The sequence below is a fragment of the Ixodes scapularis genome, unplaced genomic scaffold (genome assembly GCF_016920785.2).
Source record: "Ixodes scapularis isolate PalLabHiFi unplaced genomic scaffold, ASM1692078v2 PGA_scaffold11__112_contigs__length_91849675, whole genome shotgun sequence".
In the NCBI taxonomy this organism is placed as follows: Eukaryota; Metazoa; Arthropoda; class Arachnida; order Ixodida; family Ixodidae; genus Ixodes; species Ixodes scapularis.
In genome coordinates this window covers 62,361,564-62,433,652 of record NW_024609837.1, presented here as the reverse complement: position 1 = coordinate 62,433,652, position 72,089 = coordinate 62,361,564, and the positions used below count along the sequence as shown (strand labels likewise).

The window sequence follows — 72,089 nt, the reverse complement described above, 5'->3', positions numbered from 1 at the left end:
TGTTGTTGGTATGTTTATACAGCCGAAAGTTAGTCTGCCTCAGTGGGCGTTGCTGTTTCAGCTCTAGATGAGAAATTTAGCCAGTGCAGTACAACCGCTAGCCTGGGGTCTTTAACGTGCACCATGCAGTAGTGATTAACAACCGCACGCCGGTGTGATGCTCATCCAGATCGAAACGGGCAGGGGGGGGGGGGGGGTTGAACCCAGGATTCCTGGGCTCCAGGGTCCAAGCTTTCGCTCCACGTGCTCCGAGCTGGTGCGCGCTAGCCCACTCGGCCATCAATTCCCTCTAGAAAGCTCTGAGATACTCCATCTGTAATAAGCTTGGGCACAAGGCAGAAATTTGCCGCAGCCGCCTGCACGCGTCCCGACCAGTCCCGTGCTAGAACTATTGCAAAGCATTCATAGACCGGAGGGTTGCCGATTGAAATCAGACGACACAACCCAAGCGTTGTGTAAGTTGAAGGAACCCGGCGACGAGAGCGCTTTCGAAACTGGCAGGCCTATATCACTCTTCAAAATGGTGCGAAACTCGCTGTGGTTAATGCGGCCGTGAGTCGAGCGCCGAAAATTCTAGTCGAATATATGCCTGTAGTGGATGGACGTCTAGGAGATCGCGAAATAACAGTCCTGAGGGATACAGGGTGAAACACGGTCGTCGCTCGGAAGGAGCTGGTACCTCCGGGGGCTTTCACAAGAACGTCAAAACCCTTATTTCTTTTGGACATAACTATCCGATATTTTCCAGAGGCAGAGAGGCTTCACAGGGAAGATAGGAGCAAAATATGTGAGCAACACTTTTTACGACCTTATACTGTGCAAAGTGCCAATGGCGCGTGGGGTCAATGACCCGAATTCGAGATGGAACGAGCACGAAGAGATGAACAAAACGGGAGAGAAAGAAACTCACACACCGATCAAAGGAAACGAGGAGGCAAAGTGCCAAATCATCGCTGAACGGGTCAAGCTGAGATTCTCAGAAGGAGGGCCAGAGGTCGCCCTAAACTTGGAACCAGGCAAAGAGGAGCCCATCTCAACGGCGAATGCGTTAGTGACGAAAAGGAACAAAGACCGTCTGGTGTAATCGCGTTCAAAACTGACAGTGCAACATGTGTCAATACCTGAGGCAACTGCCGAAGAGGTGTGGAAGGAACAATAGAATGATGAAAGCCTGAAGAAATGCTTTCGTAACATCAGCAAGGGCATCTATAAGCATAAAGGAAAAACGAAGCACAAGTCTGTTTTAAGGAACAAGTTGCTGTACAGGAGTTGTGTCGACAGCTTCGGGAGGACGACCGAGCAGCTGGTCCAGCTTCAAAAAGTTTAGACGAACAGTAGCCGCTATGGCACATGATGGCATAATATCTGGGCAACAGGGGATCAACAACACAATACACCTGGTCGGCGGATAATTCATCTGGCCAGTAATGCAAGTAAAAATCGAAGATATGTACAATCACGCGATACCTGCCAACGCACTGTGCCTAACGGAAGTGAAGGGTCAGTAAAACACCCTTGCACACCAGGCCTACCCCTTTCCAAAGGGTAGCCAATGATATTAATGGCTGTCTTGACAAACCTGACAACAAAGGGCGCCCGGAAAAAAGTCGTGTCGGGAGAGGAACACTAAACGGCTTCTCGTGCTTGAAGTCAAACCGCCTATCCTGATGGCGGCAGCGTTGAGCAAATAATTTGCACTGCGCAATGACGCTTCTGATGCAAGCGTAGGAACGGATCTTCTGCAGGAGGTAGACCAGACACTCCATCCTCTAGCGTTTGCCAGCCGCAAGCATAGCAAAGCAGGGAATGACTTCCCGAAAACTCAAAGGGAGTGTTTAGCACTAGTGTGGGCCTTAGAAAAGTTTGTTACTTACATATACCGCAGACATTTTTGCGTTCAGACTGACCACGAACCTCCTGGAGTTTACAAACAAGGCTAACCACACAAACAGCAGAGTCATGAGGGGGAGCATGAAGTACAATGCCACAACTTCCATGTAGAATACATAAAAGTAAAAGAAAATGTAGGCGCAGATTGTTTTAGTCGGATTTACGTAAAGAATCAATATCTCGCTTTCTTTTTTTATTATGGTGCAATTTATTCGTATTTGATTTTTAGCGTGAGAATATACTAAGCTTGCAGCATATGTGGTGTGAATTATGACGTGAACATATGCTAGTATTTTTTAGGGTGTAGGGCAAGGTTCTGATTTTTGTGTTTTTGCGCATGCAAGTGTTACGGTGGAAAACAGTGCGTGTGGTGTTAGGATTCTATGAAGCGTGGAGGTTTTCGCTGCGCACGTAAGCGGTATCTGGAACAAGAGTTTTGCTTCTACGGTACACGCGACGACAGTCGATGAACTATACACACTGTTGAAGTTCAGGCAAGTGAAAAAGAAGAGAAAGAAAATTCATGCTTTGAACTTCTCGAACATCGGAGGCAATGCGGGGGGATCGATGGTCGAGTAGTCTAGCGCACACTCGCTTGCCCAAGTACGTGGAGGGAGAGCTCGTTCTACAGAACCCAGGGATCCCGGATTTAATCCCTTCCCCTGCCCGTTTCGATCTGGATGAGCATCGTACCGACGTGCGGTCATGTATCACTACTGCGTGGTGCACGTTAAAGACAACAGGCTAGTGGTTGTACGGTACCGCACTGGCTAAATTGCTCAAATACAGCTGAGACACAAGACGCCCGCAGAGGCCTACTAACTTCCGGCTGTATAAACAAACACACAACAATTTTCTTTTGTTTGTTGGCAATGTCACGATTATGGACAGGAGAAGAAAAATGAAAGACGTTTAGAACTCCCGGGAATGCCGAATGACAGCGCTGCTCTTCGGAAGGAGGGAAGGGTACGGAGGGGGCGTTATGCCCCTCCTGCTCATCCATATTTTCTCTTCCTCCCTCCTCCGCTTTCCTTCCGTGCTCCTTGCCTCCTCTCCCTCTCGTCCTCCTCCTCCCTCCTCTTCCCTTCTAACCCTTCCCTTCGTCTCTCCTCCCTCCCGCGCGCTGCAGTATGGGACCTTTCCCATAATGCATTGCGCAGTTACGCCGACGGCGACACCGACGAGTCACGCCGCGTTACGGCTACGCCGACAGCGACGGAGACACCGCTCAAGCAGGGAACGGACACCTAAGAGCTGCGCTCTAGAAGAAGAAGAATGGCAAGGTGAACAAGGTTTGACTTACGGCGAGGAAGAAGAGAAGCAGCCGATGTCGCGAGTGTGCACTAGGTATTTTTGAGAGAACGAGACGGATTGACTTCTGCTCCGTACCGAAGCGAGCACACTGCGGCGACTGGCCCCGTCCCAACGCCCGGCAAGCTTCTATCTTGTCCCCTAAAGCTACTCTGGGGAAATTCATCGGGGACAAGAGTGGCTTACAGCCAAGGTTCCAAGGGAAGTCTGTCGGCCATCACTCTACGGTGAAGTGAGTCCGGTATGTCTACGAACCGTCTACGTGAAACTGTATTTCAGATTTTTTTATAATTCATTTATTAATAATATATTTATCTTGATCTTCTATTTAGCCTTTTCTTCCTCTTTTTGTGGATATATTTTTCTCTTTTGATTTGACCTTTGAGTCTCACCTGTCCCGATTTCGTGCACGATCCCGCTCGAACGTGACAATTTGTTTTTTTTCTTTTTCGAAAATTGTTTATGTAAAACAAGAGGAACGTAACTCCCAAGAAGAACAATACACAGATATTTAGAAATTCCTTCCGGGAGCAGCCGTCATATCCATGCTTTTAACAGTGTCCAGCTGGTAGCGACGGCGCTCTTGACCTGCCAGGGTGTCGACCCCACAGGCCTTTACCCCTGTTCGGAATGCGCTTCAGCAGGCTGATCCTCCGGTGTCGATCCATCATTCCCCGCCTCGTGACTTCACTCCCGCATCTTCTTTTTCGTTCATCTTAAGTCCAGTAACTTCTGCAACACTTCGCGGTCGCTTCCAAAAATCAGCATCATCACAATTACCCCCTCACTCAGAACAATTATAATGATTTCAAAACCGGACACACAAAAACCACGCTATAATCTTAAAAACAAAATCGTACCAATTGTCCACATAATATGCTACGAATGATTAATCTGACGTTTCCTGATAGATCAAATCCTGCTTTCTACGTGCCACGATTTCTTCCAGTATTTATAAATCAAGTTATATTAACCCAACGTTTCATCTTAAATTCTTTTAGGTATCTTAGCTTCATAGGTACAAAAATCTAGAATACCTGATAAAAACAAAACAAACATTAAACGTTGCCAACACTGTCGAAATCTTATCCCCATCCACAGCACTTCTAAACATCCCTTCGCCATACTGATATTTCAACCCCAAAACATACCGAGGAAACAAATTCGGTATCCGACATTTAGAAAAATTGCGGCACACAAACTTCTAACTCAAATATCTAAATTAACTGCGTGCTGCAAAATATTTCAAGACTCCTCCGATCAAATTCTACTATACACACTTTCCAACTCGGCTCAAAACGTATGCAGTTAAAACCTTACTCATTCCACTGATAAGCATAACCAGCGTAAAAGCAAATTCTTTCAAAAGCAAACACTGGACGACTTCAGTTACTTCCTTTCAATCGAATCTATAGAGTATATTGTTGCATATCGTAAGACAACGCCAAAATATAAAGAACCCCACAGCGGGGCTTGGACGTGACTTTATAACCGGGGAAGGGGTCATTCTAGATCTAACAGTGGGAGAATACCGGTATGGCTGGAAGTCCACCCGTTTAGCTTTCCGGTTAGACCTTCGACAAAATTGAACCTCCCCTACGGGGCGCAGAACATAGCCGAGGAGAACGTACAGATGTTTCACTCGTTACCAATATGGGACAAGGTTCACGCACACGTGTAACCATGCTCATTTACCGGTACCGATGTTCAGCGAGAACAACTTGCAAAAGTTTCGGAGCAGTTTTCCCATGCGTTTACTCAGATTTCTGAGAAGACTACCGTTCTCGAACATGGTATCGACGCTTTAGATACTCAGCCTATACGATTTAATGCACGCCACTTGAGTGTTCATAAGCGAGCGCTCCTCGACCTTGCGTTAGAACGAATGATCGAGATCAATATGGCGCGGCCCTCAAACAGTCCATGGGCATCCCGTACTGTTCTAGCACCTAAGAACGATGAAACAGAGCGTCTGCTTGTAGATTATCGTCCTCTCAATGCTATAACAAAAAGAGATGCGTACCCATTCCCGTCAGTTTCGTCTATAATGTGTGCACTGGGATCAGCAAGTATCTCCAACACTCTCGATTGTAGCAGACTAGTTTTGCAGATCCCTGTTGCCAAGGAGGGTGCCCCTAAGACAGCTTTCATTTGTCAAAGAAGCTTATGTGAATTCGATCGACATCCATTTGGCCCATCTAATTCTCCCGCAAGTTTTCAGAGGCTAATGGACTTTGTCTTCGGGGACTCCAAATCTAATTCGTCAATGGCGTACATGAACGACGTGGTGGTGTCCTCAGAGGCCTTCGACGAACACCTCTTTTATCTGCAGATTTTTCTATAGGGCATGAGTGACGCAAGCCTGACAATCACCTCGCGCAAAGGGCAGCTATCGTGTAGTAAAATAGAGCTTCTCGGCGTTCGTTGTTGAGTAAGGATCCCTCCAAACACAGGAGAAAAAGTTGAAAGTAATCATGGAGTTTCCTACACCAGATGACATAAAACGTTTGTAACGATGTATGTTCACGGTAAGGTTATACCACCATTTTATCTCAAACTGTGTTGATCTGGCCCGACCTCTTCATGAGCTGCTGCGTCAAGATGTTCCATGGGAGTGGACCATGGTTCATGAAGAGACATTTAAAACCTTGGCACCTGTCATTGTGGACACTGCGTCTCTGAATCTTCCTAATCTGAATGCCCCATTTATACTCCAAACAAATGCCAGCGAGTATGGAGTAGGAGCGGTGCTTCTGCAGGAACATAATGAGGCCTTACGACCGTGCATTTGCAAGCCACACATGCTCCGAAGCCGAGCGTAATTGTACAGTGACGGAAAAGGTGTGCTTACTAAGAACATTTGCATCAAAAAAAAGTCCAGCATGTACGTACGTTGGTGGGTCTAGCTTTGTAATTCAGACGGACCCCCAACCGCTGACGTGGTTGAGAAATCTTAAATATGCAGCAGGACGGCTAGCTGGATTGACGCTCACTTTACAAGGATACGATTTTTTATTGAATACAAGCTAAGCACGTCAAACATAGCAGGGAATACTCTGTCCAGGAGTCTCCTCCCTTCCAACCAGGTGAGGGGAGCCACGGAGCTGGTCGCAGCTACGAGTGAGGAGCTTTCCTGGGGAGTAATGGTAAACCAGAAGCAGCTACTCAGAACCCAGCGTGCAGACAGTTTTCGCCAAAAAATATCCAAACGCTTAAACCAGCCCAACACCCGGAAACTCACTATGACGGCTGGATAAGTAGACGTTTCCGTCCATGGTAATGATGGCCTTTTGCTTCGGTATGAACCCCAGGCTGACGAGGCTGACCCCACCACATCACCGTTCTGCGTGGACGCGCCAAAATCAATTGGACGTTCTTCAACTCGAATTTTCGGGCAATACCGTCTTCCGGCATCCGCTTTCTCACCACCAAGGTGCAGGTCATCCAAGAGTTTCCAAAGCCATCACCTTAGAAGCTACAGTTACTATCTTGACAGTGTCCTCAAGGTCACAGTGATGGAAGAAAAACTTATCAGAAACTCTGCCGCATTGCAACCTTGCCTGGAACGAACTGCGATGTCTTTCGTTATGCCCGTGGCTGTCCCCAATGCCAAACAGGCAAACCCAGAGACGGCAAGCCGCATGGTTTGATGCAGCCTGTCCAGAGTTTTTATCCTTGTGAAATCGCTGCATGCGATATAATGGGTTCCTTTCCACGAAGCCCGCAAGGCAACAGATACCTCCTAGTAGTCGCCGACCACTTCTACAAGTTGGTCGATATGCATCCTTTCCGTCAACTCACGTCCAAGAAGATATGAGAAAAACGCCGGGAAATACTCTCCTGGTTTGGCTATCCTCATACCCTTTTGACGGTTCAGGTTTCCTATTCGGCCAGCCCTTTGTTTTGAAACTGCTTTGACGCCCTCAGGATCCGACACAACTGTAGTTCGTGTTACCATTTCGAGGCCAACATCACGGAAAGAGTAAATCGCGACCTTCGGGCAATGCATGATCCTGTACACAAATGATAATAGAGACTGAGACATGTATAGATTGGCACCAGAAATTACATTCGCTACCCGCACCATCAAAAGCGTAACTACAGGGTTCACACCAGCGCGTTTAATTTTCGGTCGGGAACTCAGACTGCTCATGGAAAATAATCTTGCTTTTGCCCCAACCACTCGCCCGCGCCAGTCGCTCTCAAGTTTTGCGCAACGACCCCGCGAAAACATACGTCATGTAGTGCGAGCGGCCGGGAAGAATATTGAACTCGCCCAATCAGTACAAACAATGCGATTTGACAAAGTCTGAAGGAATGTCGAATTTTCCGGCGGAGATCTGGATCTCAGACTGACTCAGCCGCTCAGTAACGCCAACCAAGAATTTTCGGCTTCCCTTGCCAAGCGTCGGGATGGCCCTTCTGAGGTCACGGAGCGCGTTTAGCGTTTAGCGTATTGTCTGCGACACCCCGACTCAGGGTCACACATTGGATCCATCAAAATCCAGGATCTCAAACCCTTCACTGAACGTGACACGCATGAGGAGTACTAAAAAAACGATCCTCACCGACGTAATTATGCCCCACACCCTGATTTCTCTGTAGCTATGCCACCAGACTGACAGCGTTCACAGCCTCTCCACGGATCACGCTCTCCCGACAACCACATCCCAGAGCACGGACAGCCTGCTCAACACTCCGGGAGGCGTAGCGCTGAACCACCACCACGGCGACGCCCCCGAACTGGTTAGGCTGCAGCGTGGTGCGTCATGGATCGCCACACCCTTGTGGGGTTCGCTTCCCGGGCGCGCTGGGGCTGCCAGACACAGGTCCCACAAATAATGAATCCGGCCCCGGCTCCACAAAACCTTTCAAGGCCGCACAATGATCGAGCGGTACGCCGAAGACACGGCATCATCATACACGGACGAAGAGCGCGCAGGGCTATGCGCCCTCTGTCAGGTGCTGATCATCTCAGAGGATGGTCACGAGACCGAAAACCAGTTCGAGCTTTCCACTTTGCCCTCCCTTCCTCCTCTCTTCCCTTCTACCCTGTCCACCGTTGTCTGTCTCCGCCTCTCCCATGGTAAGGAGGATATTTTGCCTTGCAGAATCCCGAGTCTGGTTGTCAGCCTTTTAAAGGGGCTCTCCACGTCGGGCGTCTACAAAGACAACGTGACAACCAGTCGGCAGCGACTCTGCCGCTGACATCGGCTATCGTGGAGGCGGCTCTCACTGTTGTTTCCCGATCATGTCCCGAAAGGCTGAAGGCGCCAAACCCAGCATAGCCTTCGCTACAAAGCATCGACCTAGACGGCGTGTAATGTGCGCCTCTCCCTCACCTTGACTCCGATACCGCCCTTGATTCTATTTCGAACCCATGATCGAAAACCATATCACGAAATTAAATAGAATCCCAAAATCGCCTGCATTCCGTCCAGAAGATTTAACCACTCCGTGCCTTGGTGACCCCACGCGCACCCCATCCGGTCCCAGGTAAAAAAGAGTGGCCAGCCGTCACTTGTCCGCAACGTTACTAAAACACTCAGTTGGGAAACTCAACCGTGAAACCCGGACAGCTCGCGTCCACCGAGACCGAACTAAATACGACAACAGCTCCACCATTTAGCGACTAGTAAAAAAACATGAAAATTCATTTATATTGTTACTGCGAAATGGTAACCTGAACCCATACATGTAGACGTGCAGTTCCCGAAGTGGTCGCTGCGGGGGAAATGGCGGTGTTGCGATGGCCATTAGTTCCGTTCTCGAGTACGGATCGAAACCAGGTTTCCAAAGCAGGCTGTATTGCAGTTTCCCAACTGAGTTTTCCTAGTAACGTTGCTTGTCTAACACCGGTGTAAGCCGGCCGAATGCAACCATTAGAGCCATGAGCAACCGGAACACTCTCCCGCCGGACGCCATGGGCGCCCATGAACCTCAAAGAATGTTCGTGTCGTCCTTTTAGTGCGTTATGACATGCATGCCCACTCCCACCGGAGATGACCACAAACGCGAACCATCATCATAAAAAAACAGCAGCGCCTACAGGCCCCACCCTCAAAGGTGGAATATGTGGGGAATAAAAAAGAAGAAAGATGACTCGGGGGTGCATGACCAGCTGGAGCACGAGGGTAGTTCGAACCAGGACAGTGTCTCATCATGCTCCACAATACATATATATCGTGAAATCAACTTCTTTTCTAAAATGTTCGTACAGAGGTCGGAAAACTTAACAAGTAAATTAACACTTTACAAAAGCAAAGTAGGCTTTCGGTACTAAGGCACAAGGACGGGGTTTTAAGTCACACAACCTTGGGGAAAGAATTCAGTGGATTTTTGTTATATGGAATACAGGACCTGCCAACGTTAAACTTCGAAAGCATACAATACATGATCAAAAAAAAGTCGGCTCCACTTTTCAATGCCTTAATAAAGGTAGAAATAGCGATGCGTATGAGTTTCAGATAAAAACAAGGTTTGAAGAAAGAAGAATATGTACTTTTACATTGCTGACGTTTGTGATAAATACTCCCACTGCAAACCGTCAGCTTTGATTCCAGAATTGTTTTACTGCAAATGTTGTATTGTTACTTCAGAAAGAAGTAACTCTTCTAGATAAGGGTGACTAAAGGAATTTATGTTTACTTCCAGGGAGTCATCATTTATTCGTCTTAACCACTTCATAGCTTTTCTTAATCTTGCCCATGTCTCAGATGGATGCGCTCAAGGATATGATTCTGCAATAGCTGCATAGAAAGTATGTCTTAAAAAAGTAAAAAATAAGCTTTCTTGTATAGTCACTATAATATTGAACAAGGGAACCTACAAGGCATTTTAAAAGTAGATTAATTTTAATTCCATGAAGAAGACGACGCTGGGGCAGTGGGGCGCCTGAACATCGCGCGGCAGGCCCCGCGCGAACGACCCGGATTTTATAAAAATCGTTTTATCTCAAGGAGTGGAAGCATTCTTCTTATTTACTGACAGCCAGAGATCTTTTTAACATTTGGTGGAGGTGTGGCGTACATCATCTTTTGTTCTTCGTCTCTGTAGCAGACCTCCGCCGCAGCCGATCGGCCTCCAGACCATAGCCACGCCACATAACACCGCCCCGTGAACGGCCGAAAATGCCGAAATGACTAGCAGACAAAGGTTAAGAGAATGTAAACTACGGACATTTCAATGGAGTTAAGAGCGCCGTGAACAAGTTGAAGTATGGGGGACATTAGAGAAAGGGGGCGGGTAGTCCTGTCCCCAGCCCCGTTTGTGCTGATAGGCGGTCAGGTGAGATATCCAGCCCGTATCGTGAAGTTTTGGGCCTGTGACTGGCTCAGAAGTAAGCACACTTCTGAAGAGGGGCAGCAGGTCAAAGAGCATATTCATTCTTCGCGGCCGGCGGCAGTTTTTCGTCTATCTATGTCTCCTATGCCTTTGTGTGTATGTTGCTTATTTGTTTACTCTGTTTTTTTCTTCATTCTTCCCCACCCCTAGCCGTTTTCATCTAGATTAGTATCGTACCGGGGTGCGGTCGGGTATAACTGCCCTGTGATGCACGCTCGAGACCCTCGGTTAGCAGTCGTACTGGACTGGTTAAATTTCTCATCTACAGTGGGTGGCGATGTCGCTCGGTTCGGGCAGTCTAAACTCCAGATTATAAAAAAAACCACAACGAATTTGTTTTTCGTTCATTCATCGGCTGGGTCATCCTCTTTATAGAGAGGGGAGGGGGATGTGGTGAAGAAAACGACGACGCTGGGGCAGTGGCGTGCCGTACTATCACCTGACAGGGCTCGCACGCAGGGCCCGGCTTCGATAAAAATGTTTCTATTATTGAGAGGACGCGTTTTCGTCATTTGCTACCGGACACACAACTTCGTAACAATATTAAGATTAAGGTAATACCTGATCAACGCTTACAGTTATCCTAGTGTATCATCACCAAACGACTATCACTTAACTGATGAATATAAGTACAGAACACAACTCCGTTTATTAGGAATGCTTAGATTAGTCGCTTTTGAACCAAACAGAGACCACTAAGTTCTTCGAAAGTATCGTAAATGTTTTACTTTGATGACGAAGTAAAATTACAGAAATCAGAAACTAGCATTTACTGGGTTTGTATGATTAAACAAGTTTTTCAAAATAAATGTGCTCCGCAAATAAACGGCTACATTATGTTCATCTTTATTTGACTTTTCTTCTGTTCATTTTGTGTTTCTGTTCAACGTTTGCCTTTTCTATTATGTGTAGTTGCCCTTTTCGCTCGACCTTATTTACACTGTTCGTATTTCATACGTAGCAGCCTGCCTAATTATACGCCTGCGTTGCCTTTGTTGTAATTAATGTTATTAAAGTTGCTGCAAGGGCTATCTAGAGCTTTGTCAAGCTGCAACTTTAAAGCTTTTGCTCTTGTCTACTTGTTGCTACAATTGTATACATTGTGGTAAAATTATTTTCGCCAAGAAGAAGTTTTTAAGCAAAAACCTTTACAAACCAAGCTTCAATCTTACTAAGAACGGCGTCTCTAATTGTTGGAAAACTCTTTGAGTCTATAGTACATTTATGTGTAGGAGGTGTGAATGTTCTATGAGCATTCACACCTCCTAACGTAACACTACGGAATATTGAAATTACTAGCGTAATCGGTGCGTGTATATACGCAAATAGTTGAAACTCAAGCTCTCTTTAAAAAAAATACTTATGAACACAATTTTTTTTGAACAACAAGAAAGAAGAAAACTTGTTGAGTAAACCGGAATGATAAGCTGTTCTTTATACCTCTCTCGATTAAGTTATCACGGTCACTAAACTGATAAAAATAAGCGATTAAACTGCCTCTAAGGCGTTGACAAGCCTCTCAGTATTAGGATCCCAGATTGCAGAAACGCGTTCAGGTGTAGTGCGGACTATACTTCGTTTCACCATACGGTGAACAGCAGCAGTCAAATAACACGTCATAGAAAAGATCCGTCCCGACGTTTCTCCTCTGTGTCCTTCCTCAACTCCAAAGTCTTAAATTTCCATACCAATATCTCGGTTTTTTCATGATTCAATTTTGTTAACCTTAATACTGCAAAATTTCCACTCGTTTATCACACTATGGTGTAAAAAAAGTTTTGTTTTGTTACCTCTGCTTTAAAATGCAAGAAAACTATTAGGCTTACCTACTATGTAGAAGGCTGCGCAGACCCAAAAGCAGCGGTGAAACAACTTGTACAATCCCGAAGGCATCTTAGTTCCTTCTTCTCAACAAACGTCGGCGCAGAACATCGCACATCTCTGCAACAACCCGACCGCTTTCCGCGGGGAAGCGCACATCGTGAAATTTGACGACCAATCCGAGATCTGCATCCTGCGTGAATGATGTCTAGTCACCATCCTCGGCTAAACACTCAGCCAATCAAAGCCGGTCTTGCATCGCCTTCGGACACTCCGCTCGAAGTCTGGGACGATTCCACTGACTCGACAAAAAGCACGAAACACGCTATCATTTTCTTGATGAAATATTTTCAGAGCGATATCCAAGGCGACAGTAATACCCGACCGCAGAGCGATAAACTTTGTTCTGCGGAACGACCCAAACACTGGGTTAGAGCCCCGAAGAAGCGTGTGCCCGCGGACGAGCGAGGACGGGCTTTGAACCGCGGATCAAAGTGACGAGGATGAGAGGCCCGTCGAAGGTTCTCGGCGCGTCGGATAGATGGAGACTCTGCGCTACCCCGCCGCCAGCTCCGCCTACGCCAATTTTTAGCAGAACTTGGTTCTCCATTCCGCCGCCGCATTCGACGGCTCCGAAGCCCACAAGTGCCACCACTACTTGCGAAATACCTAAGCTTCGTATGTTTATGTAGACATGTCAGTTTGCCACCGCAATGTCAAAGCGAGTTCTAAACTGGTGGTGAGTGGTGTGATGAAAGTGTGATGAAAGTGTGGGAAAACATTGTCTTCGAGAGTAGAAATTGGGACGAACATATAAAAAGCGAAGGCCAGATCAAACCGAACATTAAAATATCTACGTTTTTCAATGGTTACAGAATCGCATATTAATAAATTCGGTAGTAAGGATGGGGTTGATAAGTGTGTAGACTTTTTGTATGCTGCTTAGTCCGAGTCATGAATTCCACAAATGCGGGGAGTCGTTTTAAAGAAAGTGTCCGAAAAAAAGAGACATTGTTTTTCTTAAAGGGTCAGGTATTCGACACTGCTTGGTTTCCCATTACGATTGACCACAGGGAACACTACGAGCCACCCCAACCAATCCAATGCTGCGAAGGTGTCACGTGACCGCTCGTCCCGTGCGTCGCAGCGCCCCCTCCTGAAGGTCAAGAGACACTCACATATCATTGCTCTGAGTTTCGTTGCTTCATCTCCGCTCTAAAATAAGGGGAAACAAAGCATAATTTGTGTGAGTACAGTTAAAATTAGAGCGCTTACATTTAACAACTAAAACCGAGTGACAAAAGTTATACATATTGAGACCACTCTTTTGCAGTAGTAAGCAACGTTTATCATGGGCGCAGGAATTCAAATAAATGGAAGAAATTCATTTTTAAAAAATGGAAGACCCTAGGATATCTCAAACTGCAAGTGTGTGGTTGTTCGTATTCTCTTGGGCGACATGGCTGGCCCTTCGCATCCCGTTTGGGTGCTCCCCAGCTAGAGCTCTGGCGAGCATCTCGCACAGGCAGAGTGTGAGTCGTCGTCATCGCAGTTTTTTTATTCTCTAAAAATTTAAGTGATCATCTCTTCGATATATGAAATTATAAACTTTTGTTCTTGCCGAAGTTTTGAAGCCTGTTGGTTGCCCTTAATATTACACTTTTACTGAATACAATAATATTACTTAATTTGTACAAGTATTGTTAAAACGTTTTTTGCTTCTTAAACATTACAGCCAATAGTTATTTTGCTTGCCTTACCTGCATCGCGGAAAACCTTGGTTTATTAACGTCAGTTCTGCGTCAAACGTCACTTGATAGTGCGAGTAACATTTTTTGTAAGCTACTAGTCAAGTAAAAAATACAAGAATAACAATATCGTACTACGGTTCACGTGAATCATTATTAAATTCACCGACGTACGCCTGTGCAGTGGCGTTCATAATAAAACGTAGAAAAGAAAGGACCAAGTTTAATTAACCTGAAATTGGGGTAGAAGGAAAAAGGAAAAGGTGTAAGGGACATAAAATAGACGGGACAACGTCTCAAACTCAGATAACTCGTTTATTTTGTCCAAATATTTATATATTCTAAAACTCAAGGCCATGCCCCACCAACACAGGACGCAATATATTCAGTTCACGCACTACAATGTCCAACACACAATGAAAGAATGAGGAAAACCTCACAGGTCGACACGCTAAGGCAGCACACATCATCCTTAAAACTTGGACAAAGATATTATTATTCCTTTTAATATAGACACAATTCCCATTTCTTGCGAAGACAGATGCCGAAGAAGCCCACATCCGCTTACAACTCAGCCAGGCTAAAGGCATGGTAACCTGAGAGAGATGTGTGCGTTCGCTACAACATTGTACAATGCATACCAGCAGCAGAGTTCCTGGAAGAGTCATCATAAAAACTGAGAAACGTTTTAATTAGCTGTAATGCCGAATCAGAGCTCAGCTCTTGAGGAGGAGGAGAGAAGAATTTCGGACAGGAAATTCCACCCGCGAATTTGGTGGAAACATTTCTCCGCTTTGTTTAGCGGGAACATTTTTTCGCTAAATTTAGCAAAAACTTTCGCCGATAAGTTTAGCCGGGAATTTCCCCGCTAAGTTTGACGAAAAAATTTCCCCGATAAATTTGGCGGAAAAATTTTCTTCCTAAATTTAGCGGGAAAATTTCCCGCAAAATTTAGGCCCTATGTGAACTCACGTGTGACGTAATTATGAAAAACGTCCCATATTGCAACGTGTGGTTACCCCGACGCCGCTCAAGCTGAAACGGGCGCATTGAAGCCGTGCTCTAAATGTGTGCATGGAAAAACCGTAGCTTCCTTGATCAGCAATGAAAGGAAAAATACTATAAACAATGTGCGTTTGGCAATTTATCATAGTTTTAAAATAAATTTGTTTTGGTGACTTAGGTCTTAAACTAAAATAGAAAACGTTTCCTATTACAGAGTGTGCCGTCTGTATTGTCTTCTATGTCCCTCTATTGTTTTCGTAATATTGTCGCCAACACGCTCAGCTATACGCGTTAAGGCTTAAAACCCCCAAACGTATAGGTACACTAAACCCCCCCCCCCCCCCACCTTGCGCTTTACCTCCAAATTTCTTCCTACGCTGAAATGTAGAGTGAAGAAAGAAGTGGCGGCGTCTTCCCTTAAAACAACAGGAGAGAACGAATCCTGACAGTCGACCTCGTTGCAGTGCAAGATAGAGCACAAACCTACCTCTATCACACAACACGTTTCTTCAGCTTGTACCACAACTCCTTGTATTTATTGCCAAGTGTAGAGGCTTTCTTTTTGAGGTCACACAAAAACGCCTTAACTATTTATTACCAAGAAACAAGATCAGAAAGGTACTGATAATATTTAAGCATTTATTTCTGAATGATGAAAACTTCAGAGCTTTATGGCGTTTGCTAAGGTCGAACGCGGGCCGCAGAAACCTTCCTGAAAGTTGCAGCCACTATGGCATCCGCGATCAGTAATCTCTGCAATGGCCGAAGCCCAACAACCGGGGAAGGTATGAACCAACACCACCGAGAAGACAAGGCTTCCTCCTGACGTCATCGTTAGTGGACACTGGACCGGCCCCCAAGGAGGAAAACACAATAAGCTTCTGCGACGCTAAGCGGCAGAGACGCGCCTCAGGTGTCGCTGCGACTGCCGTTTTCCGGCGTCCAAATACAGTAATGAGACTTCTGCAAGAGGCGCTGGCAGCGATGCTGATGCGAGCTAGGCGGCGCTGCTGTGTATTCACAAGTGATGAGGTTAGGTGGGGAGGGGGGTGCCGCAAACCTTGTCTTCTGGGTTGCGTTGGTATGAACACACTCGCATTCACGCAAACATGTGCAGTATCATGGCTTGTTTCTTACAGGTTTAGGCTAGATTCACTGAATATTCCCAGAGCATCCAATTTCATCCACTTGGCTTACCGGAGGTCAATCCCGCAGAATCAAGTTCTGATTCGCTGGTTCAGCCCGTGGCGAAAGTTGTCAGTCGACCATTTTGGAGATGGGCCCAAAACAACCAAAAACGTATATACCAGGCGTCCCCAAGTAGCAGCCAGGGTCTTCAAATCGACTGCAAAATTCGGTTTCTTAACCTATCGCGCTACGATTTTGTGCAGCGTCACCCACAGGTAGTGGACTTGTTTTGTAAAATTTCCGAAGAGCGAATTTACCCAAGGAATAAGTAAAGACAGGAAAAGGCTTAGCTTCTATGGAAACGCAGCGAAGCCACCGGTCTTCAAACAAGACGGCGTCGATTCGCACGAGACACGAGATGGCGCAAGCGGTCGCGACGCCAACTACGGCAACTGCCGCCGACGAACGAGCATACGGCGCCGAGAGCCGGCGTCTTTAGCAGACGATTTTTTCGGCTCAAAAGCGGTGCGAGCATTTTTCAGCGGAGCTGTTAAGGGCTAGTTCCCCAGGATCGTGTCCGTGTATCTCGGCACAAATCTACCTGGACAACTACCGCCATCTATAAGCGACGGCGGCAAGCACACAACCAGTATGGTTTCCGCCATCGCTCGTAGATGGCGGCAACCTTTCCAGCTATAATAGACGAATGGATAGTTGGGCGCGTTAATGGGAATTCATCGTAGAAAACAGCGCGAAAAACAGACGACGACGAAGAAGAATCACACAGTGTATCGAGTATAGCTCCGCTGGTCTTCCTTCTTCACAAGAGTGGAAAGGCTGAACGATCTTTTTTTTTATATCAGTTGCCAAGGCGTTATGTTATCCTCCGTACTAATAAAACACACTAAATGGAAACATAATCGATTAAAAAATGGTTCGTCGGGTTATTTTGAGTGTTTTTTTTTCGTGGTATTTATGTCGTCTGCTTTGCAGTTCCTTGTTGTTACCGCGCCCGTTTTTGTTTTTGCGACAGTCGCCGCCTGCGGAACGGCCGCCGCTTTTGAGCCAAAAAGACCGTCTGCTAAAGACGCCGGCTCTCGGCGCCGAATGCACGTTCGTTGGCGGCAGTTGGCGTCGCGACCGCTTGCGCCATCTCTTTTTTTCCGGTGCGAAACGGTGCCGTATGGTTTGAAGAGCGGTGGCTTCGTTACGTTTCCATAGGAGCTAAGCTTTTTTATTTCTTTACTTTTTCCCGGGGTAAATTCGCTCTTCGCAAATTTTAGCAAAAAATGCACCATTAGCGGGCAACGCTGCACAAAATCGTAGCGGGATAGGTTACGAAACCGAATTTAGCGGTCGATTCAAAGAGCCTTGCCGCTATCTGAAACACCCGGTAAAATGTATTTTTTGTGTTGTTTTGTTTATTTCATAAAACATTTCCGGTTTACCACGGCTACGGCGGGGAACGGACGGGATGGAGCTCTGGGCATCGATGAGTTAACACCAAATGGAAAGTGTTTCGATTTTTTCTTGTTTTTGTTATATCAAGCAGTTGCTAATCTGTTTCGCTAAAGAAGATTGCCGGCTTGTTGGCTCGCTCCGGTTGCGCTGGTGCTGCGTTTCAAACTGTACACCTCAGACGCTAAGACTCGGCTTTGACGTGTTTGGAGGCGAAAGAGAGAGAGCCGAGACAGCGAGGAGCAAGTCACGCACCACTTGGAACAAAAAAAAAAAAAAAGGAATAGAATAAAAAAAAAAGGTGTCGCGACAGATCACAAACGTCAGTGAAGAGCTCGAATGAGCACGAACGCTACACTACGCGTTTCACTTCGACCGCACAGTGCAGCCCCAAATCGGGGAAGGGTTGGAGCGCGACTGCTATGCCTCGACGCGGTTCTGAAGCGAAGTTTGGGAGTTTCGGTATTCTAGGAACATTCATTGACTTAGGTAAGTCAACCGAAGGTTTTCTTTTATCTGAGGTGCAGTCGCGGCAATTTGCTGGGGCCAACGTATTGGCAAATAATTTGAGAACTTTGCTAAGTTCAATATGAGATATTTACTAAAATGCGAAATCTCGAATGCGACACGGAGCGTAAAGTTTTACTGGGTGTTTGTCAACGCAAACATTAGGTGTAAACGTTCTTTTTTTTAGTTTGGTTACTGTGCCTGCCCCCTTTGTATGGCCTTTGGGCCTTTTGAAATGATTGTACAAATCTTCTTTTGTTCATGAATCGGACCAAGTTTTTGAACATAGGTGGTCGAAGATTGTGCCGTTTGTGGGTCACAATGCAAAAAAATAAGCTAAGCTGAATAAACAGTAAGAAACTAAGAGCTTGATTTGCTACCTATAGCAGCCGACTGCAAATGAAAGACGTTTGGATGACGCAAGAGCCGGGAGGTGGCGGAAGCTTTTGACATATAGCAGAAATGCCCCGACAAAAATACGTCGGGTTTGTCTTGTGTTCCAGAGTGGTTCAAGAGTAAACATAACTAAATAGTGCACTACACCTAACAATCCCGCGCTGGATTTGACTCGAAAATTTCGTATGCAGTGGGAGTAGAAGGGTATGAACTTGGGTTAATTGCTGATTCATTATTCAGAAAGTACAAGCGCAAAAAAAAAAACAGGCAAGTGAAAGATACGAACAACACAGGGCGCTTTGTGTTGTTCGTCTCTGTCCCTTAGCGCTTTTACCCTCAGAGCTTTGAAGATCAATGTCTGCGTGCTCGCATTTTGCTGCTTCCATTTTCCGGCTGTTGCGCCTTTGTTCACAGATTTGGCACCGTAGGTAGCAAAATCAAATCCTTATTGTTGTTGTATTGATGCGAAAGCATTAACTGTCCCATGGAGCTGAGCCGGCGTTGTCCGTAACCGCGAAAACGACCGAGAAATTTCATCCGCGCCGCTCGCGCGCCGGATAGTTCCGCAGCAACGCACAACCGCCGCTACCCAGAGCCCGGCCGGACGGCGTCTGTAGAGGGTAGCGGGGTGCGCAGCTTGTAGGAGTACGCCATTCCTGCACGTAAGCACTCTTAAGTGTCCTCCTGTATATTTTTTTTTTGTTGCTTTATACTCAGGTAAATTTTTCTTCAACATTTTAACGCACAGAAATGCGCCATCCTCGGCCACCCCTGTCCAGACCGTTACCGCGATAAGTTAAAAAAGGAATTTATTCGGAATAGCCAACTATAATTTCAGGCACGCGGTAGCTTGAATGTCCCCCTTTTGAGTGCTCTTAGAAACATCATGCTCACAAACACCGTTAAAATCGTTCTAAACAATGTAAATTAAAAGTTTCTTGAATCTCTATTTTGTATATGCAAAATAGAAATTAAGCTCCATGTTTCATGGTATATGCCATGAAACATGGAGCTGACTACTTTTTTAACCCCAATATCTGGATGTTGGAAAGAGACTGCATTCTTCTATACCTATGCATAGATGACGCAAAAAAAACTGTCTTTTTCTACACTGGTAAGCCCTCGGAGCCTGAGACATGATTGCTATCACCAATCTCTCGTTATTCGGTCCCTTTTAACACCACTTTCAGCGATTGGCAGATTAGACGTTGCTGGAGGAGGGTTGGGAGCTTCGAGGTTTTTGATCGACGTCGTTGACGTCGAAGATGCAGTTGACGTAGTGTATGGCAGAGAGGAAGATGCCTCCGCGCCTTCTGAAGATTCATAACTTTCGGACGCAGACGCCGCTTCAGTGGTCGATATTGGCGTGGAGGGCGCGGAGCTGTAGCTTTCCGAGTCTTGTTGAGCTGTATCATACCTCGACACCGCTGACGTTTGCTTAAGCGCCTTTTCAGCTGCCGACTTGTACGCAGATGCAACGTGACTTGCCCAGTCGTAATTGTCTGACAACGAAAACTCCTTTGCTGGGGTCATATGCTTAGTCCAATCATAGCCGGATGACGAAGAGGACTTCGTGTTCATTGATGCCATGTATCTCGCCCAGTCGTAATTGTCTCGGGAGGAAGGTTGTTTGGCTGCCAAAGAGGCCATCGTGTCTTTGTATCCAAAAGAATCAGGGTACTGCCACCCATAACTTGTAATCGGAACTCTTGAATACTCTTTTGTTTTAGAAGTCGCATCTTCAGCGAAGGCCCATTTGGAGGGAGCGTTGTGATAGGACAAAGAGGGCTTGGGCCACGACGTTTCTGTTTGTGAAGTGTACTGTTGTTTTAGATACTCTTTCAAGGCGGCCATATAGGCCTCTTGTTGAGCGGTGGAGTAAGTATGGCTCTTCTGTGACGTGTACGATGGCCTGCGTGTAGCTACGGGTTCTCTGTACGTAGGCCAGTGACTCTTCGGTGTAGTCTTGGTCGATTTTGTTCCCGCATCAGCGGTGAGAACGTCGGAAGCAGTCCCGAGGTCGATGACGTCATATTGGTAGTTCTGCTTGTGTGGGGCGTGGAGAGACGCCGAATCGTAGAGGGCGTGCAGATGGGACAGGTCAGTGATGACATCGGGGGCTGGCTTTGGAAGTGGTGATTGCCATATATTTGTAGGAGGGTAGTGGTAGTGATGCACTCTGGAAAATAAATAAAGACATGAGAGTGATTGGCGTGTTAAGAGAAGATGACAGGCGATATAAAGTTTTAGAATAGGGGCCCCATAGCTTTGGGTTCCCTGCACAGCTTAGGCCGTCGCAGTGGGCATGCACAAAAGTGCTGCGCATGCGCGGTAAGACTGTCCCAGCAGTTTGGGAGACCCAAGCTGCGGGGTCTCCTTACTCTAAAATTCGCTAATGACATCCGTTATGTCAACTCTGCGCGTATTAGACTGAAACAAGAAACGTTTCTATAACTTTTGGTCGGACACGGCTGCGACGTTTCACCATTTGTTTATTTATGGGAGGTAACACATGCAGTGTTATATCCCCCTTATACAACCATCTCGACTATCATTGAAGCGATCACATGCATTTAGTTCAATCGCCATCAGTCGGAGTTGCAGTGCGTCGCCAACTTTCAAGGAACGTCTAATAATGACTAAACTGAACGGACTTTGTTAACTAAGTTTAAGATGGCGTCGTCTGCGGTATCGTCACCAAGATATAGCGTTAGCCGGGTATTTACTGTACTGGAAAGCAAAGAAAGGCACCCAGAAACAATCGTAGCCGTGAATATTTTCATCGGCGGCATAAAGAAGGGTTGTATTTGTTTTTATAACGAGACCTACAAGTCGCGGAAGCTCGCTCTCGTGGAACTATAGTCCATTGCAACTCAAGAAGGTAATGCCAGGGTAAGACGAGCCGGGAAGGAGGAAGCAGACGTAACGCTAGAGAGAAGGAGGTTTCCCCCACTTTTCTCCAGCGTTCATTCTGCTTCCCCCTCCCTGACCCGTCTTACCCTCGCTCTAGCTTCTTGATTTGCACCGGACTTTAAAGCTGAATCGGTAGACTCAACGCCGTTCATAGAAAGAGTTTCGTTGATGGAAGAAAAAGGCACAGCATTGGGCGTGCACCGGACGCAGATAGAGGGCTCGACATGCCCTCTTGGCCTACAAGAAGCCGAAAAGAATTCTCCAGCGGTGGTAGCGAAAAACAGTTTAATCATAGGTGTGTCGATTTAATAAGAGCGTAAGAGTTAAGTGTAGTAACGCTTCAGGTTGATAATTGGGTGCACGTGATGTTTCCAATATGGTCATGCAGAAACATCCCAGAAACGAATGTGCCTCTTGAACTCTGTTTTGCTCGAACAGAGTGTGACCACTCGGACGGCAGATTCCTGGCCCTCGGCACCTGGCGTACGGATTATGTCGATCGTTCCGCTAGTCACGCTATTCCACCATGATTTTGGATGACCGTGATTGAAACATGACGTGCACCATATTTTCAGTCATCGAAAGTTACTCCGACGCCTTTATTAATTTCGTTTCTCGCGAAAACCACCAGGGTATTATTTCCGGCTTCTAGTTGGCCATATTAGAATTTGTGAAGACTCCTGGGAACACATAATCACGCTTTCGGCCAGTGGCGCCTCCTCATTTGACTCGTATGCTTCCCAATGAAAGGCCAACCTCTCTGTATATACTGCTCTGGGCAGGTTTATAGCTAAATGGGTGTTAACTGGTGTGCCCTTTTCAACGGGTGGTAGCTTGCGCGAGCTAGCCTAGCCAATGGTGATGTCAATGGAGGAGTGGTTTATGTTCTTGTACTTCTTTTTTAAATATTTTTATGATTGTAAAATGTTTCAATCGTTTTTTTTACTTCAGCTATAAATAAATGATTAATAAAGCTTGTGTGTTACACTGATAACCAATAAACGGTGTGTCTATAATAAATTTTGTTTGCTATATAATTTGGTCACATGACTTAAGATCTGGCTTCGGTTTGCGTCTAACTGTATTTGAAAGATCGTAAAAAAAATCGCTTCAATTCACTTCAGCCTAAACAGAGTTGGACCCTAACATACCTCTGCAAACCTCACTCATGAGGACCCTTACTCACCCTCACTCACCCTCATCCTCACAGGTGAGGTGAGGGTGAGTGAATTTTTGAACCAGGAAAATGTATGAGTGTGAGGGTGAGTGAGGGCCGTGAGGGCTGTGAGGGCGGTGAGGGCCGTGAGGGCTGTGAGGGCGGTAAGGGCCGTGAGGGCGGTGAGGGCCGTGAGGGCCATGAGGGCCGTGAGGGCCGTGAGGGCCATGTGGGCCATGAGGGCGGTGAGGGCGGGGAGGGCGGTGAGGGCGGTAAGGGGTATGAGGGCCATGAGTGCGTGAGGGGCGTGAGGGCGGTGAGTGGCGTGAGGGCCATGAGCGCGTGAGTGGTGTGAGGGCGGTGAGTGCGTGAGGGGTGTGAGGGCCATGAGTGCGTGAGGGCAGTGAGTGACATGAGAGGCGTGAGGGCCGTGAGGGCTGTGAGGGCGGTGAGTGCATGAGGTGGTGTGAGGGCCATAAGTGCGTGAGGGCGGTGAGTGCGTAAGGCCTCCTTAAGATCGAGCATCTTTCTCAGCAATTTTGGTGTTAATGAGGGGTTGTTCTCTAGCTTTCCCTAGATCGACACGAATTACTGAGATCGGGTCCGGCTCGAAATAAGCAAGCAACTCGGAGCAATTCAAATACGTTTGAAGCGGCTGCATCGAATCAGGGACGCAAAATTTTCACGTGATACCTCGTGCTAGTGATGATGACACCGAAAGACTTGGTTCTGGTTTGAAATCGATCGTTTTTGGAAATAAACTGTTTCAGAGAGGTGCATTAGTATTCTTAACGAGATTTAAATGCATAAAACACGTTTATAACCTGTAATTGTGTCTAAACAGTGCAAGAAAAATAAAATTTTATGATGACAATGGCAAATTGCAGCAATTGGTTGCTGCGTGTGATCGCGGGCGGCCCGTGTTGCTGGCATACCTCGGCAAACCTCACTCATGAGGGTCCTCACTCACCCTCACTCACCCTCATCTTCACAGGTGAGGTGAGGGTGAGTGAGTTTCTGAACCAGGAAAATTCATGAGTGTGAGGGTGAGTGAGGGCTGTGAGGGCGGTGAGGGCCGTGAGGGCTGTGAGGGCGGTGAGGGCCGTGAGGGCGGTGAGGGCCGTGAGGGCCGTGAGGGCAGTGAGGGCAGTGAGGGCCGTGAGGGCCGTGAGGGCGGTGAGGGCCGTGAGGGCGGTGAGGGTCATGAGTGCGTGAGGGGCGTGAGGGCGGTGACTGGTGTGAGGGCGGTGAGTGCGTGAGGGGTGTGAGGGCCATGAGTGCGTGAGGGCAGTGAGTGCATGAGGTGTGTGAGGGCCATGAGTGCGTGAGGGCGGTGAGTGCGTGAGGCCCCCTTCAGATCGAGCATCTTTCTCAGCAATTTTGGTGTTAATGGCGGGTTGTTCTCTAGCTTTCCCTAGACCGACACCAATTGCTGAGATCGGGTCCGGCTCGAAATAAGCAAGCAACTCGGAGCCATTCGAATACGTTTGAAGCGGCTGCATCCAATCAGGGACGCAAAATTTTCACGTGATACCTCGTGCCGGTGATGATGACACCGAATGACTTGGTTCTGGTTTGAAATCGATCGTTTTTTTGTGGAAATAAACTGTTTCAGAAAGGTGCATTAGTATTCTTAACGAGGTTTAAATGCATAAAAAAACGTTTATAACGCGTAATTCTGTCCAAATAGTGCAAGAAAAATAAAATTTTATGATGACGATGGCAAATTGTAGCAATTGGTTGCTGCGTGTGATCGCGGGCGGCCCGTGTTGCTGGTGTTGCGACGTAAAGTTTCTGGGCGAAATTGCCCCATCTGAAGCTGGCCTGAGTGGCGTGAGGGCCATGAGTGCGTGAGGGGCGTGAAGGGTGTGAGGGCCGCATGGGCGGTGAGGGGCGTGAGGGCTGTGAGTGGCGTGAGGGCGGTGAGTGGCGTGAGGGCCGTGAGGGCGGTGAGGGCCGTGAGGGCGGTGAGGGCGGTGAGTGGCGTGAGGGCGGTGAGTGCCGTGAGGGCCGTGAGTGGCGTGAGGACCGTGAGTGCGTGAGGGCGGTGAGGGCGGTGAGGGCCGCGAGGGCCGTGAGGGCGGTGAGGGCCATGAGGGCGGTGAGTGGCGTGAGGGCTATGAGTGCGTGAGGGCCGTGAGGGCGGTGAGGGCCGTGAGGGCGGTGAGGGCCGTGAGGGCGGTGAGGGCCGTGAGGGCGGTGAGGGCGGTGAGGGCGGTGAGTGTCGTGAGGGCCATGAGTGAGTGAGGGGCATGAGGGCCGTGAGGGCGGTGAGGATCGTGAGGGCCGTGAGGGCCGTGAGGGGCGTGAGGGCCGTGAGGGCGGTGAGTACGTGAGGACCGTGAGGTTCAGTGAGGGTGAGTGAAGGGCTGAAGGTGAGTGTGACTGTGAGGATGAGGGTGAGTGAGGGGCTGAAGGTGAGTGTAGCTGTGAGGGTGAGGGTGAGTGAGGGGCTTAGGTGAGTGTGGCTGTGAGGGTGAGGGTGAGTGAGGGCGACCTAAAATGCCGACCTCTGGTTGCTGGTGTTGCGACGTAAAGTTTCTGAGCGAAATTGCCCCATCTGAACCTGGCCTGAGTGGCGTGAGGGCCATCAGTGCGTGAGGGGCGTGAGGGGTGTGAGGGCCGCAAGGCCGGTGAGTGGCGTGAGGGCGGTGAGTGGCGTGAGGGCGGTGAGTGGCGTGAGGGCGGTGAGTGGCGTGAGGGCGGTGAGTAGCGTGAGGGCCGTGAGGGCGGTGAGGGCGGTGAGGGCGGTGAGTGGCGTGAGGGCTATGAGTGCGTGAGGGCCGTGAGGGCGGTGAGGGCGGTGAGGGCGGTGAGGGCGGTGAGGGCGGTGAGGGCCGTGAGGGCGGTGAGTGGCGTGAGGGCGGTGAGTTTCGTGAGGGCCATGAGTGAGTGAGGGGCGTGAGGGCCGTGAGGGCGGTGAGGGGCATGAGGGCCGTGAGGGCCGTGAGGGCGGTGAGTGCGTGAGGGCCGTGAGGTTCAGTGAGGGTGAGTGAAGGGCTGAAGGTGAGTGTGACTGTGAGGGTGAGGGTGAGTGAGGGGCTGAAGGTGAGTGCAGCTGTGAGGGTGAGGGTGAGTGAGGGGCTTAGGTGAGTGTGGCTGTGAAGGTGAGGGTGAGTGAGGGCGACCTAAAATGCCGACCTCTGGACCCTAATGACTCAGTGAGAGCTGAGACGATTCGTCTGCGATGATACTAGCTAACAAGTTCCTTCGAGCTCAACTAATGTGGAAGTTGGCGTTTCTTTTAAATTGTTTTTTATTTCTGCGGCTAGGATCGCTTATTATACATAAAGCCCTTCTATTCAGGGAAACGTGGCGCCATTCATTGTTGTATAAATGCTCGAGGCACGTGCCGCGCCACTTCTGGGAAATTCATGGCGTCTGAAATCTCTCAGTGGTGCGCTGTGCCGCCATGATCTTCCCAAGGGCAGCACGTTTCACGTGCCTCGTGCTTCGACGAACCTTGCGCTACTTTTGAAACATGAAGGGGCTTTAATTATGCATGATTAGATAAAACAATTTTAGGGGAACTCCCAAAGGTGCAGAAGGTTTTACGAAAGATGAAATTAAAATTAAATTTCCTTCAACCTGAAATGCAGCGCAACTTGATTTGTGGGTGTTTTGCAGGGCTGCGAGAAGTGAGAAGGGGGGGGGGGGGGGTGCCGGCGAGCCTGCTGAGAAGACGACATCCTTGCGAGCAGTGAGACGAGGGAGGCACAAAAACCAAAAACTTTCTGTTGTTTTGTGCGTCTTTTTTTTATCTTCCCCGTCTTAAGGTTCACAGGTATGTCGTTATCCAGGATGTGTTTTGGAGAGCGAAAGCACACTAATGCAGGTGAGTTATGCGATCCAGGTTACATAATATTATGACGAAGAAGACGACGACGCTGGCGCAATGGCATAATCACGGGGGAGGTCCTTCGCGCACGGCCGGGCTTCCGTATTTTTCTATCTCACTGAGTGGACACCTCTTTGTCATTTGCAGCCGGCCGCACATCTGCGCAACAATATAAAGGTTACTTGTCACTGTAACTCGGATAATTGACTAAATGTTCATAATTAACTTCATAGTTAACAAGAATAAACAGATGGCGCCAAGTGAAAACTTGCATAGCGTCATGAAAAGCAACTAAATTTGTAAATTTGAGAAATATTTGGTGCTTGTGGGGAAAGCTGTGGTGCTCTCAAGTTACCCCTGGTGCAACAAAGAAGTCTGGCACTGAGAAAACAGATGATAAGGGTGGCGATGTGGATTAGTTGGTTCATACTGACGAAAAGGCAAACAGCGCACAGTAAACGGGGACTAAAGGAAGTGCAAACAGGACAAGCGCTTGTCCGGTTTGCACTTCCTTTAGTCCCCGTTCAGTGTGCGCTGTTTGCCTTTTCGTCGGGATGATAAGCACGCGGTGGTGTTAGTGGTGTACTGGGCGTCTCGTCCCGTACTTAGAGGGAGGCTACTCCAGTCGGTTGCTGAGTATGAACTGCTTTTTTCACACGATATTTGCGTACGATCAAGCCTGCTCACGTCACGGGCGGCTCGGGTCAGCCGATCTGCGGATACCGCGGTGGCTGGACGGTGGTATTACGTGAAAAGTAGCCCTCAGTTGGTCGAACGACGTTTTAGCGAACGCCGACTTTTCATCAAAAAACTCTTTAGCGAATAGTTGGCAGCAACAAAGCGGCGTTTACGGTTGGGCCAAGTAGGTTAACATTTTTCTAATGAGCCGCCGCAGACTGTCGCCGCGAAGCGCCGTAAGCGCAGCGCGAGGGTGTGGGTTAACACGCGCCCTCGTTCTTCGCCAAAACGTCGATTAGCTCAAATGGCATTGTCCGCTAAAGCGTCATTCGTTCATGTGATATAGACCGTTACGTGACCACCTGAGTGGGTGCCGTAGGTGTTCAACAGAGAGGCGGCAGGTTGATCGTATTATACGCAACAGTTAGCATCATTGTTTTCGCACTGCTAGCTTCGCACCTCTTGCACGAGATGTATTTTTACTTATCAGATCTCTATAGAATTCAAGGATTTGGTGCTTTTTGATGACGGTCAAGAAGTTTCTCATTGTTGCCATGTGTTTATTTTGAATAATTGCAAACTGAAATAGATTTTGGCATATGGTTTCACTTATACTAACAATTAACGTGACAATATTATGCTACCCTGACCGTATAACTCATCTTCATAGTACCGATTTGTTCAGATTTGTCTTTTGTTGAACAATCAGTAAAAACTAAAAATCGTTATGGCAATTAACTTCTGTGGAAAAAGATTTGTGACAAAAATTTCTCGCAATAAATCAAAATCATCTTAAACAGGGTGTTCGCGCCACTTCCACCCGCCATTACAGGGGGAGAGCAATACTTCTGGTTTTCCTATGTTTACCTTGTGTTTTGGGGCATTCGCGGCAACTTTTCGTTCTCTATTTAGCAATTGCGCGCAAGCTGCGCTTTACAAATGTCCCTGTGTCGTGCTTTTATGTTGCAGTTGGGCACCGACACGAACAAAATGTCACAAGGGAAGTTTATAGGGACTAGGGGCGCCGCTGAGGGCAGCTGAGCTTCGGTGATCACAGAATGGCGGCATCATCAGACAGTGCTAGCCTACTTCCATGTGCGGCCGTCAAATGGCGAAAGGCGACAAACGCGAGCTGCCCAAGCAAGGCGAGGTTGCGGCACCTCGAAGGACCATCTCCGTAAAACGATGGGCCCTTACGGCACATACAGATGCCATCTGAAACGGAGCTCAGGGAAAGAAACCTTGAAAACCAAAGCAAGCAATTAAAAAAAATTAAAATTGTGCATTAAAAATTTTGCGTCGAGCTGAAGGAAGCATCGCATCATAAAAACTTCCTGGAGATCTTCTGCGTATCTGAATCGCCGAGCCCTGCAGTGAAGCTGGGCACCTATCTTCGGCGTCTGCGGTAGATACACTCTAAGAAATGCCTGCGCGTCTACTTACCCGCAAAACACTCAAATAGCCAATCTTTGCGATCTACGAAATCAGCTCAGCGAATGATAAAACGGAACATCCGTTTAGACCTAAAAATGAAGACTGCACTGTGGCATTATACGCAATGCAAAGCGTCGTGCATGCCTTGCGCAATGCCACAACGCAGACTTACTTTTGAGGTCTAAACAGATGGTCCGCCTCATCATTCGCCGAGCTGATTTTGTAGATCGCAGAGATTGGCTCTTCGAGTGTTTTGCGAAAAGTAAACGTGCGGGCATTTCTTAGAGTGTAGGTGAGCATCGCCAATGCGCTGTCGTTCACAAAATACTTTAACGGGTTCAAGGACTTGTAGGTCACAAGTCGTTCTCAGGTGTATGGACGAGGTCACTCCAAGGTATTCATTAAGATGTGCCCACGATAGCTTCGACAAATTTGAAATTTCTTTAAAGTACCAGTGCACATTCTTCACATTCAAATGATCAGAAAGGCGTGTCGATCCAGCATAAGTAAATTTCTGGCAGTACTGCAGTTGGTCCCCGGGGGTGAGAGTTTGAAAGTAAGGGCTACTCCCCGCGGGTCCTCAAAAACAAGCAGGAACAATGGCCACCTGGAAGCAACATACTCCCCTTGGAAGTTCGCCCAAGTTTGTTTTTGTTCACCTTTACACACCTTATAATATAACCCTCTTACAATAAGTTGAATTGCTTTATTTTTTACAGGTACACGGGTTTCTGCACTTGAAGGCATACCGGCCCTCAATGCTCTTGAAACATTAATCTCAGATGCTCCCCTAATCAATTTCGCCAGTGGTGAAAAAGATCGGTAGCGCGCTCCGAATGCGGGGCTCAAGTTCGTCTGCTTCTTGCACAGGGTTTGCGATTTTCATCAGCTCGTTGTCGCCGGCGTTGGGACCCTAGACCCGCTAGTGCGCAAACGTGTCTATAGACCCAACGCCAGTGACAGCGAGCGGACGACCCCCGGAACGCCATAGCACTCGACTTCTTTGGCGTGACTGATAGCTAAAGAAGGGTACGACTTTGCTTTGGGCCATTATCTTATTCTTCATTCGCTGCCAATGAGATTGTCGTATCCGCCAATAAATATTCTGAACAACTAATCATAAAGCTAGAGGCGTCAACATGATAAGCTACTGCGTTATAGCTAACTTGGTTAAAAGTACGCTAAAAGAATATAGTTTCTGACCTAAACATCAGGCAGACATTTCTGAACGCGCATTTGCCTTGTCACTGCCAGTTCTTTTTAGATCTACAGTGAATGGAGGAAACACTGTCAGAGCATGAATATTATACTCGTGTTATAAGATAGTAGAATAGGGGTATTACTCACGGTATGGGTACGGGCATCATTGGCGGGGGTGGAGGAGGATGTGGGTGATGATGTGGCGGAAGAGGAGGGGGATGGTGCTGATGTCCTGAGGGAATGGGCACAGGAACTGCGATGACTCGAGGCCCACTCAGCAGCCTGGCGATTAGGATCTTCTTGAGGGTAGCCCAGCCGTGCACTCCCATGGAACATGACAGCAGCAGGACGACTGCCACGCCGAGACATTGCCTTCTATTCATGAAATCCGGCGACGGTGCCTGCTGCTGTGGTCGGAAGAAAAGATAATTACCATGAAACATCTTTTTGAGAGAATTGCGTGGATGTTCCAAGTTTATACTTCAAAACCTTTTTATATATTCATTCAAAGCCTTTATTGCCAGGCGAATTGCATTCCTTTCAAGGTGTGCACTATGTCTAAGAAAAAACACTGCAAAACAATAACAGCGAAAAACAAAATAATAGTTAACATAATATTGGTAAGAGAAAACTTCGCTGCACAATCTAAGTTTTGATTCGCAACAAAAATATTAATTAAATATAAACAGAAGTAGGCAAAATTAATTTGTAGAAAAGTAATAGGATCAGTGTTATGCAGACTTTTACATCCTTAAAAGCGATAAAATTACTTGTAATCAATTACTGTTTAAAATAGTTTTATAAAAGTGCCATGAATTTTGTGAGATAGCAATCACAAAAATAAATAAGTACTTTGGCAAGTAGTACCATCACATGTAGACGTTACTATTTTACCAACACCTTGGTTTCCACACATTTACCTTGATTTGACCCTGGTTTCCTTAGATTTTGCGAACACCTTCCTATCCTGTGGTTTCCTGGTGTACAGCTACTCAGTCAATACATTTGGAGCCAACGTTACTAGGATATCTCCAATTTATTGGCTTCTAAGCATTGCGAACAGCAAAAAATAACCCGGTTTTTATCGAGCTCTACAGGAGCAGAACTACCGCGCTCTATGGAAGCAGGACTACAAAGACCGGGTTCTCTACAAATTAATTTTAGTTTGAAGTTTCATGTTAACTGTAATGTCTGCGTATTTCAGAACCGTTAAAGATATTGTACCCCTTTCCTCTTGAAAAATTTTAAATACAAATAAAAATACCTCTTCACTATGGTTTATTCACACGCCTATAAGATAGCTAAACAGCAAAAAAAAAGTAAGGTGCGATAAAGAAATTAGCTCTTCGTGACATGCAAGGTAAGATGTTGGCATTCCAATATAATTCAGAATATGGGTAGAGTACAATCCAGTGATTTTGATCCACAAATAGACAGTACGAAAAGCCGGCGTTTAAAAAGACAGAAAATTGGGAAATAGGAATATTGTTTTCAATGTCGCAAACTTTCTTTACATTTTGTTCTTGATACGTCAGATGATAATCTCATGAAACTTCTGAAGGAAAAGTAACTCTTACCTTTTTAATGTAAAGTTCGATTACTTTGCTTCTCAACTAATTTCCTTGGATACTTTCTAACCGAGACTAGTTAAAACTGCACTCGATTACGTTCCTTATGACGTGTACGTTTTTTTTTTTTGTTTTTTTTTTTTTCATAAACGAGACGGATAAAAGTACCCGCAAACATAGCGAGGCTGTTGAGGAACAAGACATTGTGCAGAGTGCAATGAATTTCCAGAATAAAAAATACCATTGACAACGCACACAACATCAGATCTCACATCGTTTTTTTTGTGATAAAATACAACATTTTTTTGACGTACAGCAGATCACTCTACATTTAAAAATGACACATTCGCACGAAGCTTCATTGATGGTGTAAATAATCGGGAAAAAATTAAAACTACAGATTTATATCTAAAAAAAAGGTTCACTAATGTTGTGTATGTCGAGGAGGCTGGTGATTAATTTGTATATAAATATTTGTTTCGTTTGTTTATACCGCTGGTCCTTGTTAATGACTATTGTAGGGGTGGTACACAATTAAGAATGAACACACATAGATACATAATAAAAATGAAAGCCAATTTGTCTAGTAGACAGCACAGTTCTTCACCTTTTCACCTTAAGATACACCATTGCGTGGTGACAAAAGAAACTAACGGAGTTGAACGAGCAGCTCCCATTTTAGACCCTTTCCTCCTGCCAATTTATTCGAAGTTCTTGCAAGTGTGCTGCCCAGAGATCCATTGACAAAAGGAGTCACTGCTCTTCCTTCCTTTCTATCGGTCATTGAAATGATCCAGGCAGTGTCGCGTACCTATAAATATTGAGTCTCTGTGGCACAGGTTATCACTTTTTTTTTTGCGATTGAAGCAGTAATACTATTCACGAATAAATGTATCGACCCCAGTTAATAATGGCTTCACTGATTAAAAGAAGACTATACTGATTGCTGCTTCAAGCTCTGGCAACGCAGGATATACATGAATTCTGCGATGGTTTAAGTGAAGGGGGGTCTTAATATATTCACGCAGTTTGTCCATAACAGTGAACGCCGTAATCTCCTTTGCTGGTTAGCAACGAGAGGGTGGTCATGATTTGCCACGCCTTGAGATTCTTAGTCTCTTGGTGACCATAGGGACGTCGAAACGTGTAGGCTATTTTATATAAGGGTGCTTCATGAATGATGCTACGACGGCCCGTTTTAGCGGTACATCTAATGGGTCACTTTTTCACAGTGCCGTGTTACCACTGACCACAGTGTACATATTGATTTTTTTTAAAGCCAGCCGTCGATACTGCCCAATTTTCGTGTGGGCCTCTCAGAAAGCCGAGAAACGAACTACAAAGCAGGAAAGTTTATGCGGCATCATGACAAAAACGTGCGATTCTTAAGCTGTCCGTGACGATAGCAATCTGAATTGCTGATTTATGTGTGTACCATCACACCTTGTAACAAATAGTATGCAAAAAATATTATAAAGCTTTAAGTGTTTAGCGCCCTCAAGGGTAATCGCGGCTGATGCCTCCGGTGCACACATTATACGTGTTCTATTTGATTTCTGCGGCCTTCCTCGTCATGAGGCAAACGTGTCTGACAGGGAAAACGGTTCGTCATGGATGGTGGTTATTCGCGTTTGCTCTCAACCGGAGAATAATTCGGGCAAACGTTTCTGCCTCCTGATTTGCATCGCGAGATTCTTCGCGAATTAACGTGGCGACTACAGCTAGGAAAACAGTCGTGGTCTAGAAAGCAAAATGACTACATCGCCTCATTTGCTTTTTTGTCAGTTTCGTTTTTCGACTTAACGGTGCTCCGCGGATATTTGTATCAACGCTCAGGTACGTGAATTCCACAAATAGCCACGCGCTACTTATATGGGCCAGCTGGTACATATCTACGGGATATTTCGGAGAGGCTGTTAAAGAGCGAAGGTGCTTTAGAATTTTCAAGTATGTAGACAATTTTTCTCATCTTTGGGTGCTCTATTGATTGATCACTCTGCTAGCGATGTCATGGGACTGCTGGATATGTTTCGCTCTTGTTTTTGTGGCCTGTCGTTTACGCATGAATTATCAAAGGAGGGAAGCCTTCAGTTTCTTGACCTTAGGTTAAGCTTTTTACCGGAACACGTCTGCTGGATGTACGTACCCAGATCTAGAAAAGGCATTCTCCCTTGTGACTCTGTTCATTCAAAACTGGTCAAGAGGGGAATCGCTAGCTCCTGCCTAGAGGCCTCTCTAAGGAAATCTTGTCAACATAGTGCGCAAAAGAGCTTTGGAAAACCCGTTGACCGCCTGCACGGGCGGGGTTTCCAGTGAGTTCATTGGCAGAAGTGGCGGGTAGTTTAAGTAGTTTAAAGGGGCCCTGAAGCCACGCTGCGAAAACAGAAATCTCAGGCCAGTAGTTATTCCTTGCATGTATTATGTCGCGGCTAACCTGAAGATAGTGGCACAGCAGTACAATCTTCTGATAGGGTTTTCTACGGCTAAAATTTGGGGCGGTTATGCAGTAAAATCAATAGGCCACGCCCGATCGCAGATTCGTGTGATACCAAGCACAGAAATAAGTACGTGGAATGTACGATTGGCGTAGTTTATAAAATTCCACTGACGTGTGTGTCGAGTTATGTGGGGCAATCTGGCAGATGCGTGACTGACCGCGCGCGACATTAAAAGTAGAGGGGGGGGGGCTGATGGCATCAGCGAAACTTCCTTGGCCCTTCACACGGATGAATATGGGTTTTTGAAACGGGGGCTGGGCAAAGACAAGTGACGATTACGATGCCTGTCGGGTATATATGTGTGCACTTTTCAAATGAACTTTAGTTGACAATGCGCCCTGTCCTGTTGTCTTTCTGTCTGTCCGTGCGTTTTTCAGCGTTTTTCCACCATAGCCACAAGCCAACATCCCCAACTCGTACTAATACATGCACACATTAAATTCAAGTTCAAATACAAGTATCGTTATACAGTCGGTGAAAGGTTAAGAATGCGTTAGAAGCTCCGTTGCCTTTCGCCGGGCTTCGGTTAAGCGTGTGACGAAGTGTCATCAAAGACAAACAAAAATGTTTGCGCTGAAGGCGAAGCACCTAGGGTAGTCTTAACTTTTCACAGACTACAGACACATCATTAATGCTATAGTCTCTGAGAGGCTAAGCAACGCAGGAGTTGGCTTAATTACTTCACGATTCTTGCTGAGTGATTCGGGTATGGGCGTTCTCGGCTAATACCGTCACATCACTTGTTTTGGAATGAAAAGATACCCGGAGCCCCCACACCCTTCGTTTATTAAGCTGTCAGTGCCTCTAACGGCTCGTTCACACTTGCGGACCCGGGAGCGAATCCTCGCTTGAAATGAAGCCGGGAGGGGGAATCCCCTCGCCGGCGACGGAATATTAGACCGCAGGAGCAACCGGTGCGAAACAGAATTTTCCTCCGCAGAAAACGTTTTCACGCCACCGCAGTTAACCAGAACGCGCGTAGGAAATGGCACTTGCCGGCGTCACATCCTCACTGAGCCGCCGAGTCGCCCGAGTTGTTGAGGTTGCCGCCGGAGTTGGCGGAGTTCCCATGCTGTTAAAATGGCGCCATCTTGCGCGTATCACTGTGTCGGCAGAGATGCTTATCGAGACTAAATTATTCGACCGCGTTGGACAACAGGCATCTGAGCAACGAAGAGAGTGAATCCCACAAAAGAAAGATCTGCGGAGTAAAATTGCCAAAAACGTTGACTCCGTTCGCTCGTTATTTTATTATTGCCTTCTTCTCTTATCGCCGAGAGAATGCTGGGAATTTACACGGCACTGTCGGTTAGCGTTCACTGCAAGAGGAAGTCTACGAGAGCATTTTTCTCGAACCCCACTCGAGCCGGGAGCAATTTGTTCTGATATTCGCGAGGGACCGCAGCCGCGCGAACGCGGCGGGTGGCAACAAATGTGAACGGCGCTGTCTTTTTCCGCCCAGTAAATTCGGTCGGCGACAAGAGACCTTTTCGCAAGTGTGAACGCGGCCCGAGTGTGTAATACGTGGAAGGCCATACATGAACTACAATGTAGACTCAGTCCAAAAAGTACGTCACGAATCAGTGGAGCAAATAATGGCGTACCCTGCTTTATTAAACTTGCGTATGTGAGCATGAACTAGTCAGCTGCGCCATTTCATCATGGAGCGCGCTGCGTAATCCTCGAGTTTTTGAATACCGCATCTCTCTCATCCGGTGTTTAGTCCGGAGGGGTAAAGTTTGGTAAGAAAAGGTGTTCCTTGAGACAACTTGTACCTGCTGCATAGTCAGCTTCCTGATCATAATGTCCGCGTAAAAAGGCTCTCATAAACAGCAAACCTCCACGATTACCTGCTTTATTAGCTCACAAGAGACTTACAATATGCATTTGCCACCATTAACCTACTCATTCGTTCAAAAAATCATCCACGTCACGTTAAAAAAAAAAAAAAAACGTTTTTGAAACAAAATAAAAAAAAAACTTCCATAGTTCTTTTATGAGTAAATTCTAAACTTTTGTAAATGTATTGTTCGTGGTCTATATTCAGGAAACTACGGTACAGACTGAACTGGGTAATGCTCTGCGTGTCAAGTATAATGTGTTTGTGAAGCTGCTACTGTTCAGACGCGCGTCCGTAAAAGAAATTTCCACGGCTTAGATCTGCTGCCCATAGCCAACCCTTTGTCATGCATTTCCAGTGCACGTTTGCTTGGCCTTTACATCCTGTGAGTTTCTTTTTCCGTAGAGAATGTTGAGAGGAATGATCAGAAAATGTATTTTGAATTAGTATATCTTTGACCACGATGCGGCAGCTATGCTCATCGCCTAACCTAGGATCTTATGATAAAAATAAAATTAACAAAATTTGTTTACATGCATTGCTTTTGTATTGAATTCACTCTTCTGTGACACTCGCGCTCGTGGCTCTCAGCAGCAAGTGGGACAACATATTTTGCTGCGGGCTCCGGAATGAGGACTGCATACCTCACATCTGTTGCACTTATTATTAAAGATAAATGCGGCGGAGTGCATTTATGTAATTATCGCGGGGAAACACGATTTCCTTACCCCAAAGTCTGCCCTCGTACTCCACCAGTGTTGCTGTTACAGGGCTTCCCAAATCAACGAAAGTGCCAAAAAAGAAAAAAAAAAAAAAAGACGTCCGCCATATTCCGTTAAACGGTTTAAATTCGGTGCATCTTCCGCTAATGGTGATTTAAAACAAAACATTTTGAACATATCTTTCAATACAAAACAGATTAAACTTTAAAAGTTTTCTAAACTAAAACTGAACTGGAATACACAGCATTTCTTTGAAGGAGGTAATCACTCTAGGTATTAGGGCATTATCTGCTGGGGAACCGGTTATAGTAATCGCGATAGTCACTCTCTAAAAAAAATGACCGCAAAGGGTGTTGTAGTAATAGTCACACTGTCGGTTAACATTTTTAACGTGTATAATTTTGAAAATAATTAATTATGTTTATAACAAACTAATTCACACCCGCATAACCGTAACCATTGCCATAATCACTCCAATCAGCCGGTTTATGAATGGACCAGTCCTTCACACATGCATTCAGAGGGGCGTGGATGCTTCCTCGTTTTCACAACGACATGAATAAGGAGCAAGCGGCAAAGATGCATTGTGAGGCTGTCATTGTCGTAGGCCTCGTGTTCGGACTCAATTTTCGCTGGGTATTTTAGCATTTTTTGTGACACAAGGATTATTGGGTGGTGTGCTAGTATGGCAGTTGTTACAGTAATGCATATTACAGTTAGAGGAAGATAATAATCGCATTACAATTGTCTAGCGTCTGTTCAGTTGCGCTCTTCCGACAAAGATGGTAGTTTCTGTTTGAAGCTGACATTGGTTTTGTTTTCACCGCACTAGTCTTACTAAACACTCCCTCTATTTTGGCGCTTAGTGCAACGCCAGGTTTGAAATTACATGTCTGGCCTGTTCGCCACATGTAAGCGCGTGAGAACTTCACTTGATGATGACTCTGTTAAAGCTTCTTTTGTGACCCCGAGTCTTGATTACCCTTCCACTTTTTCAGGAAACACTGCCATTGTCTAGTGGACAAGAATCAAACTTGTTTTTTTTTATTCTAGACACGCGGTGTTCTTAACTGACAAAATGTATGTTCACTTCAGACTTCCAGCATCGTTGGAAGTGACTGCATTATCTTTTCCATTAGCATACAAGTACAGTGTATGAAACTATGTTGTTACACAGCCTGTTTGTAGTGAGAACACCAGTTCAACCCTCACGCAGTTTACTCTTGTCTAGAAAAGGTAACCGAGGCATGGCTTCAGGTAAGAAAACATTTGAAGTCTGTACATGACAGGGTAAATTTGTGTCGCTTGAATTCCAGACTTATGATTTAAGCTTGAAAGTAAAGTCGCGATGTCGTTCAGCAGTTCTTTGTGATCGGCATCTTGCGGCCCAATCTTTCTCATTGTATGGCACTTGTCAGGATAGGTTGCATAGAGTGAAAACACTCCAATTGATCTGAGTTTGTACACAACGTACGACATTTCTGCACCTAAGCACTTTGCTCCGCCTCGCCAACCCAGAGTTGGCTTTTTACTTGATCCAGTTGTCTACGATTCCTGAAACCGCTGTTTCGATGAAAGTGATTTTGTAGAGAGGAAGCGTGTCTTTAGAGGGCACACTTGCGTTGGTGAGAAGCTTGGAGCATCTGCCCGAAATCGGTCGCGTACCAAATTTGCAGCCAAATTGGGAGATATTCCACTTTAGCCTTATTGGGAGGACCCAATGAATCTCTAAATGTGCATCGTGTTGGAAACACCTTATATCATCGATCCTATGGCCATGAGTCTTTTTGAGGGTTGACTGGCATCAGTATGTTGGTGTACACGGGCATGGCAGATTCATCAAGCCTAATACACTGAGGTAAACAAGAAAGGATTCGAAAGAATGAAATGTATCTATCGAAATTGTGAAATCTTAATTTTCCTCCGGGATATGTGTTTTACGGTGTCATAAACCATGGTAAGCGTAAATTTAAGATTTTACAAAAAGAAAATGTATTCCCATGACGTCGTGCAGACAAATATAACGAGCCTCAACGTAAAAAGTACATATTTCTGAGTTTGAGTGTAATATTAATTGATATTGTAACTTGGCCGTCCATATTTATTCGATGCAATATTATGATTTCTGCAGCTACCGGCTGAAATCACCTTTTAATATAATTTTATTGAGAACTTCTAAAGCAAGGGCACAATAAAAGAATGTCCCAAAATGTTATAAATAAAACTTCGTCCACAAAAACAAAAAAAAAAAAACGTTTGCGCGAATTTAGTTAAAATTGCGTCAAGTGTATAAAGTGACCAAATTTTTCCTAAACATGGAAGGCTAGCGACGCAACTAAAAGTCGTACTTTGTTTGGGATGTCTCCTTCTTCGTCCTAGTAGCTTCAACTTAGGTATCCAAGTGTACTTGCAAGTTACGACTACCTATAACGTCTCTTTTGACACAATAAGGGGTATATGAGCTCCGCAAGTTAAATCTCTGTTAGGATCACCGGAGCGGAAGCAACCTCCCCGCCAGATTTGGGTGAGACTGTCCAGTCAGGTGCTGTGCTTTTGAGAACGCCTGAATGTTGCGCTCTCTGTTCGGAGGAGATAATGTCAATCAATGCGCTCCTTAATGCTGCCATCGATTTCCTATCGTTGCTCGCCCACGGAGTGGACGACACTGTGCGAAGTTGCCCAGCTTAACGGGGTTGCCCCAATGGCAGTCGAATCGGACAGTCATTGGAGATTCGGACTTGGATTTAACGACATTATAACTATGTAAATTTATCTTTAAACATCGTTGAAGTTTGTTCAGATTGACATGCTTGCTTGTTCAATCACAACTTTCTGACAAAGAAAAATGGCAATCGTGTTGGATTTAATCGCGATACTTTTGAAACTGCAAGTTACACAGAAGTAGCCATAGTTCACTTGAACAGGCTGATAACGCCTTGTACGTTTCCTCTTTCCATGTAATTTGAGCAATGGAATTTGAAGTAATTAGATAATATATCACTAAAGAAAACGCGGACGTCTGAACGCAGACTGACTTTTTGTACAATGTTTAGATATACATGTATTCCCGGGGTACAATTTTTGTGAATGGTGAGAGCGATTTTGCAAATGGTGATTGGACATGGCGTCACAACTTTTTGTCAGTCTTTGTTTATTAATCATCATTATTCACCCTCTGGTGTGTCCGCGATCGGCAGTATTTCGTTAAGAACTTCAACAAATAAGAAATTGAAAGAAAGGTCTCGCACCTTCAGATGCGCTAGTCCCATAGCGCTTCCACTGGTGGATTTCAGTTCCTCAACGGCAGCAGAGCAATCCAAGATTAGCAAGAGAAGCGAGGATGGTCGGTCGCTACCAAATGAAATAGCAGACAATAAAAATGTCAGCCTGTCTCCGATCCTATTTTGCCGCGGCACTCACTTCGTATCAGCAAATCTGTATCGTATCAGATCAAGGCGGACAAGCTATCTGTATGCTCCATTGCCACGTGCCTTTCCCTTGCCCTCTACTACACTAACCCCTTTCCACCTTCGGCTGTATAAGTAACAACACGGAATAAACCAAAGCATTGTTATCCTGATACCCGAGTTGTCTATTCTTACCAGCCCACACAAGAACGATACATGGTGTCAGAAGTGGGATTGAACCGAACGTGAAGGTCGACGTCATGGAGCACCTAAGGCTGCCTGAACCATTACAACTGACAGCTGATGGAGGAAGAAACTGGAAACTGTTTCGTCAGAGGTTCGACCTTTTCCTTCAAGCCACAGCAAGCACCGACAAGCCGAGATCGGAGGCGGCAAAGACAGCCCTGCTGCTCAGCGTGGCGGGAGAGGAAGCCTTGGACGTGTTTAACAACTTTGTGTTCACCGAAGAAGAAAACAAAGACTACGCCACCGTGACTGCCAAATTCGAAGAATACTGCGTGGAGCAACAAAACGAAATTCACGAAAGATACGTCTTCCGCTCCCGTCTGCAGGGAGAGGTGGAACCGTTCGAGCAGTTTCTACGTACCTTGAAGAGACAAGCGCAGCACTGCAACTTCGGGACCGTGGCAGACGAGATGGTACGCGACCAAGTGGTGTTTGGAACCAACTTGCCGAAGCTTCGAGAGAAGATGCTCAGGGACAAACACCTGACCTTGGAAAAGGTCGTCATCTTATGCAAGGCGGCAGAAACATCAGCTCGTCAAAATGAAGTCTGGCGTAAGGCAAGTGAAGAACTCGACGTTAACGCTATGAAGACCAGCAAGAACGCTCCGACAAGCCCCCGGCGCAACCCGAACTGTACGCGCTGCAATCGAAGGCATGCCTTGCGACGCTGCCCGGCATACGGAAAGACCTGCTACTCGTGCAATGGGCGGAACCACTTCGCATCTTGTTGCCGCGAGAAAGATGCCGTTTACGAGGTACAGCATGAAAACGACGACTTCGAGGTGCTGGATGTCGCAGTCGGCAGCGCCAACAAAAAACGCGACTGGCTGGTGGACGCGTGTCTTCAAGGCAAACACCTAAGTTTCAAAGTTGACACAGGGTCACAAGCTAACGTGTTACCACTATCCGTGTTCCGCAAGTTCAAGACCGTGACGCTGAAACCCAGCGGCGCTGTTCTAAGATCCTACGGTGGCAACGTCATCAAGCACGTCGGTACATTTTTATCGCCCGGGACGGTAGGCGACCGCCAGATATGCGCCGAATTTTTCGTGGTAAAGAACGGCCACAGCGCTATCTTAGGCTTGGCAGCTAGCGAGAAGCTAGGCATCGTCAATCGCGTTGTTGAAGGCGTGTCGACGAGCAACACCGAAGCAGTCTTCGAGGAATTCCCGCAGCTTTTCCACGGAACCGGGCGTACCCCGAAAGAATACAAGATGTTGCTACGCAAGGACGCCGTGCCAATCGTTCAGCCAGCTCGAAGGGTTCCCCTGTCGCTGCGAGAGCCTCTTCGTGCAGAACTGGACCGAATGGAACGCGAAGGCATCATTCAGAAGGTCAGCAGCCTGACGGACTGGGTAAGCCCGTTAGTCATTGTACTAAAAAAAGACAGCAAGTTGCGGGTATGCATGGATCCCAGAAGGATTAATGAAAACCTGAAAAGAGAACACTACCAAATGCCTCGTGGAGAAGATATTGAAGCGGACTTGGCAGGCGCGAAGTTTTTCTCGCGTCTAGACGCAAACGCGGGGTTTCACCAAATCCCACTGGACGAGCAATCATCCAAGATATGCACGTTTGCCACGCCGTTCGGCCGTTATCGCTTTCTACGCCTTCCATTTGGCATAGCGTCAGCTAGTGAGGTGTTTCAAAAAGCCCTCAACGAAGTGTTCGAGGGCCTTCCTGGCATACGTGTATACGTGGACGATGTGCTGATCTGGGGTGCGACTAGGGCGGAGCATGACCAGAGGCTGCACGATGCACTAAAGGCAGCTGAAGCAGCGGGCCTAACTTTTAATGCAGCCAAATGCCAATTCGGCGTTCAAGAAATTTTGTTTCTGGGCGACATCATTAGCCACAAAGGCATTAGCCCCAATCCCGCCCTTGTGGACGGTCTTCTCAAAATGCCAAAGCCACAAGCCAAATTGGCAGTACAAAGGTTGCTCGGGGTTGTTAACTATTTTAGCAAGTATCTACCGTCACTTTCCCAGCGCACTTCGACTCTGCGTTCCCTGGTCAAACAAGACGTCATTTTTGAATGGACACCTAATCATGAAAACGAGTGGCAAGCCATATGTCAGGAACTAAGCGAGGCACCGCTGCTTGCTATTTTTGACCTAGGTTTGGAGACTAAGATAACTTCAGACGCATCTCAAAGTGGCATTGGCTCCGCACTCCTACAACGTCATGGGGACTGCTGGAAACCGGTCGCTTACGCGTCGAGAGCGCTGAGTGAATCGGAACAGAGATATTCGCAAATTGAAAAAGAGGCTTTGGCGTTGGTTTTCGGTTGCGAAAAGTTTAACCATTTTGTGTATGGTCGCCCACTCATACTCGAGAGCGACCACAGCCCGCTGATAAACATATCTAGGAAAGGCATAGCCGATATGCCGCCAAGAGTGCAACGTTTTTTCCTACGATTGCTTAAATACGATTACACGTTGATATTTGTTCCTGGCAAGCAGATGGCCCTGGCTGATATGCTTTCTCGATCTCCTGCTCCTGGGAACAAGGGGGCCGCCGACACGGGCGACGTAGAAATTCACGCCGTCACAGTCGTATCAGCACTCGTAAGTGAAAAAACTGCTGCGAAACTTGCACATGAAACCGCTACTGATCCGTGTCTTAGCGTAGTACTACGAAAGCTCGGGAGGGGAGACGAAGTGGAAGGGGCGCTGAAATCAGTTGCCGCCGAACTTTCAGTAGTAGACGGCATACTTTTGAAAGGAACGAAAGTAGTAATTCCCACGAGCATGCGCAGAGAGATGTTAAAGAGGATTCACGCAGGCCACCTTGGCACGGTAAAGTGCAAAGCTAGGGCTAGGCAATTAGTCTACTGGCCGAACATAAACTCTGACGTCGAGTCGTTGATCCAAAGCTGCCCGACCTGCAGAACATATGCCTATAAGCAACCATCAGAGCCTCTGATTCTACAACCAACGCCCACTCAACCATGGTACCGTGTCGCTGTCGATCTCTTTCAGTATTCCGGAGGACACTATCTGTGTGTTTACGATTCGATGTCCAATTTCCCAGAGGTGGAGCTCCTACCCGACACAACAGCCACCTCGGTTATTGATAGACTGAGTGCTATATTTTCGAGATACGGCATCCCAACGGAGGTATGCTCAGATAACGGCCCAAAGTTTAGCAGCCACGAGTTCGCGCTGTTTGCAAAGCATTACGATTTCAAACATGTGAAATCCAGCCCGCAATACCCCCAATCTAACGGGCTCGCGGAAAAGGGTGTACAACTAATCAAACGCATCTTAAAGAAAACGAAAGCTGCAAACGAATGCTTTTGGCTTGGCATATTAAGTTACAGGGCATGTCCTGTCGAAGATGGTCGGTCTCCGGGCGAGCTGCTGCAAGGAAGGCGGCTGCGCACACCCGTGCCGGACTTCGATCCCCTTCCTGCGATACGGGTCAAGAAACACCGACAGACAGGCCACAACGAGCGGGTGCTGCCCCGCCTTAAAAACGACGACGTGGTACGCCTGAATGGAGCGTCATGGGCGCGGAAAGCCAAGGTAGTTGGATCAGCCGGGCCGCGGTCCTTTTACGTGCGTACGGAGAATAATACCGTACTTCGGCGCAACCGTCGACACCTTTTAGCGACGAAGGAAGAATGCGAGGTCGACTTGTCAGACGACGAAGATTCGGACAACGACCGGGCCTCATCACACGGAATGACATCCACAGCGCCAACCATCACGACGGCTCTACAAACGGCAACTACGACGACTCTACAAGCGGCAGCGCAGCAGCCAACGGTTCAGCCACCGCGAAGGACAACACGACAGAAGCGGCCTCCGGAGCGATTTCGTTATGACGAGCGCTTCCAGCAAACGAGCCAGAGGTGTTGAGCTCAGCGGTGAACGACCGTTGGGAAGGAGGATGTATCGTATCAAATCAAGGCGGACAAGCTATCTGTATGCTCCATTGCCACGTGCCTTTCCCTTGCCCTCTACTACACTAACCCCTTTCCACCTTCGTCTGTATAAGTAACAACACGGAATAAACCAAAGCATTGTTATCCTGATACCCGAGTTGTCTATTCTTACCAGCCCACACAAGAACGATACAAAATCCAAATTCTTTTTCTTTTTCGGGTTGGTTACGGTGTTATGCTGTTCCATTTTTGTCATCGAATTACGGTTTATAGCAGTAAAATTTCGTTCTTTTCACGCGCCACCAGAAAGAAAAAAACATCTCCGAACGATATCACTGCTCGCTTTATGAGAAGCAGATCAGATATGGCGCTAGCTTACCCGATTCGGACACTAGACATCAGTATTACACTGAGTTTGCAAGCTTATCTCTATTCGCCAGCTTAGGACAAATGTAGTAACGAGGCAGCTAAACCAAATTTTCGAATACAGATCACTACGTAAAATGAAATTTGTTCTACTCGACAAATGAGTGATTCAGTGCAATGGGTGAAGAAATTGGCCTCGAGTCTGGTTAAATAATCGCCTGTCGGAACCACTGGAGCTTTGTAATCACCCGTTTAATTTCGAACCTTTCAGTGCAAACACAACGCTGAACTGAAATGTTTCTTCATGTCTGAAAAATTGCAGGTGTGCCACTTGCAATTTCGTTCTGAAATGGATAAGCCTCCGACATATCTAGCAAATCTACCCAAGGTGGGGTCATTCGGATATTCGATTGAATATTTTTGTCACAGCCCGTCATGCGCCGTTTACGGATAAGATATAAACCTAATCTAATAACCTGAAACATGATATGTAGAAATAGCAACCTTTGGTGTCAAACATAGCAATTGCACCTTAAAATAAACTAAGACTCTATGCAGAGCAACTTAATATCTATGAATCTTGATAATACACACTGATGTCGCCTCCGAAAAGCTTAGCCGTCAAGTGTTTCCATCGAAGCAGTTCATCTAGTTGTCTAAACGACTTCATGGGAGGCATTCATAGACATAACAAATGGCTTACTAAGTTATATACGCATTGGCGTAGGAGGGGATGATTTTCGATGAAAAATCATCATTAAACTTTACAAAGATAGAAGGTGCCTGTCCTGCACTCAAAGGTCAGTAAAAGCTCCAAAGTCAGATATCTTTGCCAAATCGGCCGTATTACTAAATTCTCCCATGGCGTTATAAAGTAAGAGAACTAGATGCAAATGTTAGTAAATGGCTTCGCATCCCGGATGTAATTTCCGAATTGCCAATCATTTGTAATATGATCAGATAAATGGAGGCACCCAAATCGGTAACGAATATTACGCCAAAATAAAAAGAAATAATTGTAATATCGCTCACTGGCCAGGACGGAAAAGAAAAGCTAACCCTATAATAAAGTACGTTCTTAAAAATTCAAAATTACGAGACTTTATAAACTAGGCCCTTAGCCGAGTAGTGGCGATATTATCTATGAGAAGAATGTGATTGAGACATATAATAACTTCCAATCAATCGGTAATTGAACAGGATATTGACGCCCTGTAAGCATTGGCCCCTTAATCCATATTGATAGCTGGCTATCTGGAGAGCAATATTTCAATCGGCTGCCTCACCTCGTATCTTGGTCAAAATCCACGGTCGTCAGAAGGGAACGGCTGGGAGCCCGAAACACGTCGGCGTCGGTCGGGGAAGGTACGGAAAATGTGAGCCGCGAGCGTCACCGCCCGTCAGAGAAGCCCCTTTTAAGGCCTTGCCTCGGCGAGGGCACTCGGGCACCACAGCCAGAGGACCAGAACGGAGTTCCTCGAGCCTTGCCCGACGCCAGGATGCCGCCGTCCTCAGTTCGCTGCTAAACCCGACAGTGTGGTGGAGGCCGCGGGATCCATGGACCAATAAGAAGTCCTATCTTTTGCCACGTGACAATGCTCCCGCCCATGCCCTTGCGTAGGGGGGCGGAGTCAAGTGATAAAAGGGAGACGTTTGATTGGCCCGGCGGTCTCGCAGCTTCCATCGCACTGTCATCCGGGGAATGAGAAAAATGTACAGCCTACATTCGCCGCATAGCTTGGCTCCTTCGGCCAAGTTTGACTCTCACTAGGAGCACTGGCGCTCGTGGACGAAGACTTGAAGATGCACAGGTGGTAGGTAGGTTGGACGTTGATACCTCCAAATGATATGACCTCGGCATGTTTTTTTTGTTCGTTTTTTCCGAATTTTTAGGCGGAGCACAGTGACATGAGTATGCTTCAGACATAATTCCATCCATAGTTCGATCGCTATAATCGCACAGAGGGCTGCGAAAAGCGCAAGGCGAATTTTTCGCGTGCCCGACCACCAGCACGTGCTAACTCTCTTCCACCGTGTTTTGAATTCCCATGCACACTCGACGCTCAATATACGCTGAACTGCTATCGATGCCTGGAAGCTCCTGCTAGAGGCGGGACAGCTGAAGGCCTCATTGTCGTTCTTATGCTGTTAGGGACTGTACCAGTCGGAACCTTCCCTGATAATGTTTAACTTTGTATACCGAATCCCGCTAAGTGTTCTTTCGTTTAGTTTTATTACTTTTTTCTAGTTTATAAAGCTACAAAGAACATGTTCTCTCCGACAAACGTGTGTAGAAAACTTATCCAACACAGCACGATTACTCCTGTGGGAATCATTTGCAACTTATTTCTTTGCTGCCCTCCTCGACCCTTGCGAAGTTTTAAATATTTGTTTATGGAAAAATGTCAGTGTATTTCATGACATGTCAAGAATGGTGTAGAATCTCCGCCTCTTGCGCCAGCTTCCTACTTCTAATAGCGCTTCGATGCACGCGCAACGAAAGCGCGACGGAAAACAACTGTCATGTTCTGGTTGCTCTTACATTCTTCACGTTTTACCGACTACTGGAATCTGTAAATTCAGAGGTCATCCAGATCTAAATTTTCTGATCTGGGTTTATAAAGGCCAAACATTGCAGATCGCCTTTTCTCGCTCAGCCTAAAAAGTACCGTGTAAAAAAACCAGACTGAGTAAACGAGACTTTTTTCAACTATACTCGACCTCACAAATCTCTGCAGTAAAAAGAAAGGCACGGGCGCGTGAGCCTAGCTCAACAGAATGATTTTGTTTCTACGAGAAATCGTGCATGGGAGGCACTACCCAAAGCCACGCGCTCGTGGCCCTGCAATTGTCTGCACCGCAGACGTTTGTGAAATTGAGTAGACAAATTTTCTGATCATATCAAAAACATATTAAAAGCTAGTAGGGCAGGATAGGTTACAGATAGTTCGGCGCCTAGTAATCAACCTATAAAATAGATAGTAGTGATAAAAAGTTTTAGACCGTTCTTAAAGGAGCTGTGCAACGATATTCAGTTGGAATGTTTTTCACTATACACGAGCTTACTGGCACTAGTGGGACTCAAGGATACTCGCACGCAACGCCACTGGCGAAGAAACTCCTTTGTTGCGGTGAAATTTCAAGGACAAAAGCAATTATTTTCGTTCAATTTCTCCTTTGCAAAATTTGATGACGTAACGTGGGGATCGCAGAACACCCAAGTGACGATATTTGAATGCGGTTCATAGATTGGACCCGTGCCCTGCGTGGGCACTCGATTTGGGCTCGTGATAATTACTAGCTCGAGAAGCATTCGGGTAGTCGCCCGCGTCCAATCGCTGCAACAACGACAATAGCCGAGCCATAACAATGTCTGAAACTCAGCGCGTGTCCTGTACCTTGCCAACCCCAGCGCGTGGCTATGATCAACATTGGTGGCATATAATCGGCTCCAGATCGCGTGGCCGCTTGTTCTGGCTGCGAGTTGAGGGGGTGAACGCTGCTCGTTTTTCTTTAACTTTTTTCCGGGACTTCTATTGCGTGAAGTGAAAAACGCACGCGTGTTTCATAGGTCATTAACATCAGGGATCTGTTGTAAGCGGTATTTGTGCAAAGTACAAAAATTGTTGCATCGCCCCTTTAAAGGAGCGGTGCAACGATATTCAATTGGAATGTTTTTTCACTTGACACGAGCTTACTGGCACACCTGGGACTCAAGGATACTCACAGGCAACTCCACTGGCCGAGAAACTCCTTTGTTGGGGTGTAATTTCAAGGACAAAAGCGATCATTTTCATTGAATCTCTCCTTTGCAAAATTTGAGGACGTAACGTGGGGATCGCAGTACACCCAAGTGACGATATTTGAATGCGGTTCATAGATTGGACCCGAGAATTGCGTGAGCACTCGACTTGGGCTCGTGATATTTGCTAGCTCGAGAAGCATTCGGGTAGTGACCCGTGTCCAACCGCTGCAACGACGACAATAGCCGAGCCATAACAATGTCTGGAACTCAGCGCGTGTCCTGCGCTTTGCCAACCCCAGCGCGTGGCTATGATCAACACTGGCGGCATATAATCGGCTCCAGATCACGTGGCCGCTTGTTCTGGCTGCGAGTTGAGGGGGTGAACGCTGCTCGTTTTTCTTTAATTGTTTTCTGGGACTTCTATTGCGTGGGGTGAAAAACGAACGCGTATTTCATTGGTCATTAACGTTAGGGATCCGTTTTAAGCGGTATTTGCGCAAAGTACAAAAATTGTTCATACTCCTTTAAAACATTTGAATGAACTGGAAGCACTCTACAAGTTTCGTGGCATTCGATTCTAAATAACGCTAAGCTTTCAAAAAAAAAAAAATACTTTATTTTCTTTGAAGGTAACGTAAAAATACGTTACCCTTCAAAATCTCAATTGGTGCGTGATGTAGTACACCTTCAAGCGATTACAGCACGTCGGAGGGAACCCCACCCGACGAACATTACGGAAAAAACTTGGTCGAAGTTTCGGATGAGCGCGTGCGAAGCATCCCCCCTCCCCTCCCCCCCCCCCCCCCCCCCCCCCCCCCCCCCGGGCCAATTTCGTGCCGCTTCTTCTGAACTGAATTCATAAATGCATAAGAGCCAAGGCACGAAAACAAAAACAAAAAATTACGACAGAATTTAGTCGACTGTGTCCGGAGTTCTTCGGAGCTTTGCCCTTTGGGCTAGCAGAAAACAAAACCGGCGTTTGATTCTTGTTTTTTTTCCGCGAGGCGTACCTTTCCTGGCTTCGCCCGAAGACTTCACGGATGAACACGTCACGCCAAGGAAGTTGACGGGCATGACTGTGTCGCAACGTACGACACGTTATACAGACAGCCGTCGTCTACGGCCGTCTTAAATAACACAAATTACGAAAACTTCTCGCAGCCACCTTTTTTAATATTTTTTTTTATTATTTCCATAAAACTAAGCTACTTATCGGCGAACGCTCAGTCTCGGCCACAAGCGTAGCGCTAGCAGCCAGGAGAAGACACCAAAGTTTCAGAGCTAGCTGTTATTTAATTCAAAAGTTCCAAACCATTTTAAAGAAATTTTAAATATTTTGCGAGAATATGATCGTAGTTCTGCCAGAAGACCGGTTCTACTGCTCGAGCTCTCAAACCAAGAACAATGGTAGGGACTCGGTCGTCGTGCCTCCAGAGTGGTCCGTCTTCAAGCTTAAGGTCCGATGAATCTGTGCGCTTTGCGGCGACCACAGGAGGCAACGATGCATGGACTGAATGAAAGTTCTTGGCTGACACCTAGTCTCATGGCTGTCATTGCATCGAACGCTTTGCTCTCTGGTCGCTCCCGATCTTCTGCTTTAGCTGCTTCTGCGGCACGGTTGTTTTCATGTCCTGGCGAGTACCTCCATCGCCGTCTGCATTCCTTTTGCAAAAGATAGCTCCGAGGGCAGCATCCGGTCACCACGTGAGGCGTACGTCGACCGGTGTACGTCAATAACAAGCGCTCGATTTGCGCACGAGGGTCCACGGGACAAGTCTTTTAGAGTTTCCTTTTCAGTGCCTCGACAGCTTGCTCGGAAGGATCGTTTGACTCTGAGATGCACGTCGGAAATGGAGCCCGTGGAGCACGACCTCTAGCTTGGGGTCTGTGACGTGTACAACGCAGTAGCGACACACAACTCTACGCCGCTAATGAAGCGGGAAGGAGTAGGGTTGAACCCAGGATTCCTGGGTTTTGCTGGGCAAGCTTCCGCTTGGCTTTCAGCGAGCTGCGGTTCGCTATCACACTCGGCCACCAGTCCCCTCCTTGCGAAGGAGACACCGAGATAAGTACTTCACTGCTACGCTTTAAAAACACCACGACCAAACAAAAAGTATTGAGTGAGGTGTTTTTCATGCGAGTACACTCCTGCCACAGTTGCGTCAGTGTGCTTGTGTAATGGGCGTGTAACATTTAAACCAGGAGGGCGAACCGCTCATTCTTCCGGTTCGGTTCGAATTCAGGTTCGGTAGTTTGCATTTTGTTCCGGTTCGGTTCAGGTTCAAAGAAATTTCCAAATAACGGTTTGATTACCGGTTCCGCCAAGTGCGTATCGGTTCAAAGCGGTTCTCAAAAAATGTACACAGCTCCCGGTCACTGAGAAGAAAAATTCTGTCCAAACGGCATCATCTGCATTAACAAAAAACAGGTCATCAGAAGTTGTGTTGCTAAAACGGAGACGGCAAAATAAATATATGCATAATCTAATTTTGTGATCTTGATTTTTGTATTGCAGACACCGTTCCATAAAAATTACGTAGTTATACAGGCGCTTGGAGACATTGCCAACGTAGAGCAGTCACATTTAAAGTCAATCAGCCAGCATGCACACTAGGGACTTTTAGTAGATCGTTTTCTAAGACACGCTACAGCTACGGGGGCGCGCTTCAGAGCAGTCATCGAAGTGGCAGCGCGAGCTCCCGCTACAAATAGCGTGCCCTCAAAACATGATCTAAAAAAACTCTCATTGCCACCGTGACGGTAGCACGCACCGTACTCGCAAGCTGCCACACCGAACTCCCGAACGTCTTGCTCATACGACTGAAGGGCGATTCCTACACTTGCGTTAAGTACCGACCGAGAGCGAATGTTGCAATAGCAACAGCTGCGTCAACACCCACAAAACCAGCTTTCACCCCGTTTTGTGCGAGAGTTGCCATAGCAACTCTCGCACTCAGTCAGACTCAAAGCAAGTGTATGAATCGGGCTCGAGTCGAGAAGAAAGAAAACGCAAAGCGGTCGAAAAAAAGAAAAGGAAGGACATTTAGAAAAAAAACGGGCGACATGCAGCTTCTGTTGTCGGTTAGAGTTAATGAAAAAATCCTCCCAACTCTTTCTGCTTTAGCTGAGCGAACGCCAGAGAGGAGGCGACCTCCTCTCCACCGTTTGCTCTACTAAGGTGGAAAGAGCTGGGAGGCGTTCACCGACCTATTAACCTGTCACCGACAATAAAAAACGCACACACACAAACATTTTTTTTTTTTTGAGCTGCTTTGAAAGCTCCGCGTAGTGGCCACCAGCTCCGCAGTGTCGCGCTTGTCTCGGCTTCGCCTCTTGGGGCCTCCAGAATTTGCCATAGCGAAACGAACAAGCCGACAGCCGTCAACTTCCAGGTTTTATTTTGATGTTTATGTTTGCTTGCCCCTACCTTAAATATATTGCTAAGGAGCAACAGAAAATAAGTAGAAAATTTAAAAGAAAAATGCATCAACAAAGATTAGCGGCATAGCCTTCTCGGATAGTCAGATATACACCGTTTCGCAGCGATAGACTCTACGAGCTATCCGAGCCAATCCGTAGCTCGCAGCGTGTCACGTGACTTGACGCTTCTCGCGTCGCTCCATCTAGCCGGAAGGACACGTGGCGCCCTCCGTGCTAAACATTGGCTCTGGTGGGTCGTGGCGCCCATTGCGATCCATAATAGGGTGGAACGAGGTATAGAAGTGTTTGCCACGCCGACTCTTCGACTCCAAGCCAAGGTATGCTGCATATGAACGTCAAAAATATACCTTTTTTTATTAATCTGGAGCTACGCCTCTACGTCGCTGACCGTTTTCTTAGTCAAAAATGAGGCACTGACGCCACCGTTACAAATATTGAATTGGATGAGCACCGCCAACGGCAAGAAGGCGCAATTCACATTTTATTACACCGTTTTCAATAAACCGCTAACCGCAGTACGAGATTACGGCTTCGTTCCGGTTCGGGTTCAATATCAAATGTTTCAATAAAATGACGTGTTTTTTTTTTTCAGTTTGGTAAGAACAAATAAACGGTATTTGTTCCGGATTTTGGATTATGTACGGGTTCGTTTTGATACCTTTAATTAAAAACAATAGTATCATTGCATTTTCGAGCGACTAGGCTTGAAACACTTAGTACTGCACTCGCAGACATCACACATAATTTTAAAGTAAGCGTATTTCCGGTGCCTATAAGCCTCCGTATAACACATTTGAATATTTGAAACTAACTGTTCACATAAATGAATTTCCGGGTTTCTCAAAATTTAGAAAATCAAGTTTCTTAAAAAAAACATAAAAATGTGATTACTTGTAAATATAGACTGCATTTTTTAAGCAATTACTTTTTACGTCTAGATGTAATATCGTCAATATTCATAAGAACCTTGCAAAGTAACGTAAAATTAAAATAAAATTAGAAATGGTTTTATTATGACCTCGTCCTATTTGAGCGACAATCAGCCTACATTTATCGCAGGCCTGTCGCATAGCTTTCGTTAACGACCTCCTTTGTAACAAAGTGTCTCAAGTGGTCAGTGAAACGCCATGGCAAAAACAGCGCCCGAAATAACGTAACCAATCATGTGTTTTTTTTTGTTTTTTTTTTGTTTTTTTATTATGAACACTCTTCAACCTTCCCCAACTAACCATTCTATTAGAAAATAAAACATGTTTGTACAGGAGCGGTTTTAATAAAATGGCTCGTAGCCCCCAAGAGCCGATTACTTTTATATTATGTTTTATTTTGTTTGTTTGTTTTTTGTTGACGTAAACTGATATTTTTAGCGCTAGCGGTGTTAAGCTGCAAACGACGCTCCACCAAACTTCCTAAACGAGGAGCGGTCTCTAATTAATCCTCGCGGCGTGTAAGGTTTAATTAAATCGTCGACATACACGACCGTCGGGTGCCCAAATAAAACACTCACCTAATGCGCAACGAACCCCTCAACTAGCTTTCGGCCCCTGTAAGCTGATACGTTCGCTCGACAGAAGAGATTATAAAGTTTTAATTGACCGTGCGCTGCGGATCGCAGGTTCAAACGGGCGCCTGGCCAATCCACGCTTAAAAGTAACGGCACGAGTTCGCGCTAGCAAAGCGAAGCTTTAGCGTACGGTCTACTAAACGTTCCCGATGTAGAAGGCCAGTCTCTGAAACTTTGCGCCAGACGACGAACCTCGTTATCGAGAACAGTAGGGGATCGCTTCTCATTGCGGGTCCTCACACATACTCTCTTCAGTGAAGTTTGCCCGCTGAGAACAGTGAAAACGAACTCTCATGACAGTGAGAAAGATGGGGCTGACCAATACGGCGAGCAAGTGAACTAAAGTGCGTCGTGGGCGCATCGAAATGATAAAAAGGGGGAAAGCCACCCAAATGGCAACATGGAGAACGCGTAAGGGATGCGCGATGACGAGCTAGCCAATCTGGCGCTGTCATTGGTTGAGGCATAGCCTCCTATACACCAACTCATGTTTACAAACAAACCGGAGCGCCCCTAGCGGACGCCACGGGCACCGCGCATGCGCGATGGAAGTGTGGGCAAGAAGCTCGCCGTCGCCCATAAACAAACCATTGAAATGCGATCTTGTCGGCGTCGGTGTGAGTCCCCGCGCTCTTTTTCGCGTTAGAATTGTTGATTCTACGTCCTCATAACGATGTCTGACTACTTAAGCGGCGTCAGCGAAATTAACGAGGCTCGCTACACCGCAAAACTTCGCGTGAATAATCTGACATGCGGCGATTCATTCCGCGTGGACGCCGCAGAATGTACGCTAAAGTCTGATTCACATGATGAGATTTCACTCGCAATTTTCAGCAGCGACGTCGCTCGGGCTGCAAAAGCGTGAATCGTAGCTGAGATGGTCGACGTCTATACTCAAAATCGCAAGCAGAAATCTAACCAAGTGAATCAGGCAATCAGGTGATGGCGACTGGTAACAATAGAGAGTTTTAGTATATCGTTTCGATATCTCCGACAGCCCCGATAACGATACTACTCATGCGCAATGGAGGCGGTGGCGGAGTATCGGGTATCGTTATCGGAGTCATGGGAACGATCTACTAAAACTCTCTAATGATCAACATCTCCTTGTATCTACTGTTTACGTCGAGCCTGCTTACAAACCTTCAAACTTAAGTCTTTTGAGGCTTGCACTTACTTCTTATCGCAAGTACCGGGCCCACGTTTGGTCTACGGGCCGGTGTCCTCTAAAAGAGCAGACGACAAGCAGAAACGTTTGAAAGAGCAGACGACAGTTCGAACGATCAGGCGGCCGTTTGAACTTGAAGACGCACTGAACGTGGTCCGCAGGTGGTCCGTACAACTTGTCGGTTTTGCGGCGTTCATGTTGGAACAAAACAAATAAATCTGATGGCCAGACGTATTTGTGAATTCAACCCAAAGTACTTATCACCCAAGCAATCGTGGTCCGATGGCGTCTGGTGTTCCCTTTTCACGGCACATATCCACGTTCTCTGACGAACTGAGCGCAAGAAAACTGACCTTCAAACCTTTCTCGACTCTTTTGCTAGAGCCCCAGTCGCAGCATTTTGACGAGAAGGCAAGTTTTTGTCTGGTTCCTATCAAAACAAGGCAGGAATACACGTCTCACATGGGCACTTCCGCCCACAGCCCTGGACCGGAAGTGCGTCCGACGCGCCACCACCGCGCCGTGACGTAACAGAGATGAGTTCGAGTATATACTGACAATTCCTGGCAAATCGTCACGAGAAGCAACCGCCGAAATGGAAAAGGTCCCCGTGTCATTTTCGTACCAATTCTACGTGCAGTGCGCGTAATTCTGTTATATTCGGTTGTCGAGCAGACAACGGATGAAGGGAGAGCGACGCGACTGGCGCCCCGCTGCGCCCAACGGCAAAACGTACTTCTCCCGAGCGTACAATTGTGTTTAGGTCCCTCGCTGCTGCAAAGGCTGTGCGCTGACGTCCAGGTTCTCCGACAAATGGCTCTTTGATGCTCTGTGCTATACCAGATCCTCGCGCTTCAAATCTGCGACCGGGCACTCTATGGCTCCGTCGTCGAACTGCCAGGCTTTGTGAGTAGAGAGGAGGCTATGGTTGAGGTCGGGGATAACCGACGCACGAAGTGCTCGAACAGCAGACGAACTTACACCCCATATTCCTGAAAGCAAGGACTTTTATACTTCAGCACGTGGAGACGCGTTGAGTCCCGTATGATTTCAGTCATAGCGTTCCTAAAGGGGGATTCAACCGCTATTTATTTGTCCCCTTTTTCTCATAAATGGCGCAGAATTTATCCGGAACAAACGAGTTGCATGTTCGCAGCTGCGCAGGCAGGTCGGGCGCTCGAGGTGGGCTCGGGCCACGGGCTGTTCGCCGCCGATCTCCAGCTAAATCTTCTTCGCTCTGCGTCCGCCGCTGCCGGAGGCGGCCAACAGACGGCGCGGGATACGAGCTAGTAAATGCGTAGATTACAGTGGCTTACAAAACGTAAAATAAGCTCTGATTTCCGAATGGGTTCGAAGTTCCATCCACGTTCGAAATTATCTAAAGCACAGGGTGCGGCGTTGCGGCCGTTTGGACCACCATATTTGGCATGCAAACGTTGTTTTGCAAATAAAAAAAAAAGTTTATTTTTAGGGTTTTGTTAAAAGCTAGAAAAGAAAAAAAGAAATAAAGTGGCAGTTTCGCACTACCTATGTTCTATATCGGCCCGCTCTTCGTCTGAGTACTGGTTTGCAAACCCACTCCCTGGATGTTTGGAGTAAAGCCCATCTATATTCTGGGAAAATTGGCGCCATTCTTTTTTGTGCAAATGCTCGAAACACGTCCCGCGCGCCACATCTGGGAAGAACTAGAGCCACTAAATGAGCTGTGCTTAGAGTATCGGCATTCTGTTCCCCAACATTGTTGCGGGCGCCGACATTTTGGTTATTGTGCAGAGCAGACGCAACAGACCTATTGCTATATTACCCAAGCATCAAGGAGAATGCAGGGATTAGTGTTCCACGAGCCGCACGTGCTGGCCTCAGCAATAGTAAATTTTCTAAAGGAAAAACCTAAAACAAATTGTGTCTTGCACGCGCGTTGGTTACGGGGAAGGCGTGGGCGTGTGGCACGTGGAACACGAATCTCTGCATTCTCCTTGATGTTTGGGTAATATAGACGATTGCAAGCTGGGCGACTGGCCGCCGCCATGTCTCTGCTCGAGCAGGCACGCCCGTGCGATTACGAGCTTGCCAAAGCTACGTTCACCCGCGCGTTGCACGCGCTTGCACGCATGGGGCACCACTTGTGGCGCCATGCTTGCAATTGTCTATACCAAATGGTCTACTGCCGATCGTCATGATTCAAAAGTGCGACTTCCTCAACATTAGATTCGGTGTTAGGAAGCTCATATAATATTGCTTTGCTCTGTCACGAACTGTTTAAACATTTGTGGAGGGCGTAAAAGCGTTTTCTGTGATTTCAGATAAATCTTCAGATAACTGGCAACCATGATTTTAAGCCACGATATAGCCGAGTGTCGCTACGCCGAAGCGTACCTTATTTAGTGGCATTATAGAAGAACATGTGTTATACAAGGATCATCTGACGGGCTAGTTGGTTATACATTACGAAATTAAAAGTAGCGCTAAAGACGAGGAGAGAGAGGGAGAGAGAGAAGTGTTGAAAGGAAAGGAAGCCTGGAACTTTAAAGACGAGGACAAGTAGAAGACACAGACACGGACAGGAGCTGACTCGCAACTGATATTTAGTGAAGAATAAAAGGAAGATAAAGCTTAGGTGCAAGGACATATACGAAATGAAAAAGAAGACTAACCAAAACGAAAGAAAGGAACAATTATTTTTTACTTCAAAATTAAGAAATAAGAAAAAAGTACGGTAAAAATTAAAAAATACACTAAAAAAATTCAAATGAAAACACTCTTTCTAGCGCGTCACATTGTTGGGAGGTGCCATACTTCCTGTAAACATTGCAAAAGAGCTCGACAAAGGTCCCAAAGTTTGTACTCCGCCACACAGGCAAGGAGTACATATGTTATAAACCGTTCATAACATCGCAGCGAAAGCGCGGGAAACCGATAGAGTCCGCTGCATTGACGACTGTGTTGGTGTGTCGCTGAAAGCTAATCCTCACAACAAGATCATGACTAAATCGGCTTATATAACCAACCATTTCAAAACGAACAATCTGACTCTATCGGTATCTGATAAAGAAGGTGGGTTTGTTGTAGCTCCTAGAAACGACCTATCTAGAGAAAGCTGAGATAGCCATTTCAAAAAAACTTTAAAGAGTTATCAGGGTTCAAAGCTAAGCCAATGAAGGCCAAGGCGCTCCAGTTGTGTCACAAACTTGAATTGACACAATTAATGAAAAAGAACACGTCTGCAAAAGAAGACCTGCTAGATATATTCTTTACTGCCAAAACGCAAAAGAAAGATGATCCTTTTCACGCAATCGTCACGGAAAGAGGTTATTGGCAGGGAGCGGTTTCACGTTTCCTTCTCCGTCAACTCTCCACTCTCCAACTTGACGATCCGTTCCTGGTACCCAATTCTGATGCCTTAAAGGGATACGGAATTGAAACTTGAAATATAGAGAAAACATCAAGAAATGAGTTCAATATGATCAGCTAAGCCTGTAGTGAATAATCGCACGGTCGTATTTTGAGCAGATGGCTATATTTTATGCTCTAAATGCCGCGATTTTGGCGAGCGCTTCAAAATCAGCCATGGAGGAGCGCGATGCATCTCGGGAGATCCGGCAGACGTCTTGACGTCATCATGCCTCGGACGACCAAGCGTACCGTAGTGACGAGTTTTGCCACTTGGAGGCGTCAACGCGTTACAATCTCGCTTTGTCGAAGTACCCAAGGGCTGTAGATATCGCGGGGCCAGCACGCGCACCAAACCTGAGAACAACCGAAGCACGCGTTTGCACGTCGCGCGAGAGCTGAAACCAAGGTGGCTCACTTCGTTTTGGCTCGTTCCACCAAGACGCCTCGGTATTGCGTTCAGGCCTAGGCAATCTATACCAGTGAGCGGACATACCGCTGCGGCGCTGCTTTCAGAGGCATGTTGTCGTCACGACATTCCATTGAAGCTTCATAACCAACTACCAGGTGGTTTTTGATTATCGTTTAATTCACTTTAAAATATGTTTTCTTGCGTTTTCTAGCGCAATATTTATGTTTCTGTGGTTGTGCTGCTACCTGCGTCGTGTTGAAACAAAGAAATGAGCTCCAGAATTCGGTTTCCGTACCCCTTTAATTCAATATCTAAAAACCAATGCTTCAACAGTACGTTATGGGCTCTCTCTCGACGTTGAAGATTTATTCTATTCCATCCCACATGCTGAACTGTTTAAAGCAGTAAATGAATCTATTGAAGCAAATAGAGCAATAGCCTTTCAAAATAATGGTGGCCTTCCGGTAGAATCATTTCTAGAGCTCTTAAGGTTCTTCTTATCATCCACTGTAGTCACGTTTAATGTCAAGAACTGCGTTCAAAGAAAGGGAATATGCATAGGGTCATGCGTTGCCCCTGTGTTATGTGATATTTTTATGTCCAAGTGCGACCGGGTTATTGCCGACAATCTTCCAAGCGGCCAAGTCACACGTATTTTTAGATACGTCGACGACTACCTCGTACTTCTCTGTAATCGTTTGGAAGACAGCAACACCAAAGCAGTTCACGACATTCACGCCACCTTTGTGAAACATTCTCAAGGACTCCCCCCCCCCCCCCTCCCCAAATTTACACATGAACTTCCCAGAAACAGCGTCCTTCAATTTTTAGACTTGCAAATGACTCTCCAGGACAACCATTTGTGCTGGATGTATTCACCAAGACCAAAGAAAAAGCTACTCCGAATCGACTCAGCTCACTCGAAACTTACCAAAAGAGGAATCGTGACCAATTGCTTAAGAGCGGCGTTAAACAAGTCGTGTCACCATTCAGCCGGAGAGAGCTTCACCAACCGAATCCAGCGACTGCAAAGTTCGGGATACCCCGAGTCCATCTTGACGGATGTGGCAGAAAATATATTGATGCATGAAAAAAGCAAGACCGAAGCAAAGAGAAGACGAGCCGACCAGCCATAGTGCCGTACATCCATTCCATATCACAAAACTTGAAAAAGAGAGCCAACAGGTTTGATGTTAGGGTGGTGCTTTCTGCACCTGACAAGTTGAAAAGGCTGTGCCCGAAAATCAATTCCCAACACGACAAACAGGACAAGTGCGATGTCAAGCATGTCAATAAGTTTGTGAACTGCCTTAGAGGCGTTGTATACGAGATTTTATTCTCGTGTGGGAAGGTGTAAGTAGGTCAGACTGGCCGGTGTGTGAACATGAAATTGCAAGAGCATCCACTGTCTCTTAAGTCTTCACCGGCGGGACATCTTGCTCTACACGTGCGAGATTGCAAGTGTACTCCGAACGAAAATTCTAAGGAAGTTCGGTGATCAAAGAACAAGAGAAATTTATGAGGCGCAAGTCATAGCAGCTAAAGGGGATACATGCATCAGTGCACCGTCGGTAGCCTTATTGGCGAAGGAATTGCACTACTTAAAACATTTTGTGTGAGAACTTCGTTTTACTAGATTAATTTTCAGAGTCCTCTTCTTCCTTTTTCTTTTTCTTTCTTTCATTTAATTAGAGTAGGTTTTCATTTTAATTTTTTTAGTGTACTTTTTATTTTACCGTACTTTTTTCTTATTTCTTAATTTTGAAGTCAAAACTAATTGTTGCTTTCTTTCGTTTTGGTTAGTCTTCTTTTTCATTTCCTAAATGTCCTTGCACTTCAGCTTTATCTTCCTTTTATTCTTCACTAAATATCAGTTGCGAGTCAGCGCCTGTCCGTGTCTGTGTCTTCTACTTGTCCTCGTCTTTAGCGCTACTTTTAATTTCGAACATGTGTTAGTCTGAATTCTAGCTCAGTGCTGCGCTGTTCCGGCATGATCTTCCCTATAGGCACTAAATAAGCTACGCTCCAGAGTAACGACACTTTTCCATAATTTGGCTTAAAATCATGGCTGCCAGTTATCTGAAAATTTATCTGAAATCACAGGAAACGCTTTTACGTTCTCCCCAAATGTTTAAACTAACCGCGACAGAGCACAGCAATATTGCATGAGCTTCCTAACACCGAATCCAATGCTGAGGAAGTTGCACTTTTGAATCACGACGATCGGCAGTTGCGTCTGCTCTGTACAAGCACCAAAATGGCGGCGCCCACAGCAATATTGGGGAACAGAGTGGCGCACCCTCACAAAAAAAGGTGTAACCATTACACCCTTTGTCCCATATAATACACCTCAAAACTTCAGTTCGACGTACAGCGCACTGACATCGATCTGACGGTATACTAGTTTTCACGAGAGGCTTGATAGCCGTGTGGTGCAACGTATTAAAATACCTCAGGTACGTGTTACTGACTAAACAAATATAATCAGTTTTTTTTTTGCCTTACTGCAAAGCCTTTGTGTTGTCTTTCTGTAGTCTTTGTTACGTACTTTAGCTATTTAATAAGTTATATCGCACCGTTATCAAGCCCCTCGTAAAATTTGGGGCCGTCTGTTCGACTATAGTGCGCTGTACGTTGAATTGAAGTTTTGGGGTGAATTATATGGGACAAAAGGGTGTAAGGTAGTACCCTTTTTTTTAGAGTGTAAGCATAGCTCATTTAGTGGTGAGGTCCACATTTCTGCGCGGCGAAGTCCACACTTCTGCGCGTCCAGATGTGTGGCCCTCGTCGGCGAGGTTCACACTTATGAATGGTGAGTCAAAAGCAGCAAGAAGCAACCGTTTCCCACCCGTGAACTGTACTACAAAAGTCTCTGTCGAAGCAAGTGGCGCGGCTCTACTACTCGTCCACAATCGCGCACCAAGTGCACAGCAACCTACAACATTGGCAACGGGTATGGCGAGAGAGGACACTTTACGTCAGTCCGCTTGTCAGCGAAAAAGAACCACTTAATTACACAAAGCCATGTTGCACTCGAGCTACCTGCATTGGAAAACCCGAGGATGTCAGGCTCTCAATTTGTGCTTCAAAACTACATTGGAGGGTATGAAAACAAGACTTATTTAAGCGTTTTCCAATGCAGGTGCTGACTGAGGTAGTGGGAACACTTGTTAAGAGAGTGAAGGGAGCTCAAAAACCTAAGCACGCTTTCGACAAAAAAAGAATTGTGGTCGTCCCGTATATGCATAAAATTTCCCACAATCTTAAAAAGGTGTCTAGCCGTTACGGGGTCCCTTTAGTGATGTCAGCCCCCCAAAATATTACTCAGATTTGTCAAAAAGTTAATGCTAAGGTAAACAATTTAAAACAAAAACATATGTGCCACAGAAACCACACCCACTTTTATGTGCCCTGCTCCCTGAGTGTTGTATATGGTATCCCCCTTTCATGTGGTAAAAGCTACGTTGGACAGACCGGACGGTGTGTGAACGACCGGCTACGAGAGCACAATCTCTCTTTTAAAGTCTACGGTGGGGGGCCATCTACCCCTGCACTGTAAATCCTGTAATTGTACGCCATCCTTAGCGAAAACCAAGATAATAGGCAACTACCGAGAAAAACACACCAGAGAGATTTTTGACGCTTTCATTATCCTAAGCATGGGCGAGCGATGTGTTAGGTTTCCGTCTGTTTCATTAACAGAGGAAGAAATTGTCTTCTTAAAATCTTTTTCGTGTGGGTAATTTTACATGTCCCCCTCGAGCCCTCGGGCCTGTGGTCCCTCTTACCTGTGTGGCCAACGCTCAAGCGGATTCCGCGTTCTGTACCACTTTCTTTTCTTCTTTCGTTAATACATGAGTTCTGAGTGTGCGCTTGTCTGTCGTCTACGTGTTCCTCTTCTCTGTCCTTGTCCCTGTGTGCGCAACTGTAACTATATTCAATGAAACGGCGTTCGATGAAGTGTCCACTATTCAATGAAACGTCAATCAATAAAACAGAGTTTCATTGAACGACGATGCCAAGCTGTTGTGAGCAGCGATATTTCGTGCAAAAAAAAAGAAAGAAAACAAAATAAACAACAACTAAAACCACAGAACTGCCCTGCCACATTTCACCCTCAGTTGGAGCTCGGCCGACACATTGCGCCGATCAAGCATCATCAACTCGACACCTAAACGCCGCGGCGTTCACTATCTTTGTTTGGGTGTTTCCACCCACTAATATAACAACGCACCCAATGCGCCCTGATAAAGCGCTTTTTGTCTTTTTGTATGTGTTTCCGTGTCATCTAGCCTTTGTTTTCGCTCTGACTAAGAGTGAAACCAAGTATACTAAAATATCGATAGTTGTCTCTCTTTTTAGCAACGCTCGCACACGTAAACGATGTGCTTGTCTTTGACGCAATGGCATTCTCCTCTCCCATACACGAACAATTGGACAAATAGATTGGTCGGCCTTCGCTCATTGGGGAATTGTAATAGACCGTTTCCGCAGCCCGCTAAGCACCCGGATAGCGCGCCGTAATTCGCCTCGAGACTTCGAACTATGCAGACAAGGCTGGCGGCGCGCATGCGCAACTGCGGCGTTTTCTTCACGGATACCGTAGCGGAGGAGAAAAACGGTCTACTACAATTCCCTATCAGCTGCGAAACGTTTTGACCGTGACGTACGTATAATTCAAAGAAGCACCGACAGGCGGGCGCCTCTTTGAAAGCAAATCATGCTCGCGTAGAGATATTTAGCGGCTATAGAATTGTCCGTGGGTATTTATTTCCAGGCCAAATTGTCGGCGTCACTAGCCACAGGCGCTGGAGGCGTGGGCAAAATGCTGGCAGATGTCGGCTTGACGAACCCCACACTCCCTTTTTGTTGCAGATGGCAAATAAACCAAGAATAATATTTCTTAACTGGCATTTGATCGAATTGGCCAATCAGTAGTAGGATGACTCGTCGAAGTGTAATTCATAAAAAATTCCAACTCGTTGACGATTGTCTGTGAGCCCATTCAGTAGCCACAGTACACTCATCTTTTGTGTTAGAACACATACACATGTTCGACATTTTCATATAAGTAAGTTTCGGGCACCAGATATTTTATTGAAACGCTGTTTCACCGAATTTCACATTTCGCGATTCGTCGAATTTTGATATGAAATCATAATATAATTACTATACTTGTCACTTCTTCAATTAGAATTGGTTACAGATAATGGTAAAATAACAGTAGGCTTTCGCGAAAATTTTGTCGATTACACGCTATGCCAAAGTAGCCGAACAGTGAAAAAATGTTAAGAGGGTGTTTTTATTAGGGTTCAGAAAAGACAAAGGCGATTTTTCAGATGCGCACTGGTCACACAGGCCGACTGGTAACAGGATGTTTCGTCGCATAGGAATATTTATCATAGGTTGACTCGTCCATCGGACTGTTTGTCACAGCGAGAGCGCAGGGAGGATAATAATCCGTCCCCGATATCGTGCAGAAGAAAAAAATGAAAAAAAAAAACACGACAAGCAACTCTATACTGCCCTTCAGTCACGACTTACGGCAATACTTGTAACGTAGTGGAAATTCCGAACTCCCTTCTTGTGAACGGGACATTGTAGGTGAACGTGGCTTCCTGTTTTGACTCGCCAAAGTAGCAACAAAGCGGCATTTTACGATCAAGCGACCACCGTCGGAAACACTGCTCAAAATAATTTTATGTGGAGTTTCACGGCTTTCCACTGCGACATAAGCACGTGGATAGAAAAACTAATACTGGCAACACTAAATGTCGAATATTTTTTGCACGCTCACACCTGCTTGTTTTTTATTTGATGACTCACATGCTGATTTCGGTTGCGGATGCGTACTTCTGACCGGCAATTTTATTGCGCACGCGAAGCTTTTGCGTACGATCCACTAAAAATCTTTATTTTGTGTGTCCAAGTTCAAGCGGTGCATGTAATTTTTCCATCTCTGTCCGAAAGATACGAAGTTTCACGTTTTCATCTTGTGAGTGAAGTGAGTTGGTTAGTGCTAGAATCGAAGGCTTACTTTGAACTTTAATTTGTAAATAATATCTCTGTTGCCGCATCGCGGACAAAAATATTTATGCTCTTATCACTGTAGCAAAAGAATCTGACAGGATGTGTGGTCTTGTTATGATCGTCTACCGTTGTAGTCGACGTCATTCCAGCACGGCGTATCATTTCTATATTCTGTTCAGCCCTGTGAACCAAACCTAGGAAAAAAATAAAGATTTGCGCCTTTTTTGTTAAATTTGTTGTTATGCTGCAGAAACACATCGTGCTCCGTGTTTTTGAAGGCACGGTAGACAGTGGTGAGGTGGCCAACCCCTATGTCCGCCGGCGTCTCGCTCGACCTCCTCGGTGGACAGGTTGTTTTTAACTAGTAACTGGTGTATACGGGGAGCAACTCCGCGCACATTGCGTTCACCACCTCGAAGAACTCAATACATGACTCAGCTCTACGTCGCCATCGCTCCAAAATGACCAGTGGAATTCGCAACTAGTGACGAAATTAATCCCTGGAAAAGGGGAACATTGCGTTGTCAATCTTCGCCACATGTAAAGGACTTTTCGCGTCTTTCCTACTTCTTCTTTTGTTACGTTAGGGCTTATTGCCAGCAATGAAGGCGCGCTAGGTTTTCCTGCAGAGTTTGGGATCCAGTTACGGGGAGGCGGAAACAATTTAAGAAGATACTCTAACTATAGGTATAGGGTTGGCTCTCGTTTCTATGCGACTTTCCGAACAATAAAAGTTGAAGTGTGAGTACACCTCATGGGGTGTTTTTGTATAATTTTGTGAAAGAGATCTAATGGTTTTTTTTGTTTTTTTTTTATATATATATCTTTATCGCGATAAAACACAATTTTATTAAAATATCTGCATTCCGGCACTTCCATTCGTGTAATAATTATATGGGATATCTCACCTGAAATTGGACACCGTTACCGGGTCCAATTCTTCTTTCTGCTTACAACTAGAAACGTTGCGAGAACTACGAATTCGACGGGAACATGGCATTATTCAACGGAGTGGCAACCGCTGCTGAGCCAGCAAACTGCTGATTTCGGGGAATCAAGCTGCGAGTGCCGTTCAAGGCGACTGTGGTACTCGAGCGCTGATGAGCCTTCCGTGAGCCACCAACGGCTTACACAAGAGCCACGAACCACGACTTCGCTCCATCCACCCCCCCCCCCCCCCCACCTAAAAAAAAAAAAAAAAGATTGCACGGCGGCAGTTTAGTTTACCGTGCTCGGTGGCTCAGCGCTAAATGCCTTTGATCTACGATCCTAAATTCCTGTGGCGCAGTGTTTTCGTGAATGCTCTTCGGATCCCCACGACAGCAGCTAACGCTTCTACGAATTTTCAAAATAGTTTCCTCGATAAACGGCAGTGACCTTTTCGAAGAGCAAAAATCAATTTAAAAAAAAAAGACACTGCCAATAAATTAACGATTCCTACGAGGTAACATCATTTGCGGCGGACGTAAGGGCACGAGCGTAAACACACAGGGGCCTCATTGTCAGAAACGTTTTACTAATGGTCTTGAAAATCGCAACTGCCACATGGACCATAGAAATTCTAATTAAAAAGTTAAATGGTAAATATACGTTTATCACGAAACTAATTGTCAATTTACGCTCGTTCTCTTACGTCCGCCGCAACCGATAATGTTACTCGTAGAAATCATTTCTTTCAGAAAAAAGAAAAACAATAATAATATAACGCCCGGTATATCACAGCTTTGACAACGCTTCACGTGCGTGAGGTTCGATGACCGGCAGGGAACCTCCGCTGGCCGTGCTCCCGAAGCGGGCAAGTGAAATTTATGGAGACCGATCTTCTTATCAGAAAGATGCACACAATCCAGGAAAAGTATTCTTGAAATCATGAGGTTCCAGTTGTACTTACACATGCATTATCACCAAATTTGACGGAGTTCCTGCAAACACTAAAAAGTTCTCAAGAGTGAAGATTACAAAGGAGAATATCAGCAGGAATCTATTGTTTATCCAAAACAAAACAAGCATCAGAAAAACGCATTTGGGCGGCCGGGGCGGCCAGAAGCACGGACTGCGCGCACCCGGCATGGAACCAGCGACTGAGAGGGCACCCCTGGCAATTTGTTTTCAGAGCCACGGTATGCCGGCTGCCGGCCAAATATCCACTTTAATTCTATTATGGCTTTCGACACGTAAGTACATGCTAGAGAATTTTCAACAATATCACGCGAGCGCCGACCGGCCTGTAGATCAGCGCATCATCACGGCTCAAAGTAGCGATAACAACGACAGTACGCTGCGCAGAAGAAACGCGCCAAAGTCGGCGTCGGCTGCTATGCTGTTTCCCCAATCAGGACCAATCCCTGGAGCAACGCCCACGGCTTGCTCCGCCCCATAAACAGGCGACCTAAAGAGTAATCAAAGCGACACACACGATACGCAAACACGAACAGCAGCAAGTAGGAAGCACACCGACATGAGCTTAGTCAGCGAAAGAAAAGACAAACACAAACCTCACGCTAGACACACAGAGCAGGGGTAGTTACAAGAGTGAGAGGCATGCGCAGACGAAGGGATGCAGTGCACAATAAATACACGAAAACTCGCAGCAACCGAAGGACCACGCAGCAAACATGTACGTGCACACGCACCAGAAGCACGTGCGTCACGGTGTGCATCAACGCGGAACTGGCGATTTTGGCATTTTGGTGATTTGAAACTTCGATGTCGATTGCTTGAACGATTGTATTCAGCAGACTGTGAACCCGTGGAGCCTGGCATAAAAAAATATTGTTTGACAATATGAAAAGCGATTTATAATATTCCTAAAAGCTATATTAGCAGAAAGTACCATGTTATAAAGGACCACACAAGTTTCGACCAAGTTTTTTAGCACGTTATTTTGCAAGAAAGGCAAGAAACTACGTGTACAACTAGTTTCCAAAGCTGGCAACCACAGCTAGAATCACCGCCATCCTTGGCAGTTTCCTGAACCTCACGTTGTCACGTTTTAGCCGCCACCACATAGAGGGCGCAACCCGACATCCAATTTACACCTGCATTTTAACGATTTTTTAATAATTAGTCACGAACGATTAGCGAAAATATAGGCTAATAATCAGGACCTGGGACAGTAAACTCTATTTAATACTAAAGATATCGGCCTAAATGTCTGCCAAACGGGATCAAAATACTCGTTTTCGACTATCAACAAATTCGTGATTTCGCCTACATTCAAACTTTTTTTTTATGGAAAATCAAAGGTGAAATTTAGAAAAAGTACCTCTGTTGACAAAGCGGAATAGGTTTTTCTTTGCAGGCCTACAATTTTATTAAACTGTGCCAATCCCTAAGTTTTGTTCCACTGTACTACCAATGAAGTTGGCCAAAATTAACTGTTTTTGTCAATTTCCACGTGAGCATTCTGAAAAAATTTTAGGCCATATTACAATTAAATTTAGCGTCGCTCCTTCGACCATAATGGCAAACACCTGTAAAAAGTTTCAAATAAAGTAACCGAGTAGGCGCCAAACAATTCGCGACTGTGCTTCCACGAAGTCACTTTTTCTGAAGTAAATATCTGTCAAAATAAAATAAAAAAACAAAAAAGGCCTCGGTTGACAATGAACGCACTTTTATTTTATAACATTCTAAAATTTGAAAGAAATTGCTCCAATAGTGCACCCTGCACCACCGTACTACGAAACCATGCTTTGCCAAAAAGGCCAATATTCGCGGGTGCCCATTGAATTAGCTTTTTGCACTAAGAAAACAAATCCTGCATCAGAGGAAAGATAATGTTGTACACTACAATATGCTATATAAAATATAATTTTAGCAAATTTGAACACGTCACAATGGCATTTCGAAAACGCACGGAAAGCGTCATATGTTATGGCCGCCGTGGAACCGTAGCCTTAATGCTTGGTCAAGGCTGGCCTTGCTGTTAATTCAACTCGCCATATCTACTTGCTGCAAAGAAGAAAAAACATCGACATAGGCAACACAAATTATTCTGGCCCCATGACCAAACAGTCGCACTTTTGAACTGTACAGAGTAGCAGCATATAATGTTGCTGCTACTGTTGTTGCTACAGACATAGGAGTTAAACATACCGCGATTGAACCGTCGGGGTTATCCGCATCACAGGTGACGTCGCTACTGGTCGTTACCGGGACTCTACGCGAGGGCAGAAATGGTGACGTAATTGTCAATGTTTTCTAAATTAGTGTCGGTTTCAGGATGCCTGCGAAACTAAAATAATTTGGCCGGTAGGGCCAAAATGCTTGCATCTCTATTAGTGCTTGCGTTTGACGCATGCAGCTCAGAGATTGGGCATCAATTTTGCAACTGCAGTATGCCCTCTAAAGTCAATGAGTAAACAGTTACTCGTAATATATCGGTTAATTGCCCGCATAATTGCACAGGCAACCTTGTTTCTATTGGTCGCCAAGTCGGGTAATGTTATCTCAATGAGGTAGGGTAAGCCAAAAATTAAAAGTGTCCTGATTCAACTCTTATTTCCTTAGAAATTTGGTGCAGTTAAAAAAAGCATTATGTACACCAATTGAACTAGAATTTTCAAAGGTTACCCGGGGGGATCAACGTCAAGGTAATATAAAAGCCACTGGCGGATAAGAATTTTTTTAGCTCGAGCGCATAACTCTCGCGCGAAAGTAAATAGATGTAATCTCCAATAATCAAAAGTGATTTTGAGATTGAAACCAGAAATCACAGGAAACGCTTTTGTGTCCTCCAGAAATGCTGGAACAGTTCGCGATAGAGCAAAACAACATCCCCTGAGCACCCTAACGTCGTACCTAAAGGCAGTGTTGCACGGAGCGGCGTTCCAAGGAACTGCGTTTCTGGAACGCATTCCTTTTAGGAGGAACGAAGGAACGCCGCTGTTCCATTTGGCATCGGTGGAACCGGAACGGGAACTCGTTACATTTTTACGGGAACGGAAAAAAGAACGGCGTTTCTTTTTTTCGCCCACTGGGGTAATTTTTATATTATATTTAAGAGGGAAATTTTAGAAAGTATAAAAACAATGTCTTTAGGAAGAGCAGAATCTTGTTAACGTTTTGGTTACTTATATTAGGGTTTATTTTGTGTGGTCCTCGCTTGGTAACAGTTGGGTACGTGAGAGCTGGTGGACATTGATTCTTTTTTTTAGTGCCCGAGGCTGCAATCCAGAGAGCAAAACCTTTAGTCAAAGGAGAAGGCACAAAAAGAGGAACGTTCCAAACTCAGCTACTTGCTTTGCTTCCACGAATCTTCATACACGCAGAAATCTAAGGCCGCCTACGGCCGCCCCTGAACTTGCACAAAAAGACCCACAGTTACAACAAAAGAACAGGTTACCAGACATCGAACGCACTCTTCCATCTCGAACATTGGCCAGAAATACACAAAAATTTACCGTTATTCCTTCTCCCTTTGTCCCCCACCATCAAATTGAACAACGAATCCCACTTTCACGAAGGAGTTGTAGTTTTCAAGAGTGACCTCCCAAAAGGCCTACCCTCTTCTTGGTTTGCTCGTCATGCAGACAGCAACATCGAAAAGCAACTGTTGTTAAATTCGAACGCGGGACATTGTTAGATTGAAACGTGCGAAGAAGGAAGAAAGGGCAGAAAGGAAGACAAAGAAGTTAACCTGGGGTATTTTGTCCCGGTTTGCTACTTTGTTTTGGGGGAGAGGGGTGTGAGGAATAAAAGAGGGAAGAAAGAACAGAAAGTAAAAAAAAAAATTAAGAACTACAAAGTTTGAACACTAACACTGCGCTATTCACTAACAATGAAGGTCATATTCTATAAGCAGAAGTCCAGGCGTGTTGTTTTTAGGAATCTAACTAGTGCTTTTGTGGCCTTGGCTTCTTTGTGTGGATTGTCCCAAGCACCAAGCACTGTTGTCACGGAGAATTGTCGGTTGTCTAGGCATGCTAGCGTGTTCTTGAGTTGTGTTCTTTCTGCGTTGTAGATGACACATTCACATACGATGTGATGAATTGTTTCAATGGAGTCACAACTTGGGCACTTAGGTGTTGTGACCTGTCCAATCCGATGAAGGAACTTGTGTGTGTACACTACACCGAGTCTCATTCTATGTATCACTGCCTCTGTCCGCCGTGGCATATCACTTGGACTGTGGAATGAAAGATCCGGATCCAAAGCGCAGAGAGGTCCATACTGATGATAGGTCGCAGTATGCCACAATCTTTTTGTTTCGGTGAAGGCGTAGGAATCAATGAGAGACCGTATGTCGTTTTGACAGTACGGCACCATGACGTTGGGGGTTAAGAAATGGGCTGATTTCGCACCAGCACCAGCTGCCTCGTTCCCAGGTATGGGACAGTGACTTGGTATCCATTGGAATTTAATAGTGTGTCCTAGGTCGAAGCATCTTTTAAGATTCAGTAAAACGTCAATAAGGATTTGATCGTTTTGATTATGTCTCATAAATGTGGATATCACTTTTAGTGCCGGTTTACAGTCCGAAAATATTGTCCAGTGTTCGGGCGGCTTCGGGAAGATCATTTCAAGTGCTTGATTAATTGCCACTAATTCAGAGGCCGTAGATGACGTCATGTGGCTAAGCTTGAATGTCTTCGTTGTTAAGTGACTTGGGATAACCACACATGCTGTTGAGCTATTCGAACTTACTGACCCATCGGTGTAAACATGAGTTGTTGACGCATGATCAAAGAATATTCGATAATACAAGTTGCATAATTACGGAGATTGGGGTGTTTGCTTTCTTCCTGATTCCCTTAATGTCCACTGTGACATCAGGCGCGGGAAGCCTCCATGGGGGCACTATTGAAATCTTTGCTGGTGCAAGATCATCTGGAAAGTGGGCTCTTATTTGGAACAGAGCTTTAGAGTAGCTTGAGTGTTGACGTTGAAGGCCAGTATTAGAGAGAGGGTGATTAGTATGTTTCGTAATGTGCCTTAAGAGGACTCCAACTGTTTCCAGTAGAAGCAAAACTTCCACCGGTGTAGCGTGAGCTTCTGCAATTGTGCCATCGGTCGAGGTACAAGCCGGAAGTCTAAGACATGCACGAAGAGCGCGCGCTTGTACGCTTTTGATTGTGTTGACATTTGTTTGACATAGGCCATGTATTGCGGGCAGGCTGTATCGCAGCAAGCCTATAAAAAGAGCTCGATATAGACGGAGTAGAGCCGGTACTGTCGCGCCCCACGTAGTGCCACTAATAAAACGACAGAGATCAACAAAGCCTGTGAGCTTCTTTTTTAAATAAGCGACATGCGCTCCTCTAGTAAGCGATCATATTATTTTTTATTTGACCTGTGACAGATCTGAAACCGTCGCTATTGGTGACACTGCATTCCAACGCCACGCTGGCCGAGAATGATAAGCGGCGCTCCGCCGTGAGCTGCAAAATGCGGCCACCGGCTGACAGGTCCCGGTCACCACGGCCATCGACTACCAGGTCCCGGTCACAATCTTGGCACCAGCCAAGGAACACCAGCCAAGAAACACCAGCAGTGTGTTTCTTTCTCTCTTCGTCGCTTTCCTAACGTTCAGCTGGTAATCAGTAAGCATGGAACAACAATACAATGGACCACTCGACTGCAAACGATCACCCTAACAAGGCCAACGTCATGATCCCAGCACACCAACAAGAGCTGCAAAGAATGACGAGTCACCATCACACTCACTCGAGGACGGCGACGACGAAGACTCATCACCTTTCAGCGTCGTAACTTGCCGAAAGAACAGACCATCTGGCATCCCAGTGATCTTGAAACCTACAGGAACCAAGTCATTTTGGAAAGTAAACCCTAACTCAATAGCAAACGACATTCTTGCAGTAACACAGGAGAAGATTCTTTCGCACAGAATTAACAAGGACGGTAGCCTCACGGTACACCTGGCATCACTTTGCTCGGCAAATAAATTACTGGCTCTGCACTCCATAGGCAGCGTTGAAGTCACCGCCTACGTGCCGGAGACGTATTCAAAGAAT

General features: G+C 46.1%; 2 protein-coding genes across 2 annotated transcripts; one reads left to right on the top strand and one right to left on the bottom strand.

Moving 5' to 3' along the window:
- Positions 1–19,754: 19,754 nt before the first annotated feature.
- On the bottom strand, positions 19,755–30,270 carry LOC121048067 (uncharacterized serine-rich protein C215.13-like). Its single transcript, XM_040503934.1, has 2 exons — positions 29,975–30,270; positions 19,755–20,787 (listed from the first exon to the last, which is right to left on the bottom strand). The coding sequence occupies exons 1-2, from the start codon at positions 30,268–30,270 to the stop codon at positions 19,755–19,757; spliced, it is 1,329 nt and encodes a 442-aa protein (XP_040359868.1).
- A 111-nt stretch (positions 30,271–30,381) lies between these two features.
- On the top strand, positions 30,382–43,971 carry LOC121048066. The gene is made up of 3 exons (XM_040503933.1): positions 30,382–30,447; positions 42,662–42,675; positions 43,431–43,971. The coding sequence occupies exons 1-3, from the start codon at positions 30,382–30,384 to the stop codon at positions 43,969–43,971; spliced, it is 621 nt and encodes a 206-aa protein (XP_040359867.1).
- The last annotated feature ends 28,118 nt before the right edge of the window (positions 43,972–72,089 follow it).

Excerpts from the sequence above, each read along its gene's own strand:
- LOC121048067 (XM_040503934.1), bottom strand. The coding sequence starts at position 30,270 with ATGTTTCATGGTAATTATCTTTTCTTCCGACCACAGCAGCAGGCACCG. Across the intron at positions 20,788-29,974 it reads ATGATGCCCGTACCCATACC|AGTGCATCACTACCACTACC; the intron begins GTGAGTAATACC and ends TTTATTTTCCAG.
- LOC121048066 (XM_040503933.1), top strand. The coding sequence starts at position 30,382 with ATGTCTAAGAAAAAACACTGCAAAACAATAACAGCGAAAAACAAAATA.